Source organism: Phragmites australis, chromosome 11, assembly GCF_958298935.1.
Source record: "Phragmites australis chromosome 11, lpPhrAust1.1, whole genome shotgun sequence".
Taxonomy (NCBI): Eukaryota; Viridiplantae; Streptophyta; class Magnoliopsida; order Poales; family Poaceae; genus Phragmites; species Phragmites australis.
The window spans coordinates 16,471,283-16,543,371 of NC_084931.1; the positions used below are offsets into that span (position 1 = coordinate 16,471,283).

Genomic DNA, 72,089 nt, shown 5'->3' on the forward strand with positions numbered 1-72,089 from the left:
AAACGCGGCCCCGTCCGGTCTTGTTCGTCATCATTCTGCTTTTCGGCGTGTGCTGCGGGGAGGGCCCACCAGGCAGCCACCGAGCAGCCCCGCGTGCCCGTCTGGTCAGAGTAGGCCTGACACAGTAGGGCGGCAGGCGGTGTGCCTCGAGTCTTGCGATGTTATCCCGAGGCGCGCCGGATGACGCGTGATGGGACCCGTGCATTGAATGTCCCCACGCCTCCCTGCCAGGCCATGGCAGGGACTGACAGTAAGCGTGGGGGGAGTTATTGGAAATGACAGGCCACGTGCCCTCTTAAATGCAGCATCGGGCCTCTCACCAGTCGACACCTCACCGCTGAGCCCTTGTGGGGACCACCGGCGAAGGACTTCTCAGGCCCTCGGGGAAATGTGAGTGCTCGGGGATTACTGTTCACAGCCCCAAGAGCTCTCTCCCGGATATGCCCTCTCTTGGTCCTTGGGGAACCGGGTGCTCGGGGACCACTGTTCATGGTCCCGAGCACTCTCTCCCGGAACTTGACTGCTCGGGTCCTCGGGGAACTCGAGTGCTCGGGGCCACTGTTCACGGCCCGAGCACTCTTTCCCGGAACTGACTTTTCTTGTCATCAGGAACTCGGGTGCTCGGGAGCTACTGTTCATAACCCCGAGCACCCTCTCCTGGAACTCGGCCTTGTCGGGTCATCGGGGAACTCGGGTACTCGGGGACCACTGTTCATAGCCCCGAGCACCCTCTCCCGGAACTTGGTCTTCTCGGACCTCGGGGAGATAACCCCCGAGGGAGGGCGCCACGTGGCACTTTGCTATTCTGGCCTCGGGACTCGGGGACCCCCGGTTCCTGTGTCACCGACAGCCGCCCGAACACGCCAGAGCCGGTTCCGTCTTCGCCTTCACCGCGACGTCTCCGTCTCCGATTCGAACGTGTTACCATGTCCAAGTTAGAGTCTACCACCGGCCGAGAGTCCTGCCCTACCCTGAACCTCTCCGCCCTCCTATATATTTGCCGCCACGCCCTTGGCTTTTCCCATCAAGCAAACCCACCAAGATTCAAGCCTAACTCGCTGAAATTCCCCACCCTTGGTTGAGCACGGCACCAAGCCACCCTACCGTAGCTTAGCACCACCCAAGCCACCCAATAGCTCCTCCGTCACCCACAAAAGCTTCATCCACCATCTCTTTGGCTTCCCGGCTGCCGGAACTACCCAGTCGTTGAGCTCCCAATCGCCTTCGCCGCCTCTATCGTTGTTGAACCTCTTTTCGTGCTGCATCACCCAAGGTAAGCCATCAAACGGACTCCTCACGCCCTCTCGTAGCTTTTTCGCTGCTCACCGTCACATCTCGAGGCCGACGTCAAGGTCTGCGTCTTCCTCTGACGAGGTCCCCACTGTCCCGAGCTTACTCCGCCATTTTTCCCCGCTGTCGGCTAGCTAAATCTTTGCCCTCTATCCCAGCCGTCGGATCCAATCTAAATGCCCAAGATTAGATCCAAAACTTGCCCTTTCACTGATCAATTCCGTGTTGCCACGTGTTCACATAAATCCAGTCAGCACTTGTGCACTGTCAGCTTTCCACCTCAGCCGACCACATCAGCAAGCCAGTCCAGTCAGCATTACCAAGTCAAATTCCCTTTTGTTTTAATTCCTTTCTGTTTATGACATCAACATAACGTTATAATTCATGGATTTTGCATTCAAAAATAATTCCAAGAAATTAGGAAAATTTGTAGATAATAAGTCTCATATCTTTTTCGTTTTAACTCTGATTTGAGTCTTGCGCTCAAATTTTCCTAAAATCGTGATCTATCCAACCATGCTAGTTTTAGATAGTCCTCATATATTAACAGTAGTTTTCCCTCATTAACATCTAGATCCCTACGACATGTGGATATTGTTTTGATTAGTAAATTTGTGGTTGTCATAATGACATATAGGTCATGAACTACATGTCATTGTATCGCAAACATAAGTTTATGATATTAAAATAATATATTATTTTGTAGGTCTCACATGTTAATGCTTCAATCAATCTTTTATATCATTTCATGTGAAGCTTTAGTTCCAATCACCTAATCTTTCTTCGAACGAAGTCCGATCAATTATGTTCTCCTTGTCTAGCTCAACCAAGGTCCCAATCTATCGTTCTGTTCATATTGTTTTTGTAATTTGGAGTTTATTCGATGTTGCTTTTGTTTGTTGATAGAATCCAAGATTAGTCAATAACGCTTCTGATCTGTTTGAGGACTTCAAGACCAAGGTTTTGACAACACTGAGCAGTATTGGGTAAAAGGCAAGTGTACTTCTTGATCATATTGCTCCTATGTTTTAAATTATTTTATTTTATAAAATTTCATGCATCGTCAATTTGATGTGTAGTCTCCTATGTTAGGGTGTGCCCAAGTTTTTCCTTTACATCCTTTGAAACCTAAGTGGTAGTTGATGTGAGTCTTTTGGGTAGAATTGCTTAGCCATGCTATCGAGATGTTGGGAAGTGTCATAACATGATTAATTGACATATACAATGTTGATGATGAATTTGATATTGTAATATAAAACCATAGGATTTGGGCAAAGAGTTGGTAGGTTTATGATGGTAAGTGTGGTGGGCTTGTAGATTCGTTTCAAGCAGTTGTCTCTTTGGTTAGGATGGCTGTAACATCTGTTGTCTTTGGTTAGGATGGTCGTAACATCTGTTTCCTCCCTCTTTGTATTAGTTATTACCCTGTTGAGTAGTCACATATAAGGACTAGTTCATGGAGTGACAACCCAAGAAAATATTGTATCAAACAGGAGACTGATATGGGTAAGACTTAGCATATCGATTAGACACTTGGCTTATATTCGTTGGAGTACCAGGACCTAATTGATGGACCATCCTTCATAGTGATTTCCTGGTGGCACAGCATTGGTGTGTGTTAAGTGTCTTGCAGACACTGCAACATGGATATCACAGCTCGTGGCTAAAAGTTAGACAACCTCTGTAGAGTGTAAAAACTATTATAACAGTAGTGCCCACGGTTATGGGAGACTTGGATCCTCACATGATTAGTTGGTTTTGGGTTATGGTTATGGTTTTAGGTGATGGTTATGGTTTTGGTTATGGTGGCGGAATAGTTATGGTTTGGTGAAACTGGTGGTACAATGTGGTATTGGTTTACAGGATAGTCAACCTTGGGGTTGGTTTATGGTTGGATTAATTGGGTTACACTCACTTAATAACTGCTCAATGTTTTAAAGTTCAATTGTTTTCTTTACCCGTATTTATGCAAATAAACCATGAGTTAGCCTATTCTTGTTATAAGCCTACATATCATTATTTTCATGTACACTTGCTGAGTGCATCATGTGCTCACATTTGCTATTTCTCTATCCCATACGTCATGCGTGGTGCTGCTCAGTGAGTGAAGATGTTGAAGGTTATCAAGACAAGATTGTGATATTCTAGGCGCGTGTCTTACGGTCGGTTGCCTATGGTGTTGTTAGGCACTAGTGCTTCTGTTCCGCTGCAAATATTTTCATAGAAGACAATATATGTCAATTGGTGTAAGAGTTTAACATTTATTCTATAAAAGTATTGCTTTTGTTATTTCACATGTGACATCTTTATATGTGTTGAACATCTTAGGTACACATAAGTCATATTTGGTTTTATCCGTTAAGAATGGGTGTGACATTCATCTAGCGAGTTAACATCTATGCACAGCGGAAAAGTAACTAAAACAAAAGATCGGTGACACCATTGCCTTAAGGCACCATCAGGGTTAGCTTGAGTATAACGGCACAACTCTCGCCCATCACCAGGGTAGGCGGACACAAAGTTGCCATACACAAGCATATCTTCACATGCAAAAACTCAATAATACACTATGTGGAAAGCAATTTAAACGACAAATGATGTGAACAACTAATATAAATCAACAACATAAGCTATCCTCATATGAACACATGTACACAAACATAGTCAACAGATAAACATGGTCTTCTCAATATAAGACATACAAGAACCATCTCTCAACATCCCACATCCAACCATGCCACAAACCAAACAAAACCCTATGGTTAATGCGGATGAACATTAAGCATGCTCATGGTCGAGAGCGTGGCTATTTGAATAGTTCTTACAACCTGTAGGGGAGTACATCTTTACCAACACGACTCAAGTCTATCCACTTGGCCCCCGAGACAACCTTTTTCAAACCCAAAGTTACCCACTTGTACTTGCCCTTATGGAACCAAGGGTACCACAAGCATACCCCAGACATCCTTGGATCCTCGCCACCTTGCTTCTCCTCAATTAATTTTCTCTTACGCATCATAGGCCACAATATAAGTGTTAGCATGACATAGGATAGTTGACTCATTCATACATTTATTGAATATGTGGGAGTACAGAAAATACTTAAGCTAATGGCATCAATGGACGGTGCTTAATCGATGCAAGTATCCTATGACACCCGGATCCCTCTCTCAATTGCCCCTAATACCACCCACATCTCTTCTAATCCTCATAACTCATCATCAAACTCATCAAAATTTGTAACCAATAAATAAGCCCTATATCTCGCGAATGATGGATGTTCCACTACTTGATTTCTACCGAAGACCCTAAGAATTGCTAAGAAAACTTTGCACAAATTTTAAGTTGGACATTATCATCATATACCTAGGTTAAAAGGATGGAGATCATCAATATATCAAGGTAGAAACACATACAACAATATATGTTTTACCCGATTCCCGACATCAACTGACTAAATATGCATATACAACAATAGCAATAACTAGCAAAATTGACCACCATTATGAATCTAAAATAAAGGTGAAGTATGTATAGATGCTTGCCTTACTTAGGTTCTTCACAAACAAACTCAAGATCGGGTTCAACCTCGAGAATTTCCCCGTCACACTCCAGTTCGCTGATCTCTAAAAGAAAGATGATGCATCGAGGCGAGTGGGTTGGGCAGGCCGAAGGGGAGAGGATTGGGAGGCCGAGATCAAAGAGATGAGAGGGGAGAGAAGTTGGGCTGAAATGGTTGAACTCGACCCGAAAGGTGAACCATCCAACTGAATTCGGATAGGCTTAATACTAGATTCTAAATAAGAACTCACGCTCATATGTTTTCATATGGCAGCCATCTGATACGCCCGGAATCCCTAGGGAGGTGATCGAGCATATGCTAGAGGTTCGGCATGAGGCCAGACCTGTTAAACAAAAATTACGCCACTTTGTGATAGATCACAAAAAAGCTATTCAGGAAGAGATAAACAACCTCCTGGAAGTAGGCATAATATGACAATTTCCATCCCGAGTGGTTAGCAAATTGTGTGTTGGTAAAAAAAGGGCCAATGAGAAATGGAGAATGTGCGTAGACTTCATAGTCCTAAACAAAGCTTGTCCTAAGGGTCCTTTCATGCTGCCCTGAATTGACTAATTGATTGACTCAACTTTAGGGTGTGAGTTCCTTTGTTTCCTGGATGCATATTCTGGTAACCACCAAATTAGTATGTGTTATGACGATGAAGAGAAAATTTCTTGCATCACTCCATACGGCGTACATTGCTATCTAAAAATGTATTTTGTCTCTAAGAGTGATGATGTTACTTTCCAACAGACTATTCCTGTTATTTTTGACTCACAAATCGGCATAAATCTAGAGGTCTATGTTGATGATGTAGCTGTGAAGATTAAAGATAAATAAAATCTACTTGATGATCTACGAGAAACCTTCGGCAACCTCAGGAGTAATAGCATGATGCTTAACCCTAGGAAGTGTGTATTCGAAGTGGCCTCAGGAAAGCTACTCGTGTTCTCAGTATCCGGTCCTGGTATTGAGACAAACCCCAAGAAAGTAAAAGCCATCAAGGACATGCAATCTCCAAGTTCTGTAAAAAAGATCCAAAAGCTTACCAATGCATGGCAACTCTGAGCCACCTTATTTCCTAGCTAGGCAAAAAAAAAAAGGATTACCCTTCTTTAGTCTCTTAAAGAAGCACGATGGTTTTGAGTGAATGGAGCAAGTAGAACCAGCATTCCAAAGTCTAAAGAGATGCATTCCATGACTCCTATTTTAACCACACTAGAAACCAAAGAAGAGTGGTTGTTCTATGTTGCAGCTATGCCATAGGTATCAACACAGTACTGGTGGTGGAGAGAGGAAGGGAGGACAATCACAAGAAGGAACAAAGTTCAATGCACTACATGAGTGCATTACTACATGGGGCAAAGGTACGCTACCCGTAGGTGCAAAAATTACTCTATACTATCCTTATTACCTCTCATAAACTCTGTCATTACTTTCAATAAAATAATATTAATGTTCCTTCTACTTTCCCATTGGGAGATGTTTTACATAATCATGATGTGGTCGGAAGAATTGCTAAGTGGGTAGTAGAACTCGGGAAGTTTGAAATCCACTTTGTTCCCCAAATGGCCATTAAATCCAAGGCTCTAGTTGACTTCCTAGTCAAATAGGTAGCCCTGGAGCTAGAAAGTTGAAAGTTCATCTAACCCTTATATGTGATTTTGGTAATTAATGACAATACCTATGGACTAATAATTGTATTGAGAATTGTTAGTAGGTTGTTCCATAGGTGATGCACGGAGAAGAGATATGCATCAAGATGAATGAGCTCTAAGTGATGCTCAGGTAAGTCAATGACAATACCTATGGACTAACAATTATGTTTAGAATTGTTATTAAATTATTCCATAGGAGATGCATAAATCATGAAGCATAAATTAGTTGAGAAATGTCATGAGTTCAAAGAATTGCATCAAAGTCATTGAGATATTAGTGATGCTCATAAGAAGAAGAAGCTTGAAGAATGAAGGCTAAGTTACTTATGGAGATCAAGTAACTAAAGATATGCTATTATCAATAGAATTTTATGGACTAACCCATGTGCTTTGTTCTTGAATCCAGAAGTTCCGGTAATCCAAAAGTTCCAAATTGGCTAGAACTTTCGGATGAATTCTGAGTTGGAGTTCTTGGTTGTGGTTTGAAGTTTCAATCCGAAAGTTCTGGATTGAATCGAAAGTTCTGGGTTGGGGTTCTCTGTCATGGTTTGAAGTTTCAATCTGGAAGTTCCGGATTATACTGACTTTTGGGCATAATGACTAGTTTTTGGATGTTGGGTATAAATATCCCCCTCACCCCTTTTAAGGGGGCTGCTGCTTAGGGCACAAAAGAAAAATACTAGAGCCAAAAGAATTCCTTCTCACTCAGATTTAATTTGAGATTTGAGGAGAAAAGTGAGTTGGGTCGAGAGATTGGAAGATTGAGTGTAAGTGAGTTAAACTCTATTCTTTATCACTCGAGTCATCGACAAGAAGTTTATCGTTGCACTTTTTACTCTTGGAGCTTGAAGGTCGTAGGCGGCTAGGCATCGCCGGCAAGCACGCAAGGTTGTGGTGTGCTACAGGAAGTTTGTGAAGGCTTCGATTTTGCCTCTGGAAGGGAAGAAATTAAGAGTGAAAACCCAAGCTCAAGTGTGACTAAGCTCGGCGAGGAAAAGAGTTGAGAGAGACTCAGCTCAAATGTGACCCAGCCCCTCAACGAAAATGTAGGAATCTCTCGAGGAGGTGTCTGAACTTCGGAAAACAAATCTTGTGTCTCCTCTCTTATTTCCTTGTTCTTCAGTTCTTGCTTTCCATTTGTGCATATTTACTTGATCTACTTTTTCGTGTGAAATTATTTGTAGGTTCTCCATGGATCTACTTGAAATCATCATTTGGAACACACGAATTTATTTGGTTTGAGCTAGAACTCATTAGGCGTACTTTAATTTTAGTTTTGAGCTCTTTCTCTGTCTGAACTCTGAATTTTCCAATTGAACCACAGAACTTCCAATGAACAGTGTTTTAGGATTTTCAATTACAGTTTTCTTGCATATCTTTTGCTAGATTTAAATAATCTTTGTCGCCCTAAGATTGTAACCTTCACACCTATTTAGGGTGATTGTGCAATAGTAGAGCTTAGCATATTTAGGCTTTTCAATTGTGAAAAATCCATCAGTTTAATTTCCGCTGTAAGTTTAAGCCAAATAGTAAAATGGGTCAAACGAAGTTTTGCTAAAACGCCTATTCGCCCCCCTCCCCCCAGGCGACATCATTGTTCTTTCAAAAGTAAGTATTCAAAAATAAGTAGGAATTACGATGTAGACATACCATGTATTTCGATGGTTCGCTTACACTTCAAAGCTCATGGGCTAGAATTCTACTAATTTCAACAAAGGAAACTTTGTGGTATGTACTTTAGATAAATTTCACTGCAACAAAAAATGTAGAAGAATACAAAGGATTAATGGCTAGTCTTTGAATAGAGACTTCGTTCGGGATTCAACGACTACTTGTGAAAGGTGATCCATAGCTTGTCACAAATCAAATAAAAAAGAACTACATGTGCTTAGATCTGACAATGGCTGCATACCTTATAGAGTTAAGAAAGTTTGAGCGATTCTTCATCCGACTGGAAGTACAATTTGTTCGGGAGAAAGGACAATACACAAGCTGACACAAGGCAATACCCTCTTTCTTGAGCTTCATCTCCTCCTCCTCTCGCGAAGACTGTCAATTGTGCACAGTGACACAAGACTCCATCATCCATCCAATCTACCCCACACTCCTCACTCTGAGCCCCATCTCTGCAATATTCTTCATCTTCACAAAAGATCTCCTCGATTGCCTCCTCGGTGTTAAGGTCGTTATTGACTTCAGCATCAAACTCCTCTTACAAAGCACCAGTTATGACTTCATTATTGGAGGAATCTTCATTCCCCTCTTTGAAGGATGAGATTTCTATCACTGGGATTTCTATGTCCCAAGGCACTAATGATAAAGGTGGAGAGGTTGAAGGTGGAGGAAGCATGTTAACCATGGACAGGAAGGAGTGCTAAGGAAGAAGAGGCTTGTGGAAGGCTTGAAGGCTCGGTTTGGATGCAAGTTTCCCCTCCATTTATAGGAGTGGGTAGGGAATTCAATGTTTTTTTATCGATGACATTAATTCCCACTGATAGGAGTGGGTAGGGAATTCAATGTTTTTTTATCAATGACATTAATTCCCACTGGTTTGTATCTCATCATCACTTCGAGACCCAACACAGTCTTTTCCTAAGTGTTGCCCGTGTTGTTTTCTGAAACTCCATGATGAAAAAACTTTATTCAGAAATCGCACTTGGTAATATGATGTGACGAGATGATAGAGATTCTACTCGAGGCAGTAACTCAATCATTATTTGTTCCGATAAGGCTCAAAACCATCCTTAGGGTTTTATCCATACAAGGGTGCCTTCAACTAGGGAGTTCTTCTTAATAGAAAGGTTGCCTCTAGTCGAGTTAACTCTTGGCCTACTCCAAGATTTGCTCACAATATGCCTCTTGGCCATACTATTCTTAGGATATTACTAGGATAGAATATCCATCTTGCACATGTTCAGTTACCATGTTGTGGGTTTCTAGAAGCTTCCTTGGTAGGTACGACATGATCTTGTTCTCCAGGTACTAGATCTATGTGTACTTAGAAAGAATCTCTAGATAAGAAAACAAGTACTCCAGATACTGCATGAGGCATGACTTTAGTTGATTACGCTCTGGATTCTGAGTAGGAAATGACCCCTCTCCGCCTGACTATATAAACCAGGGCATGGGGTATGATCAAGACAACTCAACTTAAACCAGTTCAAACATATCTAGATTTCTAAGCCTTCGAGTTCAGGAGAAGAACTTGACAAGCTTGAAGAACTCATCGAATAGCTTATGGGTTTAGATCTAGATACTTCACATTATACTTTGGTTTCTTGAGTTAATACAAAGATCAAAGCAACATATATGATGTAGAGCTATTATCCTCCAAGAGACCCAAACATGTCTATATAGCAGTCGATAGTGCTAGCCAGGTGATCCCTACACCATACAAAAAATGTAGTGCCATTTTACTAATCATCCACAATCTCATACTAGGACTCCCTAACATAACTAGTTCACACACAACTTTGCGATGTGTATTGTGACTTGCACACGATGAATCTGTGCTTAGGACCTAACCCATTGGGAAGTACTCAGAATAGGCTTTCCAACAAGTATTCATACAACCCAAACGGACTATGTATGCAAGGTTTATGGAATGCTTAATTAGAGCATGTCTAACTGGAACCCACCCGACTTCAAACTTTCCTATTTGGACTCAATCCAAATAATAGCCTTGCCTTTAGATTTTCCACCTGATTCTTCCTTCTGGATTGATCCCCTTTGCTTGGAGCAGCTCCTCCTTTGAACTAGCACAACACCCCTTGACTATTTGCAACTTTTTTCAGAATTGCAAGCAGAAACAACTAAGGAATTATAGGCCATATCAACTGCCCTCATATTTGTAGGCATGTCTCCCCAAGTTAAAGACTTATGGCTTTGGACCTACCTGACCAAGTACTACTTTGTCTGATCACTTGACTTAAGTCCATTTTTTAGTTGCCTCATGGCCAACACTAATCACTTGACTATTTTTTGGATGCCTACATGTAACTTGAGGTGAAAAACTGGACACCATAACTAGTGCTGATGTAACTAGGCTAGTGGTGGAAGGTGAACACCATTCAATTTTTGTAAACTTTAACACAAGTGATATTTGCATGCCAGCATACATAAAGGTTGTGTTTGGTTTCCCGCATCTCCCCCATCCTAGCCCAGAGGCTACATAGAATCTCGAAAACAAGCTCATTTGGTTGCATGCATCCACTGTTACAGCCTAGCCCAACGGGTGCACGGCATCATCCTAAACCTGGAATTTGAGCTTCACTCCGCAGCCTGGTCCAGCGGATGCAGAGAGCCTGCATCCGCTCATGTATGCAAGTTCATTTGTCAGTATCGTAAAATCATCTTCATGCGAGTAACCAATCACAATCTCAACTCTTGCATCCGCTCATACGGTCTCAAATTCAGTCAATCAAACAGAAACTCAGCTCAGCTTGTCCAACAGATACTACCAAGGAAGCACTCTTCTTTTTAATAAATATAACTTCACTCAGCCTGCTTCCTCTTAGCCTGCATATACAATGGAGCTCTATGAAACCTCGTCCGGGGAACCAAACACACTCAAACCTTAGGTATGTTGTTTGTGATTGGTGCATACACAAACTTTGGTATGCTGAGATGTGGGACACCTTATCTGTTTAATTTGATGATCAAATACTGGGACAACTTATCTTGTTTAATTTGATGCATGTGATGCCTCTTTTTAATCGATGCATTTGATTAATTGATGGCCATGAGAATCTGTTGCCATCAAGAAATTGTTGCATTTGAGAATCTGTTGCTTTTGGGATGTAGCCTGTGATGTAGTGACATGTCTGGTCTCCTGAAATAAATACTCGTCCGCTTTTGTGGTTACCTTTTTCCCTGAACTTTGATTTTGCTATGTTCCAGCTGGTTGCACACTTGTTCAGTCTTTTTTTATTTGCCTCAATCTACATGCTCTAATTATGCTCACAACAATGATACCAGATGATGTTTAGTAAAAAAAACTTAGGCTAATATATAACATCACTGATTCGGTTTGATCATGATAGACTACACTTGCACATTCTGTTATGTAAAGCTTTTGCTTTGTTCACTACTGAATACTACTCGGCTCCGCTTCAAGCGCACAGTGGGCCATAGATCCATGGCACGGGCTTGTCGACATGGCACAGTGGAACAACGAGAAGTTTCCTTAGTGCTGTTGTGGCAACCAAATCTGGCCGCCCGCCGTCGCCAGATTCTCGAGAGAGGTTAGAGAGGAGACGTTAGAGAGGCGGGCCGCTAACATGTGGTCCCACATGTTAGGTTCTATGGTGCCACACACACAACATACCACATCAGCATTTTGACACACTTAACAAGTTTAGGGGTTTTGATCTACAATTTCAGAATTCTAAGGACCTAGATGACACAGCTGCACAAGCTTAAGAACGGACTGTGCACTTGATTGTTCAAGAAAAAGCTCCAAATTGCACAATGGATTTATAGAGCATTGAGTGAAGTTTCCAAAGTTTTAATTGGAGAACGTATGGTCACATCAGAACATCAAGATGCTAGCATGGCAGATAAAGAATTGACAGCTTAGGGTGTATTTGATTGACCGCATGTCTCGTGGGACGCAGACAGCAAGTGTTTTGTTGCATACATGCGACTCTAAACCGCAAGTGTTCTGGTGCAAAAGAGACCTCTCAACTAAACCTCGCAAAAACGTGTGCACAGGTAATGACGTTATTAGTGCCCAGGTAATGACATTATTAGTGTATATTAAGTGATATTAATGTATTTGAATAGATATTAAAGCTTAATAAGATAAATTACGAACTATAATAATGTAATTATGAAAAATAAATAAAATAATAGTACATGTTTGCCTATTTTTATCTTACGTCTATTCTTAACCAGACTAATTGAATAAATACAGATAACCAAACCAACTGACATTGCATACACTACCTTGCTACCTTGGCTCAGGCCAAGCTAGAGCATCGGGCAACCAAAAAGACCTTTATATTTGTTCTCGGTTCTTACCTCCTAGGTAAGATAGAGCACCTTAAAATAGTACACTTTTTTTTAGGCCAGGATAAAAAAGTATATATATAGTAAGCTACATTTGCCAGAAACTAAAGCCATGTCCCAGTATCAACCAAAATCAGACAGCGAAGTTACAGAAAATACCACAAACAGAAAAAGGTTTCTGTCAGACCATAGTTTTAGGTTCCTCATACATAGCCAGTCATGCCAACGCTGGGGCCTGTCTTGTTGATCTTTTTCGCAGCTTGGCTCGTCGCTTTTGTGTAGTACATGTAGAAGTACACGTCCAGAATCATGGTGAACACCACAAAGACTGCTCCGGCAATAAACACTCCTTTGCGCAGAGACTGGCAAGTCCAGTTACCCGCATATACCATATCTCTATACTTGGTGTGGTAGGCGTTCTTCGTTGCTCCAGCAATCAAGCAGGACTCCGCAATTGCAAATGTGATCCTGCAAATATGCAAAACTAATCTATATGTGGTGGGGCAACAAAACTTGGGAAGTGCCAAATTTTTTCTTTCTTTTTTTCCATGTGTAAGAGAGCTTAGAAATTACCATGAAGATGCAAAGTATATAATAGACCAGGCTCTGCTTCCACCTGGTGCAAGTGGTGTACCAAAGCACATGCATCTTGTAACAGCCATAAGCAGTGACTGGCCTGAGAGAAGAAATAGGAAAGCACCAACACCATAGCCAGTAGCAATATCGGAGTCATAAACACAAAATGTCGTATTGGAGCTGTCCGTAACTATTGAACCCTGTTATGAAAATATAAAAGGAAACAATTCATGATCAGAAGAAGCTCTCATATGGCTCTTATACTTCACATAAAAAAATTACCAGCAAACTATTTTCTTATAATTTGATGTAATCAACAGTAAATGCTTAGTGGTTTTTGATAAATTAACGTAAAGATAAAAAGACAGGTGCTCCGGTAGTCCTAATAAAAAAGTTGGTGAATCTCAAAGCAAAAGCAGTTAGTACAAATTAGGGGCAAATCTGTAGTAGGGATGATTTTGACATAACAGACACATACTTATCCAAAACACATCTTTCTTGCCACAATTTATTTGAAGCCATGAAAGATCCATACAGGAACCTTCAGTCATTCATGGCCTCATGTGAACCAAATTGCCTAGAAGCACATAGGAGACCTTTCACAAATAGTTGAAAAAGCTTTGCAAGAGTCGAAAACTTTGATCACTTCTTAAATGCAAATAAAGGACGATTCCAGATGGGCAAGGGGCAATTAGAATTTGAAAACCAATATGGAGGAGTCTCATGGAAGGTCAACTCAATTGGTGTTGAGAAAGATGGATCGAGAAAGAGCCGTCGTTTGCATGCAGGCTGATGTTCCTTGATTTTAGGATCTGCCAAGAGATATTTCTCTAATTGATTTTGATTAATACAGATTTGCATCTAATTACAAATAACTACTTTTGCTTTGAGATTCACAAACTTTTTATTGAGAGGAGCACTAGCAAATCTCAAGATAAATTGTTTTCTATATTAGATAGATCAGTGATCCTAACCTTTCTAAAAATAGCTCATTTTAGCTAATTAAAACTGGTCAACAATAGTCCAAATAAACAGTAACAAAGCAACAGTGCACTTGGACCAAGATGTCAACCGACAATCTGTGACAAACCTCTCCAATGATGAGTTTGTCAAAAGATCAAAGCATGGGTTGCAACTTGTAATGTAATTTACTCCAGAATACCTAGTAGCATATATTTCATGTCAAGATATAGGTTGATCCAATCCATTCAAAATTTAGGTCCAAATTTAGAATCGTGGAAGACAAACAAATTTAACCATAGTTATTAGGGCATCGCCAGTGGTGGATCTATAGGGGCCGGAGGAGGCTGTGCCTCCCTACTCACTCGGCGCACTTGGGAGCCCCCCAAGCCCTACTCAGAGTCTCTCCCAGTCTCAGATCAGATCTTTCTGTCTCTAATCAGGGGATGCCTATAAACCAAGGAAGAAGAACAAAATGGCATGACTCATGAGGTACCAGATGATTCTAACCATGGCACTTCTTTAAAGCAGAGATCGCCCATGGCCCATGGCTCACCACAGCACAACCACGGCCCACTATTTCGGTCTTCAATCGATTAGGTGATTCCCTAATCAGGCAATCTCCAATTCCAATCCCTAACTCTCACGGCATGAGGGGACAGCAGCCTGCGCAAGTGCAAGGGGGGGGGGGGGTGGCCAGCGTAGGCGACTGACAATGTTACGTGAACACGGATACAGGTGTCGAAACCCGTCTTGGATTTGGGTATCCGATTTGACAAAGAAAATTTGGGCACGCGAAATACAACTCGGAATGCAACTTAGATTCAGAATGTTTGATTCGGCAAAAAAATTTGGACACAAGTGTCTAGGTAACACTGGCGACTGGGCAGCTGCCGGCGCGAGCGAGGGTGTGGCGCCACGATAGCAGGGCAGCACGCAACAGAAGCAATAAAGCAGTGAAGGGCTGAACTCTGAACGAGTGAACAAGGTAGATTGGCGGAACTGAGCTACAGTCTTCTTTTTTCTTCTGTAGAACAACAGAAGAATCAGTGTTACCAGAACACGGGCGCAGGTGTCGAAGTCCGACTCGGGTGCAGGTGTCCGATTCGGCAAACTCTAGAAAATAGGATTCAAGGATTCGTCTAATTTATATTAATAATATATTAAAATACATTATTTATATTTTTATTAGTAAATAATATCAACATTTATGAAATAACACATTAATTTGTGATTAATACACATCAAAACATTCTGTTGTAGCTTTGTAGGTATAAAGGATATGTAAACAAACTACACATTAATTTGTGATTAATACACATCAAAACATTCTATTCCAATATGCTTCGCACAATGTCGGACGCGAGTCGACACGCGGATACACGTCGACACATCGAATATTTTTCTGATATGCGAGTCCTGGTAACACTGAAGAACAGCAGGTCAGCAGCAGCTAGCACGCAGCAGGAGAACTGCAATATGTATAAAATGCCCATTTCTATTGTGTTTTGCTTTTTTTTTTGCTATATTTGTGTAAGACATTGCTTTTAACTAGCCAATTGTTTGTTAAGCACTTAAGCCTTGGCCCCCCTAACAATTTGTGTTGGGTGCACCCTTGGGCGATGCTATATCACCGTGGAGGAAAATCGCTACTTGCCACGCCAATGCCACGGCGCCGTCATGTATGGCGTCCGCCATAGCGTCATGGCATCCCCGTTGCACCGCTTTGGCGTCCTGTGGTGAGCACTCGAATCAAGGCAGGCGTGATAGGCGGCAACCAAATGAGTCATCCTCTAGTGAAGCGCGAGGAGGCCGCAAGCCCGTAAGCCACAACCCTTAACACACTTATGTGCCTTTCCCGAGCCCTATCCCGAGCCGCCTTCGCCATCATTGCCACAACTGCCGCTGGGATGGTCGCCCTTAGCCCGCCTCGGTCCACCTCGTCGTCTCCCATCCGAATCCACATCCGCCTCGACCTCTCTCGTTTGGATCTAGGCCAGCCAAGCTATCTCCCGAGCCAGCTGCCATGGGTCAAGCGTAGATTAGTATTTGCCAGGTCAGTCTAGTGATTGGACTGGAAGTGGTCTAGTGGTGAAGATGTGAAGTAGAAGTGGTGTACTAATTCGTATTTGCCTATTTGGTAGAAGTGATTGGTCAAGAAACTTCTGGGTTTTTTTTTTTTTTTGCACATGGCTAATCAAAGCACGGGATGCTATTAAAGATGGTGCAAAGAACATGGTAGCATCTAACCATCTCGATGAGTTTGCATTGAATGACTTTAAAGAGATGAGAGATTTGAAACTTTGAGAGACGACAGAGTTCTATATCTTTTGTGCTACATTTACATTGCTATTTTGATTTCCTAATATCCTAGAGTAACTTTTGAGCTACATTTACATTGTCATTCGCCAATATAATTTCCTAATATCCTAGACTATGATGTGTATGGCGTCGCCACGCCGCGCGCCATAACTGCTATAAAGGTGTAAAGGTGGTGGGTCGTCACGTCTCGCCGCACCGCCATAATAATGATGAATTTAACCATATTCATCTATGAGTTAATCTCCACATGTAAAATAAATTTGTTCACAAACTTCATCTTTCTTCTTGCCGAGCACTCTACTTCTCTCATTGTTGTCGAGGTAGTAATTATGTGTTATACTAGTAGTGTCTAGTAAGCTAGCTTTTTCACTTAGGGTTTGCCTCAAGTTGCCATTAGAACTACCGTCTACTAGGAAGTAAGAACAGTTTGTGATTGCCACAACTGACTTTAGAAGCCCATTGTCAAGATTGAAGCGCTTCCATCAAATCCTCATAGCCGAGGACAGAAGTCAACATCTTCGAGGGACGTAACCAGCAGTTTCCATTAACCTCGAGCTATTTTCATTTTTCACCTCCAAGCATCCATGGAGCAAAGGATTGCCCTTAATCAAAATTGTAATGCAGTTCCACAAGTCGTAACTAAAGCTAAGCCTTTCTACATTGCATCAGTTGAGGTTTAACTTTTGTGTACCGCATGGTAGCCATTCGACATCACTCTTATCAAAACTATACCCCAATTAGCAAAATCAACAGTACTTATATGTAATTTTCATGTCTGTGCATGACCTTTTTGGAAAATATTGGACATATGCACTAAAAAATCTCATAAAATAATTCCAGACCCAAATGCTTTACAAAAGAATATCTAGGCAGACAATAGAGCACGAAAAGGTAGGTGGGCAAGGAAGCAACATTGGCTAATGTTGAAGAAGATATTCGCTCCAGTCTGAATTGCAGTTCATGAGCTACTTAGCAACTGCTTGTTGTTCAAATGAGCTCGTCCAACACAAACTTAAATCCTCCTTCATAGTTTCATAGGCTACAAGTCACTTAGCTCTGACATGAAACTAGTTTATTTTCATATTAGTTCGTCTTTTTTCCTTCCATATATATTCCATATGTTAGAAAAAGAGAAATTTTGCAAAACGTCATCCCATCCCAAAGCATTTTTGAGTAGAGAAATATCATTACCATCAGGTTTTCTGTTAAATCCCAATGGAACTGTGTTTTAGGGAGATATATTCCATATGTTCGAAAAAGAGAAATTTTGCTAAATGCCATCCCATCCCAAAGCATATTTGAGTTCAGTAATATCATTGCCGTCAGGTTGGAGCTATGTTTTAGGGAGAGAAAAAATTCTGAAATGACTCAATTACACTTGCCCTTTTTGTGCTATCTCAAGGTAGAACACACTCATACCTAATCCGACTACTTGTAAACCTAACCCAACGCATAGATTCCATGCATCGCCTCAACGCCATTTGCCGCCGCATAGATGCCACCCTCCTCCGCCAAGCCCCCCAACACCCACTGCCTCCAAGCCCCCACCTAGTTGCGCCGCCACTCGACACCGAGCCACCTGTAGCCTCTCCCTAGGCACAACTCACAACTATTTATTTGACTGGCTCGGTTGTCCTTGGATTGGTTATTGTGCAAGGAACATGTCTCACAGCACTGATCAAGCTACTAACGGATCTGTAGCTGATTAAGAGATGATTGTATACTTCTTCTAGCGTTTAATCAACCTTTGTTGGTTCGTCTGTTTTGTCTTCTCTTATGAGCAAGCGTGCATCTCTAGATATATGCGACTACATGGTTGGTTGACTCGGTTCAGATCAGAGTCTAAGGACTTGTTAATTAACTCTGATTAAATTTTTTAACTTCACATAAGTGTAGTTTGTTAGTCATGTCTTAATATTGTGCTTGATTCGTCTACAACAGCATAGCTCAGTCGAACTCTTATACTTAATCAAATGGTTCTTGAACTGCATCCTGATCGTTCTGTCATCTTATAACCTCCCTCCGAATCAAGCATTGGGCCAATGAACAGTGTTTTGGTGATTGCTCTAGTTACATTATGTGTCTACTTAATTTTGTTGCACTTGCAAGTTTGGTGTTTAGACCCACGATATATCAACAAAAGAGCTTAGACAGTATAAAATGTTAAAAGATGTAGGCAAGCAAAGGTTGGCCAGCCCAGCCCAGCCCCAGCCAAGCCTACTCTGCCCTAGAACACTGCCCATTTCAACCCTCCCCCCCCCCCTTCCCTTAATGCCTCCAACATACAGCTCGTAGTCGTGTTGTGATGCAAGGCAATGGTGAAAATCAATGCAATAGATATGGGGTGATGGCGACCACTGCAACCACCGTAATAGGGACACATCTTGTGATGGCAGCACCATGGTGAACCTGATCTAGTGGAGAGCGGTGGAGGTGGCGGCGTCCCTCCCTCATTCCATGATCCTTCTATTGGTTTCCTTTCCTCATTTGATTTGAGTTCTCTAGTTGCTACCCCCGACAAACCATAGTGAGCACTAGCACTAGCGCAAATCAAATCTTGGCACCTCCAGATGCTCCTCATTTTTGGTTCGCCAAGGTCCTACATACCGCCTCCCATATCTAAGCGATCTGAGTTGCACGCAAACCGAATCTCGCGTGATTTGAATCGTGGTATGCAGCTTATAGGCTTGATTCTGGTAACCAAAACCTTTGGATCTCTATCTTAAAATCTTACAGCTCATTAAAAGAAACTAAATTTGATCATGCTTGCTTCTAGTAAGTTGCGGAGGATGTGTTTGATAAAAAATTGTTAACTAGCATAGAATGAAGGGGACATAAAACATTTTCCAAGCTACTCCCTCCAGTAATATATACATGACGTTTTTACTTTTCATAGTATTCAACATGCAACTTTGACTACTATTTTCTATTACAATAGGAAAAAATCTACAAACCTCCTGAACTATTGACTAGTGTATATTTAAAACCCCGAACTATAAAACCAGGTATTTAGCACCCTCATCTTTTCAATACCGTTTAATTAACCACCTAAGTTGGTTTTCTAGGGTGGTTTCACCCACACCAGCACCCGGGCCCGCTTGTCAGTGCCTGAACACGCGAGCTGCTTCTCGTTCTTTCTGTTTGGGCGCGCTAAGTTTTTGCTCCACGTCGCTGGCGCCCAGTGCCGAGTCAGAGTTCCAGCCCTCTTGGCCGTGAACCCATCCAAATGCATGGGAGAGATCGGCCTTATCCTCATCCCGACCTCCTTTCACCGCTGTGCACCGAGGTGAGCCCGCGTCGCGCTGCCCCTGCTCTGGCCGCCGCTCACGGTCACCAGCACATTGGGCCGCTCCCTGCACCAGTCTGTGCTCCGATCTAGCGTCTCCCTAGTGCCTAGAAGCTCCAGTCAGAGCCAATCGGCCCAGGGAGCTTCAGCCTTCTCCCTCCTCTCCGGCGGCCGAACATCAATGGCGTCACCGCTCACCGGGTTCCCAAGCCCTAGAAGCCGATCGGAGCCGCTCATCAATGACTCTCTCTCTCTCTATATATATATATATATATATATGTGCAAAATACCCGAGCTCAAGATTCCATGGTTTGCCTGATCGAGATCGAGCATCATCGGCCGTCCATCGCCTTCTTCAACCTCCAGCTACCCCTGCCTGTCGCCCTCTCACCCGCCCGTGCACGCAGTCTACTAGACCTGAGCCTCTGGCTCGCGCGCACTGGCGCATGCGTCGTGCACTCTGTCCACCGCCCCCGGCCTCTTTTTCCACACGCGTTCCGCCACCAAATGAGCTCGGATCCGTGGAAAATCCTCCCTCCATGGTGAACCGCCTGTCGATTCCTTTCGCCCCTAGCTCCATCTCCCTTCTGCACAACTCCTTGACCCATTCTTGGCATGGATCCACAGTTGGACGAGGCTCAATCAGAGTTTCCCTCCCCACTGGTCACCATTGGCGCCGAACACCTCAACGTCGACCGGTGGCTCTGGACCATTTCCGCCCATGCTACAGTTGTGAAGAGATCCGTCGTGGCCCCAGTAAGCTAGAGTGCAGGCCCACTTGGCCTTGTTGCGTCGTCAGCTTGGACTTCCCTGGAGCCGAGCGCCATCGCGCCTTCGAGCCCGCCGCCGACCGAGCCCTAGTCGCGCCCAGCTCCAGCAGAGCCTGTGGAAGAGGTCACCTTCGTGCCCTGCAGCTTGTCGTGCCGCTCACCAGGCACGTCGGTGATCGACGGAGGAGGTCAAGGGAGCTCCGAGGATCGATGGAGCAACTCACCATCGCCTGTCGTCTTGGAGGTCAGCCAACCGTTGGGAAGGTCTCAGGGGCCATCAGCAGGGCCATATCCTGGGTCGTTGTGCGCACTATGGTGCTACTTGCGCCGGCCTTCGCTCCACCGTTCGTGTTTCCCTGCCTCACGCCGCTGAGAGCTAAGACAGAATGAGCGACTAAGAGAGACACGTGCAAAACCAACTTAGGGGGTTAAGTAAACGGTTTTGCAAAGTTTAAGATTCACGATACCTGATTTTGTAGTTTGGGATTTTAAGTATACACCAGTCGATAGTTCAAGGGGTTATGTAGACTTTTTCCATTAGAATATAGTTATAATATCTAATGAAAATATAATATTATGAAAATATTTTTCAAGACAAATCTACACGTATGATTTTTATGTTTCCAAACTAAAAATTTTGGAAGCTATTGACAATCAAAGTTTTAAAATTTGACCGTCTCTTGGTCAAAACGTCAAGTATTTATGACCGAATGGAGTACTTTTTAAAGCACAAATACATATAGCAAATTACACAATCTATGTGCCCCGGTTCAAGCTTAAATTCAACCTTTTCAATATACTCGCAAATTAGCGCTCATGTGGACCAAAGAAGAAATCTACTTGGCAGGGCCAGGAGCCCACTGTGGCATAAGCCAGATGCACACACCGAACTTTAGCGCAAGGAAGGCATTAGCTGAGTTTGTTTATTTGTTACCAACAAGATTTATTAGTTAGATCTAAGATTCGGTTGGTTCAAGATTATTAGGCAGCCCAATATACACTGCTTCGTTAAGAATCAATAAAGAATAAGCCATCCCTCAAAGATTTACCGGGTCAGAGCCTCGTTGTTGGGGGAAATAGGTTCTGCCAAGCGCACAAGGGAGAACAAGCTTGCTACCCCATCCGCTTTCACCCTGAAACCCACTCTCTTTTGTACACCACTTACCTTACACAAAGCATGTAACAAGGTTATAGCTTGCTAAGCCTCAGCTTACAAGTATACACTCAGTATCAACACAGGAAGAATTTAGGCTCACACTATACTTGCATCAACCTAACATGAGCACAAGGATTGTTACCGACACAAAGCTTTCAAAATTTATCTAGATAAAAGTAAGGGTTCCAAACGTAGAATCCAGTAAGACATGATAACACAAGGCTGATAGAATAACGGAGTATGAATAGACTGCAGAGTGCCCTTTCTGTGTAAACATTACAGATTAACTAAATATAGTATGTTAGATATTCTATATCAATATCATTCCCACACTCTATGTTCTTCCTAAATTGTGAAGAACAACAAACAAGTGATGCAGACAATAATCCAGAGGTGGCAATGGTAGTTGAGTGATTAGTCGTACTGTTGCGCTTGGATGTGCTGGGACTGGGAATATTAGGATAGTCGCAAAACCCTTGGTTAAACCAAATAGCAGGAAGCCTTCAGTACATGCCTAAAATTCCACCCTCAGATCTCCGCGCATCCTTGCGATCCAGGGTATGCGCAGCTCCGGGACGAAGGGGGGGGATGCTTTCTGGTTTTTGAATGCGGGAAGTAAAAGAAAAGGCGGCATTGCGGGGTGTATCAGTACCGTGCTGCGGCGGCGCTCGGCGGCGATGGCGAAGCCGAAAGCGGTCAGGCAGAGGGCGATCACCAGAATGTGCACGAGTATGGAGCTCCTCCCCGTCTCCGCCATCACCGTCCTTCTCTAGTTTCCCCTCCTCTCCTAGGTCTGGGGTGGCACTTGCTCTCGCTTCGGTTTGCTGTGGTCGCTGAGGACGAGGGGAGCGGCTGGGATGGGGAAAGCATGCGAAGCGAGATTGAGAAGAGGACCCGCCACTGCGCAGTGGGCCCACGCCGGTCACCGGCAGTGAATAAAGAAAATGAAATGCGAGAGAATTCGTGGGGTGGGAATCGAGGAAGCGAATAAAGACAGACACAAGTCGGGCAGAGCCCATCTTCTACGGTTGCCACTTCTTTTCTCTGCCTGTGGCGCGCAGTTGGTCCAAAAGCTCTATGGATTCGTAATGCCTATTCTTTTCTAAGCTAAGCTAAACCGCTACTAAAGCAATCTCTGTTGCAACCTCTTCCTCGTGGATGACTGGAATTAAACCGTCTAAATGTGTCGCAACTTTATCATATTTTTCCAATCGGGGCTCCATCTTTTCCGGCTTATGACATGGAGAAAGAGGCTCCTCGTCATGCTATTAGCACTGACAGCATCCTCACAACTTGCAATCCCTTGTAACATCTAACATCACTTGCCTCATCTTGACGAGGGAGCCTAGTTCTACTCGTGATTGAGAAATAAATTTGCTCGCTCGCTCGCTTTAGCAAAGGAAATTTTGAAAAACACGCCCTGTGGCAGCCTCACTAAGGATTTTTTTCTTGCCTGGCTAGGTGAGGGGAGCGCCACGTAGGAATTCAAACGATGCGTTTCTATCCTATCAGCTAATTACTTAGAGCCTTCTTTCTGTACTATGCATGAGGATTAGGAAGTTTATTGCCTTAATGGAATGATAGGAAAAAACAATTCAAATAACTTCGATGTCAAATATGATAATTTGACAAACAAGAACAAGAATATGGCGATGATGATGTAGTTCAATGTCTCTAGATAGTGTCGTCAGACCTTTAGAGCAAACACCACGGTAGCCAAATCTATATTGTGAGTAGGGTAATTTTGCTAATGCTTCTTCAATTATCTTGATGCATAAGCTATCACATTTCCATCTTGCATGAGTACACACCCCAAACCCACACAAGATGCATCAGAATAAAAAGGCTACGCGCTCCCTGGATCAGCAAGAGTAAGAATAGGAGCCGACACTACCTTTTCTTTCAAAATGCAGCTGTGCTCGAAATCATTAGTCCACTAGAACTTCACTCCTTTATGTGTGAGTTGAGAGAAAGGCTTGATGATAATAGAGAAATCCTTCAGGAAGTGCTTGTAATAACCAGCTAAATCCAGAAAACTTCTCACCTCCTCGACATTCATCGGTTGCATCCACTCCACTACTATAGAGATCTTGCTCGGGTAAATTAAGATTCCATGTTCATCAATCACATAACCCAAGAAGCCCACTTCTGAAATCCAAAATGCACTTCTTCAGTTTAGCGTAGAATTGACTCTCCCTTATCTGTCCAACACAAGCTTCAAATGTCTCTCATATAATTAAACTCATAGCGACTATACTTAGTGGAGAATGATGTCTTTTCAATGTCTTGCTCCCGCACGAGAATTTGATTTTACCCAAAGTAGAGATCAATCTTGGAAAACATTGCGGCTCCTCTCAATTGATCAAATACATCCTCAATGCATGGCAATGGAAATCTATTATTGATGGTCACTTGATTAAGAAACCAATAGGCTACGCACATATGCCAACTCCTATCCTTTTTTGGTGTGAAGAGGTAAGGAGCTCCCAATGGTGACACACTACGTCGAATAAGCCCTTTGGACAACAAATGATCAAGTTGCTTCTTCAATTCTTCATGGAATGGACGAGATAAACTGTATGGCGCCAAAGAGACAGGTCGCGTACTAGGAAGAAGATCAATTCAAAACTCCACAATACGCTTTGGAGGCATACTCGAAAGCTAGGCAAGGAACACATCTGAGTAATATAGCACAGTCAGAATCTTCTCAGTCCTTAGAGTTGTACTTGTCTTTTCTATAAGGGCCAAAAGCAACCCGAACTTTGCTGCATGTCGGCCAGGGAATAAGCAGGCCAACACAAAGAGAGAATGTAGAGGCGCGCTTCCTTGAAAGACCATCTCCCCTCTAAATGGAGCTTGCAATGTAATTATCTTCCAAAAGAAATGACAAGTCGCGTACTAGGAAGAAGATCAATTCAAAACTCCACAATACGCTTTGGAGGCAGACTCGAAAGCTAGGCAAGGAACACATCTGAGTAATATAGCACAGTCAGAATCTTCTCATTCCTTAGAGTTGTACTTGTCTTTTCTATAATGGACAAAAGCAACCCAAACTTTGCTGCATGTCAGCCAGGGAATATGCAGGCCAACACAAAGAGAGAATGTAGAGGCACACTTCCTTGAAAGACCATCTCCCCTCTAAATGGAGCTTGCAATGTAATTATCTTCCAAAAGAAATAAATCACAGCTTCATACCAATGTAACTAGATGATGCCAAGAATAACATCAAAAGGTTCTAGCTTGATGACCAACAGGTTAGCAATGAAGTCATCATCATCTATTTTGATGAGACAACCAAGACATGCTAAAGAGCCTAAGACCCCCCGGTGAATTAATAGTGACAGATTGAGAATTTTTCATCATGCTCAGCTTTGCTCTCCTAGCAGAGTATAAGGATATGAACAAAAAAGTAGCTCTAGAATTGATAAGAACAATCGCATCATGAGAATCCACAAGTACCTGTCACCATATCAGGATGGCCCATAGACTCAACAGTAGACAAGGTATAGACTCCAGGTGGTGTTCATGTAGGAGCCCTAACATCCTGCTATGGGAGAACAGGAGTTGAAGGAGGGGAACCAAACTAGGGTGTAACAGATGGTGCAGGAAGCTCGTAGTAACCAATAGGTGGAACTCCAAGTAGGAGGTAACTATGGGGCAGGAAGTGCCTACGAAGGAAGGTGCGACATGTGAACACGTACCATCATCTGAACAGATTCCATGGAAGAAGTACATGCCGATGAAATAGGTACTTGGCTCCCATTTGATGATGCAATTAGGGTTTTTCCTTTAAACCAGAGCCTTGTGGCCTGCCTGGCAGCGATGGCGATAGTCACCCATTGAAGAGCACCCAGAAGCACGATGGCATTCACCACACTTGTACCCTAGCCTGTAATAAGATGAAGTGGTGGAAGTCAAAGAGACCTGCTGAATTGCTTTGTCTTGGATGACTAAGGGTATTGACATATCTTGAATCGCTTGGAAGTAGATCGCTGAATAGACACACCCACCTCGCTGAAACTCCTTTTCTAACTCTCACAAGTAGCACCAAGAACACCATTAGTACTCCTAGTAACCTGTGGACCCTTTGGGAGTCCTTCTCTAACTCTATACCCTTGGCCTGCTACACCATTGAACTAAAGTCAGGGACCAGGTTAGCTACAATGACCACCCAATATTCATTATTGAGTCCTTGACGAGGCATCTTGGCCTTCTCCATGTCATTTTCAACAACTGATGGTACGAAGCGAATTAGATTGTTGAAACCCACACCATACTCTGCACCAGTCAGGTTTACCTAGGTATAGTTATGACGCCTCTCAGTGATGCACAACCAGTCTATTGCTTCGGTTTGCATGCGTGAATCACCAAACATATCTGGTCTCATCCTTTGCCACTCACGATAGCATTGTGCTACCTATGAGGACCTTGGGATAGCACTGGTAGCTCCACCAGCAGTAGCTCGAAGCCTATGGGTTGACGAATTACCCAAGGTTTTATGGTCCCTCCGCACCACTGTCACGCGGAACACCAAGTTCACACCCTTCCGCCTCCTATACGGAGATGAAGCCATGACCCCCACCGAGGTCAAGGCCTGGTCACTCAGGGTACAACTCCCACAAACTGGCGGAGAAAGGGAGCTCTCCCTCGACCTTACCGAGGGCATGCGGCTCCACGCCATTCAGAACCTAGATCACTACATTCAGAAAAATAACGCTTGGTACGATCAAAGGGTTACGACGTGAAACTTCAAACCCGGCGAACTCGTGCTTCGACGCGCCCTAAACCCGGAAAAGCTACGCAACAAATGGGAAGGCCCGTACCTGGTCCTCGAGTCTAATAGACCCGGCTCCTACCGACTGGCCGATGCAGAGGGCACCCCCTTTGAACACAGTTGGAACGAAGAGACCCTCTGCAAGTATTATGTATAAAGAACCCCAACCTTCCTAAAAAACAAAAAAAAACAGCATCTCAGAGGCATAAGCCTCCGTGCTGGATAGGCATTCCATCTGCTATCTTTAAGGTCTCGCCAACCTACGTGGCGGATAGGCAAAGACCGCTCCAGCATCTTGAAGGCATAAGCCTCCGTGCTGGACAGGCATTCCGTTCGCCTTCTTTAAGGTCTCGCTAACCTACGTGGTGAATAGACAAAGTTCGCTCCAACATCTTGAAGGCATAAGCCTCTATGTTGGACAGGCACTCCATCCGCCATCTTTAAGGTCTAGCTAACCTACATGGCAGATAGGCAAAGACCGCTCCAGCATCTTGAAGGCATAAGCCTCTGTGCTGGACAGGCATTTCGTCCGTCATTTGGCCTAGCAAACCTAAAATGTCAGATAGGCAAAGACCGCTCTGGTATGTTGAAGGTAGTGCCTTCATACCGGACAGGCATAACACCCCCCGTCATTTCTAAAGCCAGGCCGCCCTAGGCATGGCGAGGGGATAAAAACACCAACAAAATTGAGTCTATCACCCGACCCTTCCGATGCCCCTCGAAGTTTCGCACCCCGTGGCCGCCAGACAACCACAGGATGCAAAGGGGCTAGGACAAGGGGCACAGGAGAAACGTCAGCGCAATCAATCATACAAAAATCTTTTTATACAGTTAACCATTGTACATCGAATTTATGCCCAGCAAACTGGCTAGCCTACTACGCCCCCCTATACCACTACGGGAAGACGAGGGTGCCCGACCGCCATGCCTCCCGGACACACCACGGGACCTGGAGAGTCGTCCACGACAACTACGCACGGGAGGCCGACGTGAACCCCCTCTGCCAAAGGGGCTGCTGCCCGAAACAAAGACTCGACCCCAGGAAGATGAAAAATCCGCGGGGAAGGGATACAAGTCGAAGACCGAGAAGTCCAGCTCCTCCCCCTGCCCCACCGACCAGGCCTCCACAGCCTGCGCCTCCTCTACCTTCACCTCACCCAAGGTAGACTCGAGAATTTCCAAAGGCACCCTTCCATCAGAGCCCTGGAGAAGGATGAAGCGTCGTAAGAAGCGTGAGTCGGTAACCTCCTGGGCCGTTCGGGCCGCACACCAGTCATCTCTTGCAATAAAGCATACATCCGGAATGGACACCGGGGGATCCTCCGGCTCGACCTTAACCAAAACGTTGGCAGCCACCTGCGGGTCAACACGCCCATCAGAATCGTGAGGCATAACAAAGTGACTCCGCCGACGAATGAACGGAGTAGCCCCCAACGCACCAGACGCACTCGATCCCTCCCCGGAGGCACTATCTAAGGTATGGACGAGGCCTCCTCCAGCCTCGGGCCACCGTACTTATACACGTAGAGCAGACTCCGGTTAAAACTCAAAGGCTCAAATGTCCTAGAAACAACACAGGTAAAACACAGGAAGACAGGCGTGGTTTCCATCAAATAAAGGAAAGATTATATACATAAAGCAGAAGGAGACGGTCAACATACTAGAACTCTCCCCCACCCCCCCCCCCCCCCCCCCCCCCCCGCCTGGGAAAGAAAAGAAAACAAAGACAGCCGCGATGGAGCTACACCTCTGGGGCATCCACGCTTGGCTCCAGAGGGGCAACAATGCCAGACAAAGCTCCCCCAGAGGGCCGCGAAGCACTTGTAGACTCCGTGTGAAGCACCAGGCCTCCCAACGAAGAACTCGGGTGAAGACCCCTCGAGGCACCCGGAGCCCCCTGATCTGCCATGAAGCGCAATGTCACGTTTTGGCCATGTTTCTCCCATACGCCGCGACGGAAGCTCTCCAAGGCTGCGCCAATCTCCACCGAAGGTGCCTCTGGCTGGAAGGCCTCGACCATGGAGTCCGGCACCTACCGCTCCAGTGCTTCAAAGGGACAAACCCTCACCTGCTGCAGCAGGGTCAACTGAAGTGCAGCAGCCACATGAGCGCTGGACCTCGCATAGGCCTCTGCGGCCCTAACCATAACCTTTGCAGCAGATCAAAGCTACAAGAGCGGCATGACCGATGCCTCCGAGTCAAAGGGTAGTGGCGGACATCGGGCCCCTAGGCCGCTCAAGGCATCAGAGGTAATCCGGGGCACCTCCAACGCTAGCGCATTAACTGCTGGCACTCCGAACGCAGTGCGCCCTCCGATGCCCGAACCTCCTCCAGCTCTCGCCGCATATTTATCACCACCCCCCGAAGGGTATCAGCATCACTCTTGGCAGACACACGAGCCGCGTTGGCTGCATCGGCAACCTCCTTTGCCTCCTGGAGGTCTTCGGCAGCCTTCCGAGCCTCAGCCTCCATACGCTCATGAAGCACCATCTCCTCATGAAGACGGACCTTCGTGGACACCGCTCGTTTTCGGGCCTCTTCCAAAGCCTAGCGTCCGCCGCCTCCCAGCGCCCTCATCAAAATTAGTTTCTGCAAGGCACCACAAAAAAGATGGAAAAAGACAAGATAAGCTATCCAGGACCCAACACCGGACCCGGTGATCATAACTAACACTACCGACCTGAAGGGCCGCTGCCGCCAATCGCGCCTCCAACTCCTCCAGGGGACGCTGGGCCAACACTCTCTCGACCTCCCCACTCCGAAGCAGAGATGAGGCCGTAGCGAAAGCCCTTGACACCTCCGGGCATGGCACGAAGTCATCCGGGGTTAGGATCCCGAGGCCAGGGCCCCCCTCAACTACTCCGAAGGGACTCCCAGCGGAGGGCATAACGCCTCGGGCACTGGCCACCGCGGGCGGGCCACCAGCTAACTCCAAGCCCCGCGGGAACGAAGCCACGTCCCCCAAGACGGCCCTCGGAGAACCCTCCAGAGGAGTCCGCGATCTCCGCTAGGCCTCCGAGGCCCCAAGGGGTGGAGTCAAGGTCGCATCCACCTCGAAGGTCACTACAACAAAAAAGAAATATGAATTAAGATCCCAATGCACGACCAAAAGGGTATAAGTAACAAAGCTAGCCACACCTGGTTCCCCCGAACCTCTTACAAGAGGACCCGTAGCATCCTCAGCATCCGAGTCGACAAGACCGAAGTCGAAGTCCACGGAGTCCACGGAAGTCCACGGAGACCATCTTTTGGGCCGTTGGGCCATGTAATGAGTTGGAGTCCATTAGGGACGCATCCAGGGGTCCTTGGCTGACCCTAGTCTTTTATATACAGTAGCCGTCACCCTAATTAGGGTTGGGTTTTGCTTAGATATTGATCTACACACAGTTATGAGATTTTCGCTCTTGTTCCGGACCGACTAGGCAGCCGCAAGTGTTTGTGGAACCCCAACTTCGAGTGCTTGAATTCTATTCGTAATATTTCAGATTGCATCTTCTACGTTCTTACTTGTGTTCTCGGTACGCTTGCAGGGATTGAGCCTTCTTGGCGAGGTCAACTGCGCGACACGGTTGATAACCATCAGAGCTGTGGTGTAGTGATTGCAAGGGAGATGATCTGTTCGGGTCGAAGCCTTTGGATCATCAACGTCGAGTTCTCCACCCACCGACTTATCGCTACCTATCGGAAGATCAGGCCAACATTACTCATCAACTGGTATCAGATTTTCAGGTTGCCCGTTAGGTAATTTCGTTTTCCCCTTTAGATTAGTCTATTTTTCATTACCTAGAGTCCAGAAAAAGCCAAAAAATTCCGTCAATTTTCGCTGCCCTAGAACCCTTTGTGCATTTGCAATTTTTGTTTTCAGTTGCGCGTTGTTGAGTTTGTGTCCGTGGTCGAGTCTTGTTGCTGGTTTTAGAGTCGTGTTCTTGGTCTTTAGTCAACGTTCCGTGCTATTTTGATCACGCCGCTATCCCATTGCCACCATCCCCACCAACAAGTCGAGCCACCACATTACTCGATTTGCCACCGCGAGCCGCCTTATGTTGCTTTCCGCCACGCCAACCCTAGATAGGTCGCAAGCCTCCTTGTATCAATTGCCCTGCCACCGTTGCCCTCCTTGTTCATCTCGCGATCCTATTGCTTGCAATAGCTTAAAGAGGTCAATTTCTGCAAGAGGTGCTTTGAAAAAACCCTAACTTGACAGGGGTTCAGTAAAACGGCCATAACTTTCTCATACGGACTCGGAATCAGAGAAAAAAATTTTCACGGACATCTACAGAAAAAGTTACATCTGTTGCTCCCCAAATTCATTGGGTTCCGCCGAAATTTTTTTCCCAAATTCGGCTCGGAAAATTGAGTATTCGGGCCGCGAAGTTTCCGCACGCTTTTCAGAGAACATGCTTGATTTTCTATAGGCCACATCTTGCATCCGTTTGAGCTGAAAATTTCTGTGGTTGTTGCTTGTGTGCTCCTAGTTCAGAAAAAAATATCAGAAAAATACAAAAAAAAAATCGTGATTCCTACTAGTGCTAAAAGACAAAAAAGAGGAGCACATAGAGAACACTCAGATCATTGTGCTATTTGCTGTGTTTTTCTCTGTTCATCCTTTTTACCTTTGTTTCAGCTATTGTGCTAGGATTAGGGACACATGATAGACCAGCAACTGTGATTCATACTTTGGACACTTATTTAGCTTTGCTCTTCTGATTACAGTTATTGCTAATCCTTGCTACCATATTGTGCCTTCCAAGCTCCACCTCCTTTGATCTGAATAGATTCTCTCTTGCAATCATCCCACGCTTCCAGACTTGTCACCGGTTGTTCCTCCTTGCTGCGTTGGTAAGAACATTTGTAAGAGCGTGGTAAGACGCTTGAGTGTGTGTTGATAGGGATAATATTGTGTTGTCCTTTGTTTTCTACTAACCATGTCAGGTGATGGCTCTTCGTCGGATTTTAAGGATTGTGTGTCCAAGGAAGAACTCAACAAAGCCTTGCAGGATCATACTAGGCTATTGACAGACATTAGAACAAGCATTGCTAACCTCGTCACGCGAGTCAATGACCTTGAGTTGCGACAGCCACCACATGATGATGACCATTCACATGATGATGATGATGATACTAATAATGGTGACCAAGAAGATGGTGAGGTTTTTGTTGGGCAAGATGCGCGTGCTGAGCAACGTCCTCGTGCTGAACAATTACGTCGTGACCAACAACAACGTCGTCAAGGTAATGGAGGTAATAATGTTACTCGCAACGGTCGCGATGATCCTTATTCTAAGATTAAGTTTTCAATGCCTCCTTTTGATGGTGCATATGATGCTGATGCTTATTTGAATTGGGAAATGACGGTTGATCAAAAGTATAGTTCTCATATGGTTCCTAAAATGCATAGAGTTAGACTAGCCACTTGTGAGTTCACGAATTATACTATTATTTGGTGGAATGGTCTAGTTTCTAGTGGCTTAGAACCTGAATCATGGCCTAGACTAAAACGTGCCATGCGCAATAGATTTATTCCTCCTGATTATACACGTGAATTGAAAAAGAAATTGCAGCGCTTAAATCAAGGTTCTAAATTTGTGCATGATTACTATCAAGAGCTTCAAATTGCTATGCTTCGTTGTAGTATACAAGAGGATGATGAGGATACCATGATTCATTTTTACTCCGGGTTGAGACGTGAAATTCAGGACCTTGTTGATTATAAAGATTACAATACTACCAATAGGTTGTTCCATTTTGCTATCTTGGCAGAAAAAGAACTGCAGGGTCGACAATAGGTGCAGAAATTACGGAACAATTTTGGGAGTACATCTACTTCACGAGTACCACCGGGACAAGCAACAACATTCCCTTCTACATCTACACGATCTGCTGCCCCCTCCTCCAACACTCGGGCGCGTTCAGCAGGAGCACCATAACCATCACGTGAGGTGAGTAAATCTACTGTTTCGCAGGATCCAATGCCACGCTCTTCTTCAGGTGCAGCTACCACGGGTCGTACAACAGGCATTGTGTGCCGTCGCTGCCAAGGTATTGGCCACGTCATGAAGGATTGCCCAAGCCAGCGAGCATACTCCGCAACAGCAGATGGTGGATATGTTAGTCATAGTGATGTCGAGGAAGAATATGCATTTGAAGCTAATCTTGCAGCCGATCATGACATGGATAGTGAGGGGGAGGAGATTAGTGGTACCGCTACCACGGAGAGTTATGCAGCACGCACCTTCATTGTGAAGCGAGTTTTGAGTTCTCAAATGGGGCAAGCGGAGCAGCTACAACGCCATAATCTGTTTCAGACATTCCTCATTGTCAAAGATGCACGTGTTCGTACCATAATTGATGGTGGGAGTTGCAACAACCTCTTGAGCTCCGATCTTGTGAAGAATCTTTCCTTGCCAACACGTGCACATCCTCATCCATACTACATTCAGTGGTTCAATAACAGCGGTAAGGTTAAGGTAACACAATCTGCGAGAGTACATTTTTCTATTGGTTCCTACCATGATTATGTTGATTTTGATGTAGTGCCTATGCAAGCATGTTCACTTTTGTTAGGCCGTCCTTGGGAATTTGATACCGATGCTACACACCATGGTAGAAGTAATAAATACTCTCTCATGCACAAGGGAAAGAAAATCTCTTTGCTTCCTTTGACACCTGCTGAAATTGTGCAATGTGATAAAGCTTTAGCTGAAAAAGAAAAGAAAGAATGTGTTTTGGAATCTGAAAATGAGCAAGTAGATCAATCTATTTTTCCACCTAAGAAAGAGAAGAACACACCTAGGCCCGAAGGCATTAAGTTAAAGGGTGGTGTTATGCTTGCTACTAAATCTGATCTTGCTGAAATTCAAGATAATGATACTTTGTGCTATGCTTTCGTATGCAAAGAGGTTTTATTTTCAATTGATGATATACCTAGCTCTTTGCCTGCTGCTGTCACTAACCTTTTGCAGGAGTATAAGGATGTCTTTCCAGCTGAGATACCCCCGGGGCTGCCACCATTGAGAGGGATAGAGCACCAAATAGATTTGATCCCGGGAGCGACTTTGCCAAACCGCGTGCATATAGGACCAATCCGGAGGAGACTAAGGAAATTCAGCGACAAGTCCAAGACCTTTTGGACCGTGGGTACGTACGAGAGAGCCTTAGTCCTTGTGTTGTTCCTGTTCTTTTGGTTCCTAAGAAATATGGTACATGGCGCATGTGTGTTGATTGTAGAGCCATTAATAATATCACAATAAGGTATCGTCACCCTATTCCTAGGCTAGACGACATGCTTGATGAGTTGAGTGGTTCTATTATTTTCACGAAGATTGACTTGCGTAGTGGTTACCACCAAATAAGAATGAAATTGGGAGATTAATGGAAAACTGCTTTCAAAACTAAGTTCGGTCTATATGAGTGGTTAGTGATGCCTTTTGGTTTAACTAATGCACCTAGCACTTTCATGAGATTGATGAATGAGGTTTTACGTGCTTTCATAGGAAGATTTGTGGTGGTGTACTTTGATGATATTTTGATCTATAGCAAGTCACATGAAGAACACATTGATCATCTACGTGCTGTTTTTACTGCTTTGAGAGAGGCACGTTTGTTTGCTAACCTTGACAAGTGCACCTTTTGCACGAATAGAGTTGCTTTTTTTGGCTATGTTGTTACTCCACAAGGAATTGAAGTGGATGAAGCTAAAATTGAAGCTATCAAGAGCTGGCCGACCCCTGGGACTATCACACAGGTGAGAAGCTTTCATGGCCTTGCAGGGTTCTATCGGCGTTTTGTGAGAGATTTCAGCACCATTGTTGCCCCACTCAATGAGTTGACAAAGAAGGGTGTTCCGTTCCAATGGGGACCAGCACAAGAACAAGCTTTTAATACGCTGAAAGATAAGCTTACGCATGCACCTATACTCCAACTTCCGGACTTTGGTAAGACTTTTGAGTTAGAATGTGATGCTAGCGGCATTGGAATTGGAGGAGTGCTACTACAAGGAGGTAAACCCGTTGCTTATTTTAGTGAGAAATTGAATGGGCCATCTCTTAATTATTCGACTTATGATAAGGAGTTGTATGCTTTAGTGCAAGTTTTAGAAATATGGCAACATTATCTTTGGCCCAAGGAGTTTATTATTCATTCTGATCATGAAGCTTTGAAACATATTAGAAGCCAAGCCAAACTGAACAAACGTCATGCTAAATGGGTTGAATTTATAAAGTCTTTTTCTTATATCATTAAACACAAGAAAGGTAAAGACAATGTCATTGCAGATGCGTTATCTAGACGTTATACCATGTTGTCCCAACTCGATCATAAGATTTTTGGTTTAGAAACAATTAAAGGATTATATGCTACTGATTTGGACTTTAAAGATGCTTTCGAACATTGTAAAGAAGGAAGACCTTGGAATAAATATGTGCTGAATGATGGATTACTATACCGTGCTAACAGGCTATGCATCCCAGCTAGCTCTATTCGCCTATTGTTCTTGCAGGAAGCGTATGGAGGTGGTTTGATGAGACATTTTGGAGTGAAGAAGACCGAGGATGTACTGGCTACTCACTTCTTTTGGCCTAAGATGAGGCGCGACGTCGAGCGCTACGTGGCACGCTGCACTACTTGCAATAAAGCTAAGTCTCGCTTGAACCCACATGGACTTTATATGCCTCTTTCTGTTCCTAGTGTGCCTTGGGAGGATATTTCTATGGATTTTGTTTTAGGATTGCCTAGGACCAAGAGGGGGAGGGATAGTATATTTGTCGTTGTGGATCGTTTTTCAAAAATGGCACATTTTATACCTTGTCACAAGAGCGATGATGCTACAAACATAGCTGATTTATTTTTCAGGGAAATCATTCGCTTGCATGGAGTGCCTAACACCATTTTTTCGGATCGTGATGCAAAATTTTTGAGCCACTTTTGGAGGACACTTTGGAATAAACTTGGGACAAAGCTGCTGTTTTCGACGACATGTCACCCTCAAACCGACGGACAAACGGAGGTTGTGAACCGCACATTATCCACCATGTTGCGGGCTGTTTTGAAGAAAAATTTGAGGATGTGGGAAGAGTGTCTACCCCATATTGAGTTCGCTTACAACAGATCAGTTCACTCCACCACCAAGATAAGTCCGTTTCAGGTAGTGTATGGTTTTAACCCCCGTGCCCCTATTTATTTACTTTCTTTACCAACATCTGAGAAATTAAATTTTGATGCTAAGACACGTGCTGATTTGATTCTGAAAATGCATGAGTTGACTAAGGAAAATATTGAAAAGATGAATGAGAAGTATAGAACTTATAGTAGCCAAGGTCGGAAACATATTACTTTTGAAATTTGTGATCTTGTGTGGTTACATTTGCGCAAAGATAGGTTTCCTGATTTGAGAAAGTCTAAATTGCCGCCTCGAGCTGATGGTCCTTTTAAAATTGTGGAAAAGATCAATAATAATGCATATAAGCTTGAGTTGCCTGCAGATTATGGGGTTAGTCCCACATTTAACATTTCAGATTTAAAGCCTTACTTGGGAGAAGAAGATGATATTGCGTCGAGGACGACTCCAATTTAAGAGGGGGAGGATGATGAGGACATCACTCTTTCAGATACACACACCGAGTATTCCTCCAACAATAGGTCCATTGACACGAGCTCGTGCACGTCAACTAAATCATGAGGTGAGCTCGTTCCTTAGTGTTCCTTTATATTTTGATGAGGATGGGATGCTACCGAATAATTGTGATGTATTGTTACTTAGGAACACGGGAGAAGAACAGCAAGGGCGCTCAAGCCAAGGTGGAGGTCCAATCCAGTTCGAGTCCGTTTCGGAGTCCAGGACCAGTCTGCACTAAAATCGTCGCCCAGGACGCATACGGACTCCGTTTTCGATGTTCTACACATGGTTGGAAAGCTAAGGAGATAAGCTTTCCAACGGAACTGGTCCCATGTCCAAATTCTTTCTGAGTCAACAGGAATCGTTGAAACAAATGGATATCCAGAATCTGTCAGGGTGCTGCGCCACCATCTTTTGGGCCGTTGGGCCATGTAACGAGTTAGAGTCCATTAGGGACGCGTCCAGGGGTCCTTGGCCGACCCTAGTCTTTTATATACAGTAGCCGTCACCCTAATTAGGGTTGGGTTTTGCTTAGATATTGATCTACACACAGTTATGAGATTTTCGCTCTTGTTCCGGACCGACTAGGCAGCCGCAAGTGTTTGTGGAACCCCAACTTCGAGTGTTTGAATTCTATTCGTAATATTTCAGATTGCATCTTCTACGTTCTTACTTGTGTTCTCGGTACGCTTGCAGGGATTGAGCCTTCTTGGCGAGGTCAACTGCGCGACACGGTTGATAACCATCAGAGCTGTGGTGTAGTGATTGCAAGGGAGACGATCTGTTCGGGTCGAAGCCTTTGGATCATCAACGTCGAGTTCTCCACCCATCGACTTATCGCTACCTATCAAAAGATCAGGCCAACATTACTCATCAACCCGCCACTCCCGCTCCGCGATAGTAGGGGGACCCAAGATCACCTCCGCGATCTCCCTCGCGCGCTCCAGCGGGAGACAGCTCTCTGAAAGAAAAAAGACGGCTCACATCGGCAGATCAAGAACCCAACTACAAAGGGAACTCACCAGCACTGACAGGCGGACCGGAATACACCTTCGGCCACTCTTCCGCACCTTGCTCAAAAACGTAGTTACAACCTGTTTGGAGGGGCCGGACACGCAACATGGTGAACTCCTCCACGAGGTCCCACATGCTCATCTTCTCGGCCACCCTCCGGAGAAGGGCCAGCCGCGAGGCGAACTGGTTGTCCATAATCCCCATCTCCGGCTCCGGAACATACGCGATATCCCGGTTCATGGAGCGAAGGGGCAATGCAGGGCCGACGTTGTAGTAGAACCACCGCTGCAACCAGCCGGTATACCACCGACCGTTGATGGCCTTCGGCGGGAAGGCATCGCGATACTACGGCCATATCTGGAAGTTGATACTCCCAAAACTGATGGGCCTCTTCATCCCCTTGACCTTGATCAACTTTGGCTGGCAGCTTGCAAAGTGGAGGGCCACGAAGAAATCCGCCCTCCCTTCACACCCCTCCACCCGCATGGCCCACTCAATTGTGGCTAGGCGGGCAATGGCGTTAGCGTGGAGCTGTGGGAGCTCCACGTAGAAGTGGCGGAGCACCTCTTCAAGCAACAGTACTGAAGGAAAACCCAGGCCCGCCTCGAAGAAGGTCTCAAACACCATGACCTCATGGGCCAGAGGCTTCGGGACCTCCTCACCCAGCGAAGGCCGAGCGACAGCTCGGGAGGGGATCTTCCCCTCCCTAACCATCCGGTCGAGCTCCTCGTCACCGATGATAGACAATCCCAGCGCGATGGTTTGCCAGGAGTGGATTTTGCTGGCGCGCCGGAGCTCCACTCCTGGCGGCGGCCCCATCAGTAATGTGGAAGTCGATGACACCTGAGGGTCCCCCACCGCGGCTACTCCAGCCATCTCCCCCGTCGCCCGAGTTTTGGCTTCACTCGGGGTACTCAGGTCGGCTATATGAACCGCAAGAGGATGGCGAAAGGCACTAAACTATGAGAGAGAGGGGAGTAGAGATCAAGAAACAACTCACGCAAGGCAAGAGGCGCTGGAGACAGGCAGATGAGAACGAGGAGTTGGCAAAAGGGTTGCTCTGGGCAATTCCCCTCCTGGTACAAATAGAGGGCAACCTGCCCCCTCCAGACGGTGGGCGCATGAGCCGTCCTTTTGCCTGCGAGGCCGAAATCATGGGGGAGCAAAACTGACTCCCCTGCCCCCCCCCCCCCCAAATGACAAGACAACACGCACTCATGCTCCCCACCAGATAAGGCAGGACTACACCTCTCCTCAGGGCGCATTCAATGCCCCCTGTCGCCAACATAATCCAACACGTTGTTCCGTCACCCAGGTCAAATTGTCCCAGGCAAGCCAAGCGATTCTCGAACCACGAGCCATCAACCACAAGCTAGGGACCGCTGGGGGCCCTGCTCCAAAGGAACCGTAGGCCCGACCGCTCCGCTGGCCACCCCCGCAAGGGGCTACTGTTGGGGGTCGTTATTAAGGACCCTCGACAGGCCCTTGGCTTAATTAGCTCAGCCTCCCAAAGGTTGAGCCTGTTCCCGTCTCCCGAAGCCCTGGCCTTCTGGAGCTCAGCCTCCCGAAGGTTCAGTCTCTGAGGCTTCGGCCTCCCGAAGCCTCCCTCTTCCGAAGCCTCGGTCCTCCGGAGCTCCGCCTTCCGAAGGCCCGATCCCTGAGGCTTCGGCCTCGGGCTGCCTAGGCTGGCTTCCTGGAGGTTACTGAGTGACGTATCAGTCCTCAGGAAAGATCTGCCAAAAGCAAGAACCAGTCGTACTTTGCCTGCGAGGAAGTGACCGTCATTTAATGCCTAGGCTAGTGGACGTCGCTCTGACACCCTAGTATGATGGTACCTATCTTGACACCCCTAGCGGTGCGACGCCAGGCCGCAATTGGCAACCGGCTCACCCCCTTCAGGGAGCAGGCACCACGATAATTACCACGGTGGATATTTATCTCCAACAGGATAGATGGTAGTCTTCCGGGATAAGGCTCAGTAATTTGGCCGGATCCCGGATTTTTTACATTATGATAACTTGTACGTCAAGCTACGCATAGCTCTATAAATAGGAGGCCATGATCCTCTGGACAGGGGGATGGACACAGAGCACGGGTCACAGCAAACCTGAGATTCTCACCCCAGATCGATCCATTTTCCTACCATCAATATACTCATGGTGTTTCTTCCTCTCAAACTTTGTCTCCAAACTTGAGTCTCCTCCTTAAAAGAAATTCTTCCCGTATTTACTAGAGCAAGACGAACTCTTGCTCCAACATATACTTAAGCATTTGTTTTTCAAATATCATGCAGCCACTTTTGGCTAAAAAATGGTAACAAGATCCTTCCCAAATGGTTATCGCATCTTTCGCTGCACCTTACTCGATCATATTTGTGCTTGACCTTGAGTAAGATATTTGGAGATTCACGTGCAGTATGCTCACTCCTAAGCCGAATACCTGCGATGTTTTGAAGCCTTCGAAAGGTGGATGCATTTCGCGGTCTAGACTCCAGACTGTACCAGCTGTGGCTTCGATGCATATACAGGAGTCAGGAATACGGTGATGTGGCGGCGGTGGCAGACGCGTGTTTGCTAACTTTGATCTTGCTGCGCGCCATTTGAAGTGTACTGAAGTGCAGATCATGCAACACGCGTTCTTTGCCCGATGTTACCGTAGTCAATGTATGTACTATTATAGCAGTCATGTGTCATCTTGCACTATAATTCAAGCTAAATTTTGGGTGCGTCAATTCTTCCTTCACTGTTTATATAGTTCCTATCAGCTGACATTATCCACGTCTAACTTCACTGCAAGGCTAATAATTTTGTGAGTTGAATAATTTTGGTCATGCCAACAGCTACCCTTGTTCAACAATAGTGAAGATGTAAAGAAGAAATTCTTGATCATTTGTAAATATGTTTGTATAAGTACATGCTTTCATTCTTTAGCATCATAGTTTAATCTCTTCGAGTGTGAAGTCAATATCGTGTGTCAAATTTAGGAACCGTCGCAATTCACAGGCATTGTAATAGTCCTTGTGTGTGTGTGTGTTTCAGGTGCATTGGTGCCGCTAACACTCTCGCTCTCTCTCGTTTCTCTCCCTCCCAGCCGAGAACAAGCGGCAGAAGAAGCTCCACCGCAGATCCATCCCTGAAGCCTACCACCGCCCTAGAGCTGCGAGAAGTTGCGTCGAGATCTCCTCTGCCAGTTCCCCCAAGCCTCTTCATCGTTTCTCCGACAAGAGCTTGTGCATGCCGCCTTCTTCCTCCACTCCAGCCACCATCACCACACCATCCACCTCTCTTCTGTGAGCCCTCCCCAACCTATACAGCACCACAGTGAGCTTGCCATGGTCCACTGGACCTCATGCGCCCCTCCTCTTCCTCCTTCCTACGGTAGCGTGCAACTGTCATAGCTCTACATGCCACCGTGGCCATGGCTGCTGCTGATCATGCTCTATAACTCCAATTCAGATGCATGCATGTTCACCATCGTTCGTGAGGTATATGGCTTTAATTTGAATCATGAGTATGTTAAGAGGAAACCCAGATGCCATAGACTCGTTTGAGTCGGTTAAGCACCGATCATTGATGTTGTTGACTTAAGTATTTTTTCGTACTTTCATGTATCTAAATATGGTAAGGATGAACCAAATATCTTATGTCACTATGATTATTTTGCTTGCATATCTATGGTGCAAGTGGTACGACTTGTAGAGGCTTCTAGGGATGTCCGAGAGTGGACCTAGGTAGCCTCCACACAGATAGTCGCCTGTTCAAACAATTGTGGCGTGTTTGAGAAATATTGTCACAGGTACCCTCTTGTGTAGCTTGACCGGTTGCATAAGCCATATAGTCTCATATCGTGTGGGTAAAGAAGTATTCCGTTGCAGGGTATAAAACTATTCGAATAGTCATGCTCTCGATCATAAGCATGCTTAATGTCTATTGGACATCATCGTAGAGTTTAAGTGGGTTTGTGGAATTGGATATGTGTGGGTTGTCATGAGGTGGTTATGATGTTGCTTATGTTGAGATGAATATGTGGTTATGTCAATTTACATTCATGTACTTACTGTCCATTGAGGTTGTGTCTTTTCTTTGATCAATGCTAATTATTTATGTCACTTTATCAATTAAAATGCTTTTTGTTTAGTCATTTAACCTTATGGCCTCCCTATGTTTAGCCATCCATTCTCTTTGGAGTCGGTACTAGTATATACCTTGATATGTAAATCTTACGAGTACCTTACATGTTGTTATCTTTAAGTTTTCGCAGATGAAGATGAGGCCGTGTTGGATTATTTTTACCTCATCGATGCTGGCGACAAACAAGAGTAGTGGTTGTTCACTTGTGCTAACCCTGGCAATGTCTTGTGGGCAATGACATCACTAGCCTTTTGCTCATTTTGTGAGTACTTCCGCTACGATATTGATATTAAAATGTTAGGATTAAACTTGTTGTATAACTTAAATGCCTAGCTCTATGTTAAGTCAAATTGAGAGCATGTTGCACTTATTGTAGTTCTCTTGTTTATATTTTAGAACCTAACACTTAAATATTTTGTGTTTGTAATATATTTGAAGACGTGTAATCTAAATTAAAGTTTGTACTATTTTATGCTTATAACGAGGACATGTATGTGAAACTACATGTGTGTGTTGATCTTAGGCATGTCTTGAGACACATACTAGGAACTACCAGAGTTGATCTTGTTTTAATCTAGAGGTGGCTACAAAGGGTGTCATATAGATATGTGTTAGCATGTGGCACATTCAATGTCGAGCATGTGCTAGTTCTCTATCTCTATGGACAGCCAACAAGAACTAGTGAGGAATACCAACTTTCTGATACCTCAGGAAAAAGAACCTTCCTAGTCACTCTTTACTTTTGAGCATTTACTTTCTAGCATTTGAGTTCTAAAATTTAAGCTTTCGCAACTTATTTTGTAAAATTCTCATGCTAAACTAGGAATGGAACTAGATTACAAAACTGTGTACGATAGATAAACACACTAGATAACTAAGCACATTTAGGATAAGATTATTTTAAGGACACGACTACAGCACGGCCGTGCATACTATAGTCAATTTATCTGCACATCCAGATTAGGAAAGGTTCCCCCGTGCTTTTCCCTTTTTGGCCAACCTGTTCCACTCGCTCACTCAGTCTACATTTGTTCCTCGCCTGTTACCCTCGACAGCACACACGTGTGTGCCCCCTACCACCCTCACGTTTTGAAAGCCCATAGGATCACCATGTCTGGCACCCATACGCAGCAAATTTGACTAGCATCAGTAGTATGTACTTACCATACCAGTAGACAAAAGCATAGTATCTGCTGTGCAGAAAAGTACCAGTAGAAAGCATAAGCAAAAACTAGAGTAGAATCCGCTTTTTTTTGTTCAGACTGGCAAATCAGCCCTTATAGAACAACATCTTGGTTATGCAGCACAAAAACACATGTAGAGCAAAATAAGATTGGTCTCTTCTGACTTCCTACTTGCAACATTGCACCAAAATGCTTTTGTCTGCCAAGAAAGATTGATTTTCATTTTGAAGATCTGAACATAACATAATAAAAGGATCAGGAAAGTTGTATAAAAAACTCTATGTGAAGATAAAAATAAAACTTAATGAAATCTATGTGAAGACATAATTGTGCTATTAGTTTAGTTTGTGGCCTCTACTGAGAAATTTTATGAAAACTTGCTGCAAAAAATGAATGCATCCTAATTAAACAGCTATAGGAACAGTAGTGCAGAAGGAAAAAATTACCTACTTAAAACCGCCATTAGCGCTCTTTATGTCTCCTACATCACTATAGGTGCTAAAATTTGCCTACATAACAATAAGAAATTGCCTACACGGTTAAATCGATTTGCTTATATGGTACAATAATTTGCTTGCACGTTAGTATAAACTTTTGGTACATCAATGGCACTTCTGTGGTTAGCAGTCTCTATATCTCGTACATCACTATCTTTGGCAAAGTATAAACTTATGTATATAATATTATTTTTTTGCCTACATGGTATGATCAATATGCCTACACAGTACCATAAAATTGCCTACAATATAATCACATAGGTGCCGACCTCTACATAGGACAGTTGCAAACAAAATGGAAAAGCAGTTTGATGCATTTTGCTAGGAAAATTTGAAGCTGTGTATAGATAAATTGGTACAGCTGTTTGAGAAAAACAATTTGATTTATTTTCTTAGGCAATGTTGACACAATATATAGGCAACTTAGTGCAAAATGTAAAAGCAACTCGATAGAGCCAAGAAGGGACCAAGAGACTTGGGGCTAGTGGCACCACACCCAGCAATGTGCATGCTGCCAATGTGTAGCCACTAGGTAAACTACAAACTCCTATCAATTGGATATTGGCTTGTGAAATTTGAAGTCCACAAACTAAAACCATTTGAAGAAGAGTTTTGAAAACCATGTTTTCTAATCATGTCACACCGATTCTGTGTTATCGTTGTGTTCATCACGCGATTCCACCTTCTCAATTTCACGCCGAAAAATCCTAGTTACAATCGATGAGTGCTGCCTGAAATCTTCAGTATCATTCGCTACATCACTTCTGATTCCCTGAATTTCCAAATGCAGCACATTGTACTACTTTACTACTTCAGCCATGTATATCCAAGTTATGATGCAATGCAACAATCGCCAACTCTTAGGACTGGTAGCGATATGCAATTTAGAGATCACGGATATATACTTCGAACAGGGACTTGCTGAAGTAGTCCCTAGACTCTGTAATTACCATCCAACCAATCAAGCATGTTCCACTAGGAGATGGTCGGTAGAAACTTCAAAGAACATGTGCAACCTTAAGCGTTGGCCTCAGACTGACCTTGCTTCGATTTGCAAAGCGACGACTTCATCTTCTGGAGCCAGCCGATCTGGATATTGATGGAGCCGGTGTTCTAGATGCGATGGTCGATGTCGTGCGCCTTGAAGGAGTACTCCGGCGACACACTCAACAGATCAAGCATCCTCCCTCCCTATCGATGTCCTCAGCATGAACCTCCCCCTCGCTTTTGCTATGCTGAATCAGAAACACCATAGCAAAAAAAAAAGAAAAAACTCAAAATCAAAACCAACTTGGGAAAAGGAGTGGACGGTACCAAATCCAAAACGTAGGACGACGAACTCACCTTCCTCTACAACCCTTCCCAACCTAACTCGAATCCAATTTCTCCTCCCCACTTAATCAAACACCAAATTTGAAACCCTAAATCCCCCGCCCCCAATCAGTTGTGACTCCCAATCTGCCACCGCGAGTCGCGCCTACTCAACGGGTGGGCGGATCTAGAGGCTCTCCAATTTACCCTCTTTTAAAACCTTTTTTTCTACACCTAGTTATCTAGATTGTGATGTTTGGAATACCTAAACACCATGGATTACTTTTTTTAACCTAAGTCATATCTCCGGCCCTATCTTAGTCTTTATCCAATCTCATATTTTTCTCTTCTATTTTTACAAGATATTTTTCTCTTCTATTTTTGCAAGACAATAGTAGTTCCCTACTCTTACACTCATATCTTGTTATTCTTATACACAAGTTAATTGCTAACTGTCATAGATGAAAAAGGTAGTCTAGTTCTCGATGAGATCTGATACTTCAATCTCTAACCATAGGTTCCTATCCATTCAACAATTCTGCCACTTCGTTATTATTAGACCTTGCTTCTGAATATTTTGATTCTTCCATTTGCTTTTGACATGTCAAAACTGTATGACATCATGCATCGCAGAAATAATGTATCATATCCTAACAAATCGAGTTTCCAGCACTAAATCTGCAAAAAAAAAAAAAAAAAAAAAAAAAAAAACATCTAATCGGCAACAAATGAACTGGTCGGGTAACGAGGAAAATAAGAAGCTGCAACAAAAGTGACAGTCCGACAAAATGACACATACTATAACAAATGAATTGAGTACAATAAATGAGTTTTTATGCAAATTGCAACAAATGGAAAAACTTTCCGCAATATATCTAACGAATTGTTGTAACAATGAGCTTAGTTAATGACCAATTGCCACGAATTGGTTCAAGTCCTACAACAATTAATAAATGCCCGCAACAAAGTCAGCAACATAATTTTTGCGTAGGAATTAATGGAACAAATTGGTTCAGCTCCTGCAACAAATAAATCTAATACTCACAACAAAGTCAACCGAACTCTTGCAGCAAATAATCGTGCGAAAGAATCAATGCAACAAATAAGAGCACTACAGGAAACATTTCGAACAAAGGCGCAACAGTTCAAAGAAGGAAATAGCTGCAACTAGTGCCTGCCAAGTACGGAGGGCAGAAGAAAAGACGAGACAATCAACCGCCGCTGCACTAGATCGGAGAGGCTAGGTACCGTGTGGAGAGCCTGAGGAATGAGGTTGTGTGAGCTTGTGGATGTGAACCAGCTGTTCTCTGATATAGAGAAACTTGGAGTCCGTTTGTCTGGCGGAAATGCTGGCAAGCAGACGTCCGGAGCATCGAAGTTTGATTGGATCGGCTCATGTATTTAGATTAAAAATATTATTTATTTGAGTTAATTTCTGTGCTATCATATCTCTAATGTTTTAGAGGTTTAAGTTTAATATTTCAAATTGCAATAGTTATTTTTATATATTACATCTCGAAATCTCTTGCGTACAGATTTGAACCTGAAAAAATTATCTATTCAAATTAATTTCTATATTTTCGCATTTCTCATGTTTCAGATGTTTAAATTTAATATTTCAGATGTTATAAAAATATATTATAATAATTATTTTTTATGATACATCGTAGAATCTCTAAATCCGGATAAATTTTTTATCTATTTAAATTAATTCCTATATTTTCATGTCTCTAATGTTTTAAATGTTCTAATTTAATATTTCAAACGTTATAAAAATTTATTATCATAATTATTTTTTATTTTTTATGTTATATCTATTCTACATGACATGTATTTCACTGAAATGTTACGTGCAAAAAAAATCTCTCATAATCGGATGCATACAACAAACTATTTTAGTACATTTTTTATGTTACAAATGTTGCAAATATTATTTTTAAATATTGTAACGGACTAACGTCCGGACGCTAGCGTCTCTCTGTCTGGGTAACCATGTAATGAAGTGCAGCACTCTCTTTGTAATATGGAAAATAGTTAGTAACACACGTGTGCGAGGGAACATTTTCGATAAAATATAATTATTCTGAGGTGATAACATGCTCAAAATTTAGCCCTACCGGCACAGGCGGCGAACAAAGAAAAATAATAATTATATTGTGCAACACAATCCATGACAATGTGATGCAGAAATCATCAAGCTTCATGCTGCATATCCATCTTGCATCCGCCAAGCATAAATCTTGGTAGGAGGCTAGGAACTGCATCACGTAGGGTTCATTCCCATATTGATGGGACAATAATATGAGCTGCATCAAGCAAGTGTCACCAAACCTGCTGCTAGCGAGATACAATCAAACGTCCAAGTATGTTTGCAACCTTATATCTGGTACAGCTGTTCAGGCCATTTTGGGTAGGCACGTTTGTACAAGCTCATGCACACGGTATCATGCTGCTGAATGCTGCTATTGAATATGCATTTCATAGCACCTGGTGGGAGAAAACAGAGTGAAGGCACAGAAATTTGTATCCAACTGAATACAACATGTCAAAAGGATTAGTCAACATACCATGAGTGCCGACAGTCTCTTTAATTCGGCCGCGCCTACCATGTTTTGTCCACAACTCAACAGGCTGCAAAATAACGGTGTTATTGGCATTAAATATGAATAAATAGGATTCCATTGAACAAAAATACTTGCCTTGAACCATCTGACATCGTCAGGATTGTGGAACATATACCGCACGATTGCTTTCAGTTTTGAGACTCTCTGAGGATACCTGCATAAATGCCAAATATGCCAATATGGTAGCTGACACCTAAACAAAAGCCTTTAAGGTGAAATAACGTGTCTTCATAAACTGGAAAAATCAGCAAAACATGAATGCGGGATCAAGTGCCTTCAAACCTTGTCCACAGAGAGTACTGATGGTCTTTCTCAAAATATTATAATGAATTTTAATTGTGTGCTGGTAAAGAAATATCAAACAAATTCAGAATCCGTTTTGGAAATGCTCAGTTAAGATCAGCACAAGAAATACGATCCTGAAAACGTGAGCAGTTACAATTGTGGCTCTATGATTGGATATCATAACACAGGATCCACGTCTTAACAAGATTACAACAAATTAGGCTTTCAGTTGCAGGGTCGTTTCCCTTGAAAATATAGTACTAATAGTGTTCATGAGTGGAAAACGAAATCTTTCCATAGAAAAAACAAAGGTATTTTGAAGAATTAATTGCCTAGTAAAATGCCACCAAGCTTACCCTGTCAAAACAATTTTCTTCAGAATGATCCGATCTGTATCCACGCTTTTTAGTGAACCTACAGCAGCAATGGCAGGTTGCTCCCCATCTCTATTCTTCAAAACAATAAGAGGAAGTGGAGGAAAGCAAATTGGAGCATATACAGAGGCAACAGAAAACCGTCCATGGTGTAGAAATCTCTCCATCTTATGTTTATTGCAATTGATGTTGTCCGATGAAAACAATGGCCTAAGACAGAAAAAAAGAACAGTGAGATACTTCCCAATACCTTGCAATAGCAAAGGTAAACAAAGGAAACACACACATATATATATATCCCAATAGCAGAACTGAACTTCCATTACCTTGCTGTAAATTGCCGGAACCCAACATTGAAAATCAAAGGCTCCTTAGATTTGATAGGAGTTTCATAGGAGTCTTGCTTCTTTATGCTGCAACAGAAACAAAAAAAAGAAGGGAACGGTAAGCCTAATAGTAGTACAGTATTATAGCAATACTACTTTCAGCAGACAAGGACACAATTCTTGGAAACTATGATAACTGCATATGGTATGCAAGACATCAAGCGACACAGCTAGTTTCGAGGCGTAAAGATTAAAGAACACCATGAGTTGAAAACATTCGATCGTCATTTGCTTGTACTTAAAAAACATTTAAACCTGTTTACATCTCTGATGTGTTGACATTCATTCCAAGCATACTGATATAGGATAGGATCCAACGAAAACAGAGAAAGAAAAATAGGATCCTCTGGTTGCCCCACAAGCAACAAATCTAAATAAAAACATAAAAAAATGCTGTTGCTACTTGAAATCTAAACAATATTAGTTGCAGCTAACAGCCAATGAATTAAAAATGAATGTATCATAGCTATTCAGACATAAAAATCGAACTACACCACACCATTGGAGATATGCCACACTCCCAGAAAAACAAAGCAGATTAAATTTGTTGTGTGGTACAGGATATGTACCTGAAGTGAAGAACTGACATTTTTGACTCATGTTGAAGAAGACCAGAAACAACCACAGGTATTCCTCTTGATGGAGGACAAAGTTTTGCAGCGACATCAGTAGGAACATTTTTCACATGAAGCCTCACATATGATCCCACTCGAGCACAATCCATTGTGCCTCGGTCTAGCTCGGCAATTTTAGCAAGGGCATGCTTTTGAGTTCGTGTAAAGTTATCGAATGCAAATATTCTTGAGTATTCAGGTGGTAACGATTCCTACAGTCAAGAAGATAAAGAGAAAAGACCATATCACATGAAATGTGTAAGGTTATCGATTAGAATGGCATCAATTAGTCATAAATAAATAATACACACCTTAGGATCCCAAGCTGATGTCCTAAATGATTTTAGCCCTCGGTATTTTGCAAACCGTTTTTTTGCTGGGACATCTAATGGTGTCTCCACCTCATCAGGAAATTCTGAAACATTATATGAAATATGCATGTAATCTTCTGTCAATCACTTAAGATAAAGGTAAACACTGCTAAAAATTAACTGGAGCTAAAAGTCCATGAAACCGATATTGACTTGGAAAGGTCATACTGGAAACTTAGCTTAGCTTCCATGCTTTGACCAACAAAGCTGTATATCATTTCTCAGATAACACCACCATGTAGACACTACCTAAGCAAAGTTGATGTGAAAAGAACACTTGTCTTCAATGTTCCAGATTCAGGCATTCCCTTAATATTCCGGACTGATTTTTGTAATTGTTTTACAACATAAATATCAAAAGCTACTACGAATTTGGAAACTGATGAATAACACCAATGAGTGATATAAGGAAAACTTAATTAACTTTTGATTTTTCATTTCCCATCTGAACCGAGATAAATTTTGTACATACAAAACTTTCAATATGAAACAGTCCAACAAAAGGATCAATGCTGTGGAACTCTCCATATTACAAGTTGGTATAGGATATGCCGTTTAAAAGTTGTAACAACAATAAAAAATAGCGTATCAACATAAAAAAAAAAGTGCATCAGGGATTTCAAACTCTAATTTCCCGAAATTACAGAATTTTGCTAGGTTATTACGAGTTATGGTGTTCTCAATGAGTCTGACCCGGCCCCTAATAGGTGAATTCACTGTTGGGGATTGGTGATCGTGGGGCGATTGCCATCCATACTCATGGGAGTGACCACATCAGTCAAGGGATGTAATACAGGTTTTTATCCTTTTAGTAATTTATATAACATAACACTTGATAATTCACTTAAAAACTTGGCAATAACTTTAGAAGGTTCCACCCAATCCTGGGCATTTGATGACAAGGAAATTATCAGGAACTGAGTACTAAACCCCTTCACATATCGTGCTTGAATAATGGCATTTTAACATTACAAGATAATAGGAAACCCATACCTTCATCTTCAGCATTAGCTTCTTTGATTTTCCTAATCTCTGCCTCTATCTGCTCTCTAGACAAAATTTCTTCATCCTGCAAATGCACAATGGGTATAACATAAATTTTTTGAGACGGCTTAGTATAGCCATGTACCCAAAAATGAATTCTGTGACCAGTTTAATTCAACAGAGAGAGAGAGAGAGAGAGAGAGAGAGAGAGAGAGAGAGAGAAGGTAAATCTCAGAATTTACAGAAGAAAAAAGAACACCAGTGGTAATAAGCCTAAAAGATAAGGAATTTACAGAAGAAAAAAGAACAACAATGGTAATAAGTTGAAAAGATAAGGAATAAAGACACTGAACAAGGAAACTTACTGCCATCTCAGTACCCCCAACAGTTTCTTCATCAAACTTCTCCGTAAAGTGAGACACTGCATCTATATCTGAACCATCACTTACTTGGTCTGAGTGATCTTGCTCATCAATAACCATTCCAGAACCAGCCTGGTTATCATTATCAGAGACACCATCTTCATCATCTGTATCATCAAAAATCCAAGCTGCCTGGCAATAGCATTTGAGGATTATTTGTAAATGTAGTAACTATGACCAATCTAAGCAGGAGGCACTTCAATCGTCTTGCACTGCAAACCTGGTATTCTGAAGTTCCTCGAGGAAGCTTCCTCTTTACCAATTTTCTCTGTTTGTTGTTTATATCGGCCGCCTCCATCTCTGCTTCCGTTGGCCAAGTCTAATCATATATAAATATTATTACAAACTAGAACTAAGAAAAGCAAATGCTTCCCTTCAAAGACAAATATATCAATAGCGAATATGAAACATTTAAGCGAATGGTATTTATACAGATATGGCAAATGTTTCCGAAAAACAAGGCAATAGATATTAAATCTTCTTCACTCTAAAGTAGACTTCTAATGCAGCATACAGAGTTCGAATGGATCTTAAATACTAAAGAGATATGTCGATTAGACACTGTTTGGTTGAAATGGTGGAAGTTTGTGAAACCCTATAAACTTTTTCATAGAAAGGCAACCATTCATGAAAAGACACATTTATAGGCACCCTTCAGCTCTTATAAATAGTCTAGATCTAGAAATGTAGATAGGTGAGTACACATCATTCAATCAAACCCGCATGGAAGCACGAGCAATATACTAGTATAGCACTTAAGTTACCTAAACAAGACTCTAAACTATACCTACTAGAATGTGTACTGTATCATCAGAAGACCATGTTTAAGAACTAGTTTAACAGCAAACAAGTCACATCAGCTAGTTTTCAAGGTCACCTAAGACAAGAAACAAGATCAAGCAACAGCACATTCAACACAAAACAGTACTTCACAGAGCAACCATCCAAAGTGAAGACACAAATTAATGAAGCCAAAAAAAAATTGCAGCACTGCACAATTAAGAAGGCACTAACTAAAAGTCTTAGAACCTTTCTGTTTCCTTTTCAACATCAAAATATAACCAATCAAGTATAAACCAACGGCTTGTCAAAATTACAACTCATGAATCACAATTGGGAAATAGTCACCTGCTCCCCTGCAAGAGGATTTGGGACATTTTCAACAAGTAAGGGTTCCTGATTTGAAGGGTCTGGAACAAAGGTGTTAACAATCTGAAACAACCCAAAGAATCAGAGGTTAAAAAAGTGTGATCAAAATATATAACAATGAAAAAAGATACCTTAAAATGTGAAAAGTGCCTAGCATAGCATTATTTGCAATGGTATCATAAACTATAGAGCTGCATTATTCAATTTCTAAAGCTGTGAGTTTATCCTACATAACAAACCTGATTTCCATTATCTTCTGTTTCCATTACATCAGAGCTTTTCCGCTTGCTGACAGGACATGGATCCTTGAGAACATCAATTTGGCCTAACTGAAAATCACCAGCACCTGACACATGGACCTTTGAGTGGAAACGGTATTAGAAAAGTAAATGGAAAAAGAGCTAAGAATTTTTTTTAGCATAGATCACCTACAAGCTGATTCACTGAAAGATTGTGAGCCCGCAAATACCCAGACACAAGCAGTGTGCACAATCCCATATTGTCGTCAGATTTTATGCAGACCTGACACAAAATTCATATGTTGGTACCATCCATTGTCAAATGAAAAGTGCACAGAGGTAGGAAACTTTACAAGAGCTGTAGTTGCTTTATTGCACAGGTAGTAAACTTGCACAATATTACAGTTTGATCATACAACATTATTTGATAATAAGACATGAGAAAACTTTACTACCAATAGTAAGCAAGGCCAAGCCCAGTCATGAGCTATAATTCTAAAATTGTAAGGCTGAAACTGAACAACCTGAAAGCATGCTTTACCAAAGTCTTGCACCATACAGTGGAACCAATTAGAACCATAAAACAGTGCACACATTATTTCTATTTGCTGCAGTACCACTCTTTACTATTAAAACAATAGTATTGTACAGAACTTTCAACAGAGGAATATCAATTTAGTTCAAATTTTCATATTTGGACAACATAAAATTAGCAAGTGTTCTAGAAAAGCATCGGTGTAGAATAAGAAGTCATTAAAACCTTCTCAGACATAACATAAGGTCTCTGGTTTCTCCAATTTGGTGATGAAAGGTGCTGCTCCTTGAAAAGCCACATGAACTATACAGTTTTAAGAATAAATAATCAAAACAGAGTTTTGGAAGACCAAAAGGTAAAAGGGAGGTTCTTATGCTCAAAAAAATATTCAAAAGAAAATTTACCTTATGCAAATCATCCTTTGTATCTGCTAAGTAAAACTTGCAGTCCTCAGGCAGCTCTGTAGAAAGGAAAGAAGTTGCTGCTTTCTTCAATTCCTGCCTACTTTTATTGTCTGGTGGAAGATCCTGATTATGTTAAGAGAATCTAACAGGTAAATCAACAGATAACCATAAGACAATATATTAAATGAGAAATACTCATGACTGGAACTTACTCGAATGAAAACAGCTGTACTAGGTAAGCCCATGGCCCGAAATACAGATAGACATTGAGATCCAAACTCATCAATTGGACTGCTTGAATCACTACTGTACAATGAATTCGCTGATAGAACGAACGCTAGCAAATCAGCAACCTATGTAGGATAAGTACATTTGCAAGTTCCAGATTAGAGCTAAGAAATTACAATAGATCATAATTGCAACAAACTGAGCTTGGTTGAAAGGGCACACCTTTGCAAGTTCCATGCATGAGGTAAGATCACCATACGGTGCTTGCAGTACCTTCACAAACATTGTGAATATAAAACAATGCTATACATGAAACTGATTATCTAGACTCAATAAATGGGAACAAATAAATTAACAAAACATTATGGTTATAAGCCAAGAATGAATAACTAGAATCTGAGATAGAGAACAATGTGTAACCCAGCTATGGTTCAAAATATGTAGAGCAAAGGGGTACAACTGTGCAATAACAGTCATAAAGTATAGTGCTGGATATGTATTCTACGAACCATTATGGAACCAAAAGCCTAAAATTACACTCATTTTGAACTAACTGTGGTGGTACAAAAAATCTCAGAACTATATTCACTTTGAACTTACCGTGGTTCGAGTTTTATAAGTAGGAGAAGCAACAGTAGAGGATATCAGTTTCCCATCACCTTCTTCTGCAAATGTCAAAAGATCTTTGGCAAGTGGTCTAACATTTGCTGATGAAGAAAGGCCAACAAGAACCTGCAATAATCACCAATTAACTTTAGGAAATACATGTTGTCTGACCGCAAGAAACAACAAAAGTGACCATGAAAATAGAATATAGGAGAAAAGCCCAAGAAAACTAACAATGACACGTGGTGCGCTTGAAGATTCAAAAGATGACCGTTTCTCGTTTAGCAAAGCAGCACGTTTCTGATCACGGTTCTGCAGCGATGATAAAATGTTTCAGATAGCAGGATAGAAGTCATAAACAAGAATAAGAAAATTGCACTATCGCTAAACTTGCATGGTTGTCTCACAGAGCTCCCCAAACTTAAAGAATTAATTATCAAGTCAATGAACTATCTTCCATTAGTTTGCAATGCCATTTGTGCTGTAAACTGACCATGATGATTGCATGGCACACAATCAGTAAGACATTATATCAGATTGTTGATTGAGAAAAAGAGAAGCTGAGACATTTCTGCATCAGTACATCCAAATGTGAGGATGAATGTGGAAGGTGAAGAGAACCTTGAATGCCATGTAGCAACAGTTGTGGCCACAATAGTACGGCTTAGGTCCTTGATTGCCAGGTTGATGTGCTAAAGGAAGTCGGTAACATCAACGTCAAGCGCACGGAACTGCAATTATGGGGTTTCCACCATAAGAGAATGATGTCACAATTGTGCAGTTTGGAGTGAATTGAGGACGGCAACCCCAGCATTGAGGGGAGCTTGTCCACCGTCCAAACTCCTGTTGTTTTGTGGCAATAGTGAACATCTCTAGGAGAGATTCAGAAACCCGATGTGGACAAAATGGCAGCAGCAACACGGATCCTGATTCATGATATGGTTGTATAGCTGGAGTAATGGACGGCAGAGAGGTTCAATAGTGTCACACAACAGTGGACGTGTCGATGATGATGATGGGCGATGTACAACAGTGTCGAGACCAAGAGGGACATCACCAACCTCTTTGATGGGTGGTGGTGTAGGCAAGGCCTTACAAGGAATGGTGATTTAATCTTGGATACCGGACGACAACGGTGGCAGCAAAAATTCACATTTGGATGCCAGATGACAACATTAACAAATATTAATGCAGGGAAACAGGCTGTGGTGCTTCGATTCCTGATGTCCCTATATGGTACTCGAAAGTGGAGAGTATAGATGACAATGGAAGAGGCCAATCCTAGATGGGCAGCAGTGATGCCCAGCAAGGAACTACAGCGCTGGTGAAGCAGCATGACGCGTGAGGCCATGAGATAGTGGCATTAGTAAGGCGATGTGATGGCAGACCCAGTGAGGCCACAACACGAGCCATACATAGAGAAGGGGTCAAGGGGAGCACTAGAATGGTGGGGTGGGGTGGGGGGGGGTGAGAGGGATAAAGACATGTGTGACATGGTTCAACGCAAGATCTTGTTGTCATCTCAGGTCTAATGGATGCCACATCAACAAATATCTTAAAGAAACACCTAAAATGACCTAACATGCAGATGGAGGAAAGTTTAGTGGCCTGAGAATTTAATATACAAGTTTGAGGAGCTCTGTAAGTTGTGAGACAATTACCTAAGTTTAGGATAATGCAGTACTTTTTACTCAATAACGATAACAACAACTAAACTCATTTAACATCGAATTGACAAACAAAAATGCCAGAACACAATGAGCACCATCCATACCTCTCCGTTCACAATTCAATGGAAACAAGGGCACCAATAACAAAAGAAAAATGAGGTCGATAATAGACAGCTATGCTTCAAAATCATATTAACTGAATCAGAAGAACATATTGTTCCAACTGTTTTTTCAAGATTTCCATTTTAATCTAGCAAGAAATCAAAAGAACGAGAAAAGAAGAATCTTCATGTGAGTTCAAAAAACAACATAAAAATAAATTCCGAGGCATGGTCATGTATACCAAACTGAACAGAAGGACACCAAATCATACTAGAACATTTTAACATCTATCACCTCCTAAACGACATGTTACCAGAGGTTCCACCTTTTAACACTAAAAAACAAAGAGGCATGGTGTTGAAATCTGACCGCCTTGCTCCGCTGGACGCGCGCGGCGCGGGCACCCTTGACGGCGGCACGGTGGCTGCTCTCCGGTTTCCCGCTCCTGACCTTGTCTACCGAACAAGAACCAAGCTCCCGTCAATGAGCTGTAGTGTCGCAGGAAGGGAAAAAGGGATGGACGCGAAAGGAGGACAGAGGAAAGGGGGAGGTTAGACTATACCGATCTTGTGCGTGTGGCGGGAGGCCTTGGACGCGAAGCGGCTCTTGTGCGGCTTGTTCACCTGCGCGCGCGCTCCGCCCATCTCGGCAGCGGTGGCGGCGGCGGCGGCGGCGTCGAGAGAGAGAGAGAGAGAGGGAATGTTAGGGTTTAGAGCTTAAGTAGGCACGAGAGAAGACGGGCAGAGCCCCGTGGCCGGAGAGCTCGAGCGAGCCTGACACATATCCGAGCCGAGCTTGAGCGAGCTGGGTTTTACCTTCGAGCTTCTAGGCAAGCTCAAAGTTCGGCTCAAACGAAGGTTGAGCTCGACTCGTCTCGATGTTGTTTCTGGCTCGCCCCGTGGAAGAGGGAGGTGTTCTTGGGAGCTCAAAGTTGCGATTATTGCAATGAAAATATAATATGGTATGTAATATTAAGTATAAATTTAAGGTACGAAGATATTAATGTGTTATAGAAGCATCACCGAATGAATACGTCAGGAGTGATACTATAGTTTGATTTTATATAGGATAAAAATGAAGGCGGAGATTATCCACTATTTTTCCTCCTAATTTTTTATTAGTTTTCATTAGTAAAACAGGTTCAATATATGTAGCCAATAACAAGGTGGGGAGGCTAGAGAATATGGGAGGATAACAAAAGTGTATAAATTATTCAAATTTTAAGGGTTTTTATTAGATAGGAAGAGATTAGAAAAGTGGTGACGTGGAATCTAACTCGTGTTTTATATAGTAGAGACAAGAATTTTTATGCTTTGTCGATGCCTCGGGCCTTGACTATTAGATGGCTGACGGGGACCACAAGATCAATGGAGAGGTGGCTGTCGATAGGGGTGGGAGGCAAGGAGGCGAGCGGCTAGTGGGTGGAGGCCATGGCGATGTTGGAGGTTCGCTTTTGGGATTTGGAGTGAATAGTGATGAGCAAAAAAGGGATCTGTGTGACTTCTCCGTTGGAGTGCGCTGCAGTGCTGTTCATGTGAAGCCATTGGACGTGGCAATAAGAAATATATAGGTGTGGAGTAGAAGAAAAGAAATATGTCATTTGGGTGGTGGTATCTTCTCTGTCCACTCATCCTTCCCCTTTCTCGAGATGTACACGTGTGGAGCAGAAGAAAAGAAATATGCATATGAACATGTATCATAGGTTGGGTCCCATGTACATGTACAAGCTTTGTACCTAATATATAGCTAGGTCCCTCCCCCTCCCCCCTCCCTTATTTCTCCTTAACCATCTTCTCTCCTTCCACTCTATCTCCTCTGCCCTAAGGCTATGGTACCGCCAAAGCTTTATCGACGCCGGTCTCAACACACCAAGTTGGCATCCCTCGTTGGAACCCTAATGCTATCAACATGCACAGTGTCTCTACACAAATCCAGCATCCTAGGTTTTAGTCGGTGGTGCATAGGGTTTCAGGAGGCGTCGGATGTGGTCACCTTGGCCATCCTCGATAGTGGAGGTCAAGAGGCACCAAGTAATCTAGCGGTCCCCTTGTTGGATTCGTGTAAGGAAGGTCGTGGCAATGGTAGTGATGATGAGGGGCATCAGGGAAGGGAACGGCAGGGTATGTGACGGTGGTAGTGGGAGAGGGTATCGTGATGGTGACAAGGTGAGGTGACACAAGATCTGATCATTCTCACTTTTGCTATGATCAGATCTAGCCTCTCCTCGGCAGCGATGCACATAAGGAGGAGGAGGAGGCTAGCATAGAGGAGTGGGAAGGAGTGGTCGGGGCTGGACTGATGTGGTCCTCCCCGTGCATCGCCTATCCTCTTGATCAAGAAGAATGATGGGAGCTGGAGGGTTTGTGTCTACTATAGAGCTCTCAATACACAAACTATGAAGAACATGTATCCCATTCCACTGATAGATGATCTCCTTGACCAATTGCGTTGTGCCACCATTGTCTCAAAAATGGACCTCAGGATACCACCAGATCAGGGTGGAAAAGAAGGATATGTATAAGACTGCACTCAAGACTCACCAAGGCCATTTTGGATATAAGGTCATGCCATTTGGTCTAACCAATGCACCAGCCACGTTCAATAATTTGATGAACATGGTATTCAAACCATTGCTGAGAAGGTTTGTACTCATATTCTTCAATGATATCCTTGTGTAAAGTGAAGGATTGATGACTAGAGGGAGGTGAAATTGCGCCTTAACAAATTTCTTACGAAATCGATAGCCTTTTCCTATTTAGATCACCCAACACACCTCAAAACTCAAGCAGAAGCAAAAATCAAGAGAAGTTTTAACAAGAGAAAATCGAGACAACATGACTCTATGGATGGTTATGAACCATATATTCCATTTAAGATCAATCCATATGTCTTAGGACTCGAAATATCATAACTAGCAAAGAAACAAGAAAAGATGAACACTGAGCAACGAAACTATCTAAGTTGATTGTCTAGAGGTAAGGGAATTCAAGATCCCATCATATAAGTGTGTGTATGCGAATTTTATATCTCTAACAACAAGAAAAATGATCTCACAAGGTGCTGAAATTTTAGTCCAAAAACCAAAATAAAAATCAAAACCGGAAAGGAAAAACTTGCACACAAGGAAAGAGAACTAAGAGATAGAAACTAGAAGGAGGGGAATTCAAACATATGAAACAAAATAAACTTTATTACTCAAAGAGGTCAGCATTATTTTAGACGGATTACAAAAATTTTCCTCTCAATATTCTCATCTATTACATAGGTGAAGCACTCATCCTCATCTCCACTAAAACCCTAGAACAATGCTCTCATATGGGTAGCTCAAGGGGCTCAAATAGTTGGTTCAACCTCTTTAATAGCTCTACATTTCTATTTATAGGCCTAAGAAATTTGGTCCCCAAGTTTCCTAGCTTTTTTTCCTAAAATACCCCTCTATGTAGTATACTTCTACCTACCACCGAAGGCATTTTAGTATATTTTCTTCTCCATTCATCGGACAGCCGCAACGTCTTTACGACTTAGCTTCGCCTTGCTGCAAGCTTTGCGATGGTGCAATGTACTCCTCCAGTCCTTCCACGATTTTAAGGTCAAACCGTGAAACCCTAGCACACTTCTCAAATTGTGACTAGCCGCAACTTGCTTTCACGTGAAGCTAGTGCTCCGATGATAACACATGTCCTTCGTCTTACGATCTTTACCGCTGGCAAGTCTCTCCCGCCCCTGATCCCTCGAGCCACCTTGTCACTTACACCGGCATTCCCTTCGCTTGACTTTGTCAACCCACCATCTTCATCGTTTGTTCCATGTTTTGCTTGACCTTCATATGTACAGCTAGGACCACCCTTGACTTTGTCTGGCCCTCCTTGATCGTCCGTCACTAAGCACCCCTTTAGCCTCGATCACCCACTATCAACCGCCAAGTTGCATCTGTCACCTGCACACCTTGAAACAAGTAAACATATTTTTCCACACTCCAAAACATCTCCAGGTTAGCATTAAATCAAAAACTTCAACTCAGAGCACATCCTGCAGAAAACTTGACCTCCGAATGTTCCGGTGTATTCTGCTCCTAAACACCAGACCATCTGGTGAGTAAAACACTATCTGTTCCAGAAAAATTTTGCTCTCTGCAAAAAAGGTCTAGTGATAGCTTCTAGTGATCTCATGTCCATCATCGGATAATCCGATATGTGTCAATCCATAAAACCACCTTTCTGCAACCTCTCTACAATAAAAGGTCCGGTGTATTCTCCGGTGTTCACAATCTCAACACCGAACTATCTGGCGTACATAATCAAACTTAGCGCCAAAAATTTCCTCTCTGCAGAAAATACTTCGTGCTCTCAAAGTCCATCACCAGACCATCCGGTCCACACTCACTGGACCTTTTGGTGCATTGATCTCCAATTTTACCCAAAAAATTACTCTTGCAAGAAATAGTCTTTCGAGTATACACTGTCCACATTGGAACTTCCAGTTAATACCGAAACATTTGATGTTCACACCAGAACTTCCGATATATGTAATTTTTCTATGTACATAGAAGAATTCGTCAATTTCAAACACCGCCAACTCGAGTTAGACATGAACAAGAACAAGCATCCACAAACACATGCTAATCAAGTTCAAGACTCATCAACTATTATCAATACCTCATCACATGCAAACCAAGGTACTTCTCCACTTGGTTTCTTAGATTGACATGTCCATTGTAACCTTGGTAGTAGAACAAAAAGGTAGTCCATGATGGGTACGAATACCTAATTGGTCTGTTGAAAATTGGAGATACATCCTAATTGGTTCTTGCAGAGAATAGCCTTTTCCTTAAAAAGACATAACTTCACGAAGCCTTAGAATAGTTTTAGGTAGTCTTTGCCTTATTGGTAAAAGAGACTGCCCCTCAAAATGGAGATCTCGAAATTCTCACAAAGCTAAAACCTCTCGTTGAAGAGTTCCGAGACATCGTTCTAGTTGATTCAAATACCTAACTAAGTGACTTGAATGGAAGGCTAACCAATGAATGAACTATTTTCCCCAACTGTTATGAACTATCAGTTGGTCAAGAATTGATAGAAATGGAGGGAATTGATTTTAAGGTTCAGATAAAGGGGAAATTTTGAAATAAGAGTTACAGAATGACTAGTTGGACAGAAGCATGAGTTAAGTTGTGTTGCTAACTTCCTTACTCATTGTAGCTGCTTTGATGGGTCGATTGGACATGAAAGGATTGAAATAACAAGAGGTAATGCGAATCAGCTAAGGTTGCCTTTTTCAAGCAAGTAAACAAGTGGCTTCGCCTACCTTATTGTGTTGTAGACATATTGAACCGTAAGTAAGAATCAACTTAGGCTTAAGCTAGAGCTGCTCCTTCTATCACATGGGATTCTAGTAAAGAGATGGGCCTTCTCATTTGATCTATGTATCAATAGGAATGCAGGAATCCTATATCATATCCCACATTTTTTCTCGAAGCTGGCATCGGACACGGATATTGCCGGATATAGATACGGATGCGGATAGTCTCGGCCATGAATATGGATTGATGCGAATTGGATATGTGATGAGTTGGATGCATACAATGTTAGACACGAATACTTCTTTGGATATTGAGTATAAGCAACAACCATATATAGCGCATATGTTATGATCATTTGACCATTTCACATGTCCAAAACTCAACTACATTAGCGGTTCAACATGTAAATTAGCAATATTGGGGTCACGCTAGAGTGAAGCCGAAGAAGTTACTAGTGCCCATATGATGGTTGAAGCTTCTTTTAATTATTCAGACACATTAATGACTGCAAATGAAAAAAAAGTCTTAACTTCAAAGTTATAGATATCATCAAGAGATACACTTTTCATATAAGAATCGTCTCCATCCATGTTGAGACTGGTCCAACATAGCATTCTCATAGAGTTGGTCCAGGGCAATGGTGAGTTGAACTTGCAGCTGAAATGTGTCACTTGCTTCATCACAGTAGCATTGAACTTGATTCTGTAGCGTGATCGGTGGGGATGTAGCGGTATAGCGAGTCCGTGATGCGTGGTCATAGTCTAGGCATACTTGTCTCCATGGAGTAGGTGTGAGCGATTCAGAATTCTCCTTTGCGAGTGCGGCTTCCATAGACGAAGATGGTGATACTCCACTCCATTCCATTTTCTTGTCTTGTTCCCTTGTACAACGGTTTTTTTGGTGTCTCATATCCGCAAGCACGGACCAAAGCATCCTTGGAAAAATTCCATGCACGGCGCAATCCATTGGAGTGGCACACTTCATTGATATATGAGGTCATCTATAGGTTTAAGCATAGGGAAAATAAACCATTAAAAGAATAGAGAAAGATAAGAGGTCTTTGAGTCTATCTTGTTGCCTAAATTTGCCCTCATAGTCTCTTCTTCTCGCCATTTCCTGGCATAAGCATAGCCACCAAAGGCAGATGAGGAGGAAGCCAGGATGGAACGCTCGTCGTTGAGCCCTCTTTCATGAGCTTCATGGTCTTCTCCTACCACGAAGGCCGAAGGTAGTGTGCAGCAGCACATTACTCCATCATCCATCCACTCTACAGGCCTCATCCCCACCATCTTCTTCATCTTCACAAAAGATCTCCTCGATAGCCTGGTCGATGTTGAGGTCGCTGCCGGCCTCGGTATTGAACTCTTCTTGCAAGGCACCAGCTATGGCTTCACCGTTTGAGGTATCTTCATTCCCCTTTTTCAGAGGATGATATCTCTATCACTAAGAGTTCTATGTCTAAAGGCACTAGTGATAGAGGTGGAGAAGTTGGAGATGGAGGAGACATGTTTGCCATGAATGGAGGCTTGCTAAGAAGAAGAGGTTTGTGGAAGTTTAGAGGACATGACTTGGAGGTGAGTTTTCCCCTCTATTTATAGAGGGAAGTTGGGTCACTTATTGCTCTGTTACCAACGATGTTACTCCTGCTGGTTCACCTCCCTCCTTCGCTTCATGGCCCGAAATGGTCTTTTCTCAAACGTCGTCTACGTAAATTTTTTAAACGTCATGATGACAGAACTCTCCTAAAAAATCACACCGTGTTAATACGATGTGACTAGATGATGAGATTCAAAGTTGTCTTCTAAGGTTTCCCTGTACAAGGAAGCGCTCGACTAAGAGACATTTCTTAACATAAAGGTTACCTCTAATCGAGTAATCCTCTTGGCTACCATAAGATTTTGCTCAAGATGGTCTTTTCACTAGCTCTTCAATTCTAAGTAGAGTTAGGGGCTAACGAGGAATATATAATTAATAATTCAGAAATTACTAGGAATATGATATATTATAAGGATGAAATCTTCATAGTACACATGCCCAGTTTCCATGCAAGGGGTTTCTAGAAGTCACCATGGTACAGGTGACACAACATTGTGCTTCAAGAGCAAAATCTACTTGGATTTAGAAAGGATCTCCAGATAAGGAATCAAGTGCCTCAGGTACCTAGGGAGAAACAAATCAATTCGATTACACTCAGGACTTCGAGTAGGAAACAACCCCTCTTCGCCCGACTATATAACAAGGTAGGGGTACAACCAAGACAACCCATTTCAAGCCAACTCAACTTGAGGAGATTCAAGCCATCAACCAGGATAAATAGCTTAGGATTTAGATCTAGACACTTTACATTGTAATCCCCTTCTTGAGTCAATACAAAGCTCAATGCAAAATATAGGATGTAGGACTATTATCCTTCGGGAGGTCTAAATCTGTCTATATTGTGTATCTCTTGTTTCAATCTACATTTGACAGCTACTAGCTTGGTGATCCTACCCTATATAAATATCATATTATCATTTTACTAATCCTTAATAGATATTTATTGCATTGCATCCCAATGCTATAATTAAAAGCACATAGCACCAACCTCGAAATACTTCCAAGTGAAATTACATTATACAACAATATATCCACTTCACTACCATATAAATAGTAAAAATAGACAAAGTATCACAAATAGTTTTCTATAACCGTCACTGACAAAGTATCTATATATGTTTGCTAAAATAGATGTATGTAACATGACCGACCGTCTTAATGTGCCAGAAGTCACATACGGTTTTCGATAGAAACTGTCTGCGATAAGTCTGTAGGATAAATATTTAATGAATTTTTAAATAGCATGAAATGAATAATTTTTTATACAAAAATTGTAACTCTCGATGAGATCTACAACTTTACAGTTTATAATCTTTTCGTTTGAAGTCATTTATATACCCAAATAATTATTCAAAATTTCATAAAACAAGGGCCAAAAGCATAAAATATGCTATTGCTATTAGCAATGATGTAAGGTGAGATGATAAGGAATTTACATGCGAGGTTGGAGGTCACAGGTTAGATGCTCACAAACCACACGCATGCATATTTCGTATGAAAAATCACTTGACTTGTGATGACGTAGCCCAGGCGTGAAAAGATTTTTTATTTTTTCTACATCCAAAATCCTATTTTTTTAAAAAAATAGTATCATAGACAGTTTCTCAACAAAAAACCGTCTATGAAACTTTATACATACAGATGTTTTTTTTAGCAAAATCCATATCTGTAGAGCTATATTGGAAACAGAATTTTACCTGTATGTGACAAGCTTATATAACTGACACTTTTGCAGAGACAGAATGCAACCTATTTGTAATAGTGTTTAATATCCATATGTGAGAACCCATTCTAAGGTAGTGGTTACGGGTCATCACTTAGTCTTCACATATTAATTATTCTTAGTAATGAGTGCAATATTATTACTCTTGGCATAATAATTTTCACACTTTTCTGCAGCCCTTACCTGTCTGAGCTTTCCAATGCTCTTCCCGATCCTAATTTGATTAAGAACCGCGTTTCCGTGTGAGATTTACAAACATAACTTAAGCTCAAATTTGACCCTTATGGCTTCTCTATGAAATATCTACTCATATATGGACAAAGCGGAAACATTAGGAACACATGGTCATATTTATATATGAAATATTGGAACGTTGATAGTGTAAAACTAGATAAAGGAGTTGGAACTAGGCATACTTTTAGATACATGCATGCCTTTTCTTCTCAGCTTGGTCTTTCCATATAATAGAAAACGTTGATCAGTTGTTCCACTTATCCAAGACCATGGGAAAACTTTGTGTATCTTTGCACTAAGTAACACAGATATTTGAAAAAGATATTCAATAATTATGGCGCCCGGCCAAAGGAATCTTTTTATATATTTTTTCAATATTTGCAAAACTAGGCACCCATTTCAAAAAATTGCACTTGTAACCTATTGTCGCCTGTTGGAAGAAAGCATGGGCAACACTTAGTGGGGCCCATGGTCAAACGGGATGGAATTAAATATGAGAACTAACCTGGCTGCCACAACAACGTGTCACCCGTCGCAAAACCAACTGGTGACAAGCACGTTTGTGCGCGCGCCCGGGCCCACTGGAAAATGTTATGAGTAGGGCGCCGGTGACAATCTAGCTGTCGGAGAGTGAACTCCTGTCGCAGGGATCCCGAGAGACCCCTTTTTAGAGATTCGGCCGGGGGGATGATCCTGGAAAAACTTGTTTGGGAAATAAGCGGGAACGGAAATAAATGCGATGGCTGGCGGGAGACGATCACCCTAATGCAAGAAAAAGTGGGTACGCCGGGTTTTAGACAGGTTCGGGCCGCACGGAGGCGTAACACCCTACTCCTGTATGAACACTATATTTATCCTTGAAGGGAATTCTTCAAGGAGGTATCTGGTTCTAAGGGGAGAGCTGTTTACAAAGAGCTTGAGGCTCTTATGTTCTAGCTTAACTTGAGCTGGTTCGAGTGTCTGTCGATCTATCTTTGGCCTGGTTCGTCGGAGATTGTTGGTCGTCTGGTGGTCGGGGGCCTTTTTTTCCTTGCTTTTAGTGTTCTCCATCCTTTCCTTTTATAGGCGCGCCGACCCCAACATATCCTGAATGGGAAAGAGGGGACGCGAATGCCAAGGTGCCACGGAGAAAGGCGTAATCATTTCATTTTGGCGAAGTGACAGGGGCGGTGGAGAAATGCGGCGCGCATTCGACCACCAGCCGCTGCGGAAGCCTCGGGGCGCCCTAAAAGGGGCCCACCGGTCAGCCTCAGAGGTGCCCAGTGCGCCCACCCTGTCTTGTTCTTCTGCCAGGGCAGGGTGGCAGGCGGAGTGCTTCGATTCTGGCAACGTTATCCCGAGGCACCTGGATGAAACGGGACGGGACCCGTGCATTTAATGGACCCACGGCCCCCTGCTAGTGCATGGCAGGGTCTGACACTGGGGCGTGGGCAGCTGAGAATGTCAGGATGTCAGGATGTCAGACCGCGCGTGCCTATTAAATGCGGCATTGGGCCTTTGACTGGGTGACACCCTGACGACGGGACCCTTCGGGTCGTTGAATGATCTTGCGCGAACCTTCGGGGCACCGAGTCCTCGGGGGCTGCCACGTGCAGCCCCGAACACTCTCTCCCGAGTACTGCGGTGGGACCTTCGGGGCACCGAGTCCTCGGGGGCTGCCACGTGCAGCCCCGAGCACTTTCTCCCGAGCACTTCGGTGGGACCTTCGGGGCACCGAGTCCTCGGGGGCTGCCACGTGCAGCCCCGAGCACTATCTCCCGAGCACTTCGGTGGGACCTTCGGGGCACCGAGTCCTCGGGGGCTGCCACGTGCAGCCCCGAGCACTCTCTCCCGAGCACTTCGGTGGGACCTTCGGGGCACCGAGTCCTCGGGGGATGCCACGTGCAGCCCCGAGCACTCTCTCCCGAGCACTTTGGTGGGGCCTTCGGGGCACCGGGTCCTCGGGGGCTGCCACGTGCAGCCCCGAGCACTCTCTCCCGAGCACTTTGGTGGGGCCTTCGGGGCACCGGGTCCTCGGGGGCTGCCACGTGCAGCCCCGAGCACTATCTCCCGAGCACTTTGGTCTTAGTATTTGGACCCTGCAGATCATCGGGGAACTAGGGTGCTCGGGAACCAGAGGCGGCGGCCCCGAGCACCTTCTCCCGGGAGTTAGCTTTTTCTTACCTCGCAGGGTGGTGACATGTGGTGGATAGCCGGCCTGGCCTCGGGACTTAGGGACCCCTGGTTCTGAATATACCGACACTAGCAGAGAACAAAGGGGAGAGTACGAGTCAGGATGGTTGCGAAGGGGGTAATGTAAGTACTCTTGCACGCCCTCTACCTCACGAACGGGATTCTGCCTGGCCAACAGTAGAGGCTCTGAGCAAGCCTTAGCTAATAATTTGACTCTTTATTGATTGCCTTCGCTTACACGGCAGAACATATTTATATCCTGGACACACCTCATCTCCTAATTAAACTCTTAATAGTAATCCTAATTGGACTCCTAATTTCAGGACTCATATCCTAATACAGACGGACTCATATCCTAATACAGACTGACATATTCCTAACTCAAGGACTCCTAACACAAATAGATAACTAAACCGACATAATCCTAACAAACTCTCTTTCCTAATCTTTCTTCTTCTGTCTTGGTAAGTACGGCCAACAAATGAGTCTATAACATTTTCTCTTGCCTCAAAAGACAGCTCGTCCTCAAGCTGATAATGGGGATAATGTTGCTTGAACTCAGACAGAGAAACCCAAGTAGCGTCAGTGGTCGGTAAATCCTTCCAACGAACCAACACCTCCTAAACACCACGATTGAGAAGGTGGCCCAGAATAGCAGCAGAAGATGGAACCACCTTGCCATGAACAACATCTGGTAGCACAGGAGGCTCAACCGGCGGTTCACCATGGTACTTCTTCAAAAAGACAACATGAAAGACATTGTGAAGACGAGCACGAGCAGGCAAACGAAGCCGATAAGCCATGGAACCAATCCGGTCCATCACCTGATAGGGACCATAAAAATGAGGCGCAAGCTTAGCGAATGATGAAATGCCCAAAGATTTAGCCGATCTATGTTGAAGACGAAGCCACACCCAATCACCCACATGAAATTCCACATCACAGTGAAGCAAGATACAAGATGTCTAGGAATGCCAAAGTTGACAAAGGAGAGAAGAAGAAGATACAAGAAGCAACATGAGGCACCTAGGTTGACAAAGGGATCAAGGGAGATAGTAGCAATAGAGAAAGGAGGAACCACAACAAAATGGGACTAAATGATCAGAACATGCATACAAGCAATGTGGTAAGACTTTATGCTCTTTACAATTGGTATCATTTATTATTTGCCACTTGCTTTGGTTGTATTGTTATTTATCACCAAAAAGGGGAAGATTGTAACGAAAATGACCCTATTAGATCATGATTGTGATTTTGATGATTAATGACAACATAGTCATTGAGACTAACATGTTTGTAAAGAATATATGTTACTAGGTCATGGATGCAATATATAAAGAAGCCACCATAGCCGGAACAAAGATTGACTGAATTGGAGAAGTCCTAAGAGAATCGACTTCACCGGATGGTCCGGTATTTAGGGATTGAACTCATCGGAGTATTTTGTCCATAAGCAAAGTGAAGGCTGTTGAGTTCACCGGATAATCCAGTGCTCTATATGTTGAACTCATCGGAGTATTTCTGACAAAGGGAAAGAAGACTGAGGACCTCACCGGATAGTTCGACGAACTGCACAGGGCAACATCGGAGCATTTCTTGCAGAGAAGAATGCAAGTGTAGAAAACTAAAGATCAAATCACTAGATGGTTTGGTGCTTGGTTTGTGCACACCGGAGTATAGCACTGGAGCATTTTTTTGCAGAGGCGACTGCAAGTACTGAAGAATGAAGATCAACTCACTTGATAGTTTGGTGATCTTAAAGATAGTTGCACCAGAGTATTTCTAGGGAAAATAAGAGAATGTTTAACTCACCAGGATGGTCTGGTGTGAATGAAATGAACATCAGATGAATGCACCGGAGCATTTTACATAGAGAGGCTGCAAAGGCTCCAATGGTTCAAGATAACTCTAGTTTCTGAGGTTGTACTCACCGAATGATGCTTTGTTAGTATAACTGTTCTCACTGTATCATCTGCTGTTAACAAAGCCATTGAGAAGCTATTTGGCGGGTTTGAGGCTATAAATACCCCTCCACTTAGTCATTTGAAGGTGTGGTATGCTGCTGGAATCTAGAGGAAGCTCATATATACTTTAGAAGACATCCAAACACCGAAGTGCTTAAAATGATCATCCAAGGTGATGAAGCACAAGATTAGAGTGTTTAGTGCTTATAGGTCTAGAGTGAGTTGTAGCTAGGTACTGCAGCTTGAAAAAGGGATCAATGAGTGATCTTAGCTTGTACTGAGTGGTACAACAGTATCTTAGTGTCTTGGTGACTCGTTGGCATCTTGGACCTTGGTGGCTCAAGCTTGTTGACTCTCCGACTTGGTGGGGAGTAGTGACAAGATAGTGTATGGGGACATAGAGACCCTTGCCTTGGTAGCTCAAACTTTGAAGTAATCACGACGGCAAGTGACTGGAAGAGAGTCTAGTGGTGAGACCTTGCCTTAGTAGCTTGATGGCTAATCGTGTTTGAGATCTTGTCTTGGTGACTTGGTAGCTCAAGAGCCATAACCGAAAGAGACTTAGCGACTGGGTGCATATCCTTTGTAGAGCTCCAACGTGTATTAGGGTGGTATTTATGTCATCGATACCACGAGATAAAAATATCTTGTGTCGAGTTTATCTCTCTACCTTATTTACATTTTCATATTTACATACTTATAATTCACCTTGCTAGAGTAAATTACAATGTTCTTGAGCGGTAGAGTAAACACATTAGATAAATTTAAAACACATTTAGATAGAAATTGAAATAGATTTATTTTGTAAAATTTTTGAACTAATTTAATTTAGATTTCTAAGTATCCTAATTCACTTCCTTTTAGGACGTCACCATTCCTCACAAGTTTGTAATTGTAAACTGCGAAAACTGATTGATCGGGACCAATTAGGAAACTTGGGAAAGAGTATTAGGATTCAAAGCCCAAATCTATGCGAAAAACAAGCAGAAATGATTCATAACATGAAAAGGTGGATATTGGCCGACATTATAACTCAATTCAAATCATGCCACAAAATAAACAACGATTGGAGCATTCGAATTCTTGAATTTAGAAAGGGAAAAAAAAATCATACTTTAGGTCGATACTTTTGCGTTGCGTCATGAAAAAGTCAAGGTGCACTTGGCATCAGATATAACTCTGGCCCATACATCACAGTTTAGTTATTATACATACATGAAGCAATATGATCTCTTACAAATAATGATATACAGTTCAAATATACACCCAGCTCATGATCCATAAGCAATCATGTAGCAACTACTATCTCGCAGAGGTTTGTACAGTAACTACGTATCTTTACATGGTGGATTTTTTTCTACATGTAAACAACCAATTTTGTACAGTCTATGTTGCCAAGGAGTTAAACAGTGCCGGAACTTGTTTTTACATGTACACCACCGATATCTGCTGTGCGGACTATACCGTTCTGGAAAGTTCAGGCTGTAGAAAGGCTTCTGAGGACTTGCGCTCCAGCATGAGCAGTTTTACCTCCACAGACATGGATAGAATTGCAGAAATCCCTCTTCTTGAGGAACTTCTTGATATGTTCCAGTATGATTGGTGCATTTTGGATTATCATCCTCTTGCACTGAATTGGAAAAGTGGCACAGTTCAGAAACAAACATATTGAATTAATCAAAGAAACTTTAGCTAAACTTTGTAGGCCTTAGTTTCTTACCTTTTGTACAAAACTCTCTGCATTATTGCATCCTTTCAGAAGTATCTCTACTATCTTAAGCTGTCAACAGTAAACAGAAACATGGCATAAGGCTTTGTTTTTTGTTTCGGCTAAAAAATATTTTCAGTAAAAGCAAGAAACTATGTAGACAGGCATCTACCAGCCAAAATTAACAAAAAATAAATATGAATTTGTTGTTGAAATATCAATATTCTTAATCTAGAACGCAGCACAAAATGCCACTGTTAGAGGAAACCCCAGCATCATTTAATCAGAAACCGCAGTGCAAAATGATCAGGTATGTCAGAGTCAGAATATGACAGTTTTCACCATTTTTTAGCAAAAGATTACGTGACAAGATCTGGTAAAGAAAACGTCTCTATTCTGTAAAACATCATAACTTGACAATAATGCACCCAGGTTAACCTCCCAAGACTGGAGCTAGTGAAGATTACATGGAAAAGGCACTGTGTATGCTTTGTACAAACAAGTTCTATATGATTGGCTGAATGGTAGTTTAGTACACAGACCTCCGCTCCACCTCCAATTACAAATAGATACTATCACTATCAGTCTCCACCATGGCATGTGTGCACACAAAATTGAATAGAATTAGGAAGATATATCAGATGCTAAGTAGCTAACTTCTTTCTAGAATTAATTGGCTCCATACCATTGCAAAGATGCATAATTTTAAAACACCATCCAATATGAGGCTGACATTTTCAAGAATTATTTCCAAGATTACGTGCTTTACGATAGAAGGATCTTATGCATCTTGCTAAATGTAATGAATGTGCAAACCCTAATAATCTTCTAACATAACACAAACATTGTACTACAATCATGGGTTGGGTGCCTCCCCTAAAGTCTGTGTGCTAAGGTCTTGGATCTGTACACCAACAGTAGATTGCACAGCTTTTCGCTTTTCCCTGAGTTGGAAAGTAAAAAACACACACCCAAGATTTCTCAGGAGGTTAAATGGCCCCATTAGAGACAAATATTCTGGTTACTTTATTACGCAAATATCAGATACATTCCCACCACATATAGGGAAAATGAAGGGATGTTACTTATAAGTTCAATATATGGTTATAGCAACGGATGTGGAACAGCTTGCAAAACCATGTGAAATCCACACAGCAGTGCCGTTGACGAAATACACCAAAGAGCACTTTGCTGATGCAAACATAATAAGCAAGTTATGCAACTTCAACAGTCAGATACAAACTGTTGAACTTCAGGCACCAACTAGTTCTCCCACTAGCTTAAGTTTTTGAGGAAAGGTAGGCAACATACTACAACACTCCCCCTCACATCTAAGCTCCATCAGGTCTACTATGTGGACTCAAAGTAACCACAATTATTTTATGTTAAAATTGCTTTAGCCAGATGTCGAATTGGATTGTCAGCCCTGATAACACAATGAGTTTAATGCACCAACCAGTTCGACCTAAAACTGAAGTTGTTGAGTTGATACTAGCCTCCAACCAAACATGAACAAGCCAATCCCATTGACCAGCATGCAAAGCAATTAAACTGAGCGAATGGTCCATGGCATCAACATGGACGACTCAGATGGATGAGAGAAAAATGAGCAGATCAGAACGATTAGTGAGCCCCACACAATCTTTCCCTACAAAGCATACACCCAAATTGTACAAATGTTCGCTATTAGTCATGAGCCATAACTAAATTGAGCTGCTTAGTAGTTGGGCCACCTAATGAGTTATATCCTGATAGAAGCAACATCATAACTAGTTTGCCGGCAGCTAATCCTGAGGCACTGCTGGAAAATTAATAGAAAATGGAATGCTGATTTTGGTACCCATGGAAAAAAACAGGACTGGAAGAGCACCTAATGCAATTCAAGCCCCTTGCCCACCAATTGGCTAATGAAAACTGTATGAAGAAATGGGCCAACCAATTCCAGCCATGGAAATATGTGAGGGCACAGCTGCCCTACCCATGAACATATTATTATCAAACTGGTAGTGTCCCCTAAATACGGTATTTTAGGAATTTGGGGGATGCACACATGTAAAATTGTACTAATTCCTGTAGCGTGTGTCTTTCATTTCTTTCTTTTTTTGGTGATACAGCTATTTGCTACGTCCATTTCTAAAAATTCTGTGTTTCGGTCATATGCGAACAGGTTAGTTGGTTCGTAAAATTAAGTGTATCATAGTACCATTTCTAAGCAAATTTTGACTTCACATGATACTGCATGAAGATATTACTAGATTATCATGGTGCACCACATCTGAACAAGTTAG

At 43.0% G+C, this 72,089-nt stretch overlaps 3 protein-coding genes across 4 annotated transcripts in view; all 3 read right to left on the minus strand.

The window, feature by feature from the left end:
- Window positions 1-12,330: 12,330 nt before the first annotated feature.
- Window positions 12,331-22,539, minus strand: LOC133885868 (uncharacterized). The gene is made up of 3 exons (XM_062325632.1): window positions 22,242-22,539; window positions 13,093-13,295; window positions 12,331-12,987 (listed from the first exon to the last, which is right to left on the minus strand). The coding sequence occupies exons 1-3, from the start codon at window positions 22,344-22,346 to the stop codon at window positions 12,723-12,725; spliced, it is 573 nt and encodes a 190-aa protein (XP_062181616.1). The 5' UTR covers window positions 22,347-22,539; the 3' UTR covers window positions 12,331-12,722.
- A 23,622-nt stretch (window positions 22,540-46,161) lies between these two features.
- On the minus strand, window positions 46,162-55,838 carry LOC133884470 (uncharacterized). Its single transcript, XM_062323896.1, has 21 exons — window positions 55,668-55,838; window positions 55,475-55,560; window positions 53,568-53,645; window positions 53,328-53,459; window positions 52,950-53,000; window positions 52,712-52,852; window positions 52,500-52,622; window positions 52,321-52,398; window positions 51,754-51,843; window positions 51,561-51,680; window positions 51,301-51,384; window positions 50,393-50,491; window positions 50,116-50,304; window positions 49,760-49,835; window positions 48,707-48,810; window positions 48,351-48,607; window positions 47,722-47,808; window positions 47,378-47,605; window positions 46,812-46,890; window positions 46,680-46,743; window positions 46,162-46,599 (listed from the first exon to the last, which is right to left on the minus strand). Exons 1-21 carry the CDS (start codon window positions 55,747-55,749, stop codon window positions 46,490-46,492), a joined length of 2,358 nt encoding a protein of 785 aa, XP_062179880.1. The 5' UTR covers window positions 55,750-55,838; the 3' UTR covers window positions 46,162-46,489.
- Window positions 55,839-69,280: 13,442 nt separating this feature from the next.
- The window catches only part of LOC133884557 (uncharacterized), a 7,234-nt gene continuing 4,425 nt past the window's right edge, over window positions 69,281-72,089 (minus strand). For both annotated transcript variants that reach the window (XM_062324010.1, XM_062324011.1), the window contains 2 exons: window positions 69,814-69,873; window positions 69,281-69,723 (listed from right to left, as the gene is read on the minus strand). In XM_062324010.1, the coding sequence (XP_062179994.1) occupies window positions 69,571-69,723; window positions 69,814-69,873 (213 nt within the window). In that variant the 3' untranslated portion in view covers window positions 69,281-69,570. The remainder of the gene's footprint in view (window positions 69,724-69,813; window positions 69,874-72,089) is intronic.

What these genes read in the sequence shown, in the direction of transcription:
- LOC133884470 (XM_062323896.1), bottom strand. Translation starts at nt 55,749, where the DNA reads ATGGGCGGAGCGCGCGCGCAGGTGAACAAGCCGCACAAGAGCCGCTTC. An exon ending in AAGAAAATTGTTTTGACAGG is followed by an intron (nt 46,891 to 47,377) that starts GTAAGCTTGGTG and finishes GCATTTATGCAG; the next exon opens with GTATCCTCAGAGAGTCTCAA. An exon ending in AGAGACTGTCGGCACTCATG is followed by an intron (nt 46,600 to 46,679) that starts GTATGTTGACTA and finishes TTCTCCCACCAG; the next exon opens with GTGCTATGAAATGCATATTC.
- LOC133885868 (XM_062325632.1), bottom strand. Translation starts at nt 22,346, where the DNA reads ATGGCGGAGACGGGGAGGAGCTCCATACTCGTGCACATTCTGGTGATC. An exon ending in CCGAGCGCCGCCGCAGCACG is followed by an intron (nt 13,296 to 22,241) that starts GTACTGATACAC and finishes TTTTCATAACAG; the next exon opens with GGTTCAATAGTTACGGACAG. An exon ending in ATATACTTTGCATCTTCATG is followed by an intron (nt 12,988 to 13,092) that starts GTAATTTCTAAG and finishes GCATATTTGCAG; the next exon opens with GATCACATTTGCAATTGCGG.